The following is a 71,520-nucleotide window of genomic DNA, read 5'->3' as shown; positions in this document are numbered from 1 at the left end:
AGTACCCAATTTAAGAAATATATAGGTTGGACTCTTTTCATTGTACTAATAAAAATAAAAACTAATAATCATAATTGCATTTAAAAAATCATATTCTTTATATTCTGGATATATTATCTCCTTGTGATTAATACACATAACTTTTACATAAAACTCACACACATAACTCTAGAAAGTTTAAAGACTAGCCACATATATGCATAAGTAATCAGAGCCTATGACTAATCTGTTTTTTCCTCAAGTAATTATTCTAGTGAATATCAGATATCAATGGCTAAATGACTATTTAAATCATTCTGCTTTTTAGAAATAAATCTCATATAAACACTAAAATTACTCCTAAATCCTGCATAAAAACTTACCAAAATACTCCTGAACATCCATCACATACAAATGGAAGAAAATCTAAAATAAAGGGAAAATGTTATATGTTCTGGTCAGTAACTGATTTTGATTTAGGTTTCTTAAGTAAAAAGAATCAAGTACTGAACTGTGGCTACAGGAGAAATTTCCTTTTGAACAATATCCTAGTGCAGCAAGTAGTGGTTAAACAAAAGCTATTACAACCTCAAGTACTCTGAGAGTAACCAGATTATCAGGAGATAAATATTACCTGTAGTAACATACCAAATCAAAAAAAGAAGTCCTGTGTTTTTCCCCTTATTTACCAGATGTTGCTTCTGAGGACCATATATCACAAAAATCCTGCATTTGAAGTGACAATCTTAGATGTCAATTTTGACTGCACTGCTTACTAATCTAGCAATGCTAGGCAAGTTACTTAACAGTAGAGCTCTGGGTTATATATATATATATACACACTAGATATATATATAGATATAGATACAGTATGTGGTATTGTATATGTATACAAAATCAAAAATATATTATCAGGTAATATAGATAAAAATAGGATATAAGTACACTGCATCTGGGTGCATATGTATGTGTGTATGTCTATCTACTGTGTGTATATATCTGTGTTATATGCCACACTTACTTCATAGGGTAATTGTAAAAACTAAATGAGATATGTAAAAGATAAGAATAGTAAGATAAGAACTATAATTAAGAAGAATAATTACAACAATTCACTTGTTTTGAATAGACTCAAACTCTGAGAAAAATCCTGGGGTGACTAGGTAGAGACATGTTCAAAGAAATTCCAGAAATTAAATAGATGGATTCATAGTGAAAAATTTAGTTCTGAATTGTTTCCTTCCTTGCTGTTAAGGAACAACTAAGTTAGGACTAAGCAACAATTAAGTCAGGAAATGAATTTTTGGAAAGCACACGAAAGTATCTGTTTTTAGATGTGGCAACTGACCACAAATCACTGAAAATAATCATTCATTCTCTAATCTGTTTTCAATGTACATCATAATAAATTACAGTACACAGACAAGTGAGGCTGGATATATCTAATCACACTGCCTTTACAAAATGAAAACAGAAAGTACTGCACTTAAGAGAAAGCCACTGTTACTCCAAAAGATCTCATCCTACAAGCTATCTTAACCCATAAGAAAAAAGAGGTCCTATCCAGGGCTTCCCTGTTGGTGCTAGCGGTAAAGAGCCTGCCTGCTAATGCAGAGATGTAAGAGACGCAGGTTCAATCCCTGGGTCGGGAAGATCCCCTGGAGGAGGGCATGGCAACCCACTCCACTATTCTTGCGTGGAGAAACCCATGGACCAAGGAGGCTGGAGGCTATAGCCCATAGAGTCACAAAGAATCAGACACAAAAGAAGTGACTTAATACACATGCACAGGAACCCAAAGGGACCTTTGGCTACTTGCTGCCTGTGGGACAAGAGGCCTCTAATATAGTTGTCCCCTCACCTGAGAAGTGAGCTTAACGCATTGTCACTATTGTCCTGAAAGCATGATACTGTAAGCATCTGTTCCATACCAAATACGTAGATATACATTTGTCAAAGAGAAGAAAACTGAAATATACATTACTCTGCAAGACTCACATGTCTCTTTAAAATGGGGGAAACGTACATGATTCCTACTTTTAGAGACTCTGGTGACCAACTAAGTATTAGATGCAAACTAAGAGGACCCAGCACCCCACTCCAACCCTCTCGCCTGGAAAATCCCATGGGCGGAGGAGCCTGGTAGGCTGCAGTCCATGGGGTTGCAGAGTCATACACAACTGAGCGACTTCACTTTCATGCACTGGAGAAGGAAACGGCAACCCATTCCAATGTTCTTGCCTGGAGAATCCCAAGGACTGGGGAGCCTCGTGGGCTGCCATCTCTGGGGTCACAGAGTCGGACATGACTGAAGTGACTTAGCAGCAGCAGCAGCAAGAGGACCCAGAGATAAGAGTTAAGGTAATTTCCTAACACTTGACACCATTCTTCTATTCATCCGGAAGCTAAATGAAATCTAGTACACTCACAATATCCTCTAAATCTTAACTGCTCTCCACTAGAGACTGCGAAAAATCTGAACTCCAAAAGAGCCAGTGCTTACATTTTAAGAGACACCTGAAGTTGGAAGGGAAGATGGACTACGTCACAGATGGTAGATATCAGGGACTTGATAATCAGGTATGCCAGAATTACATCCCTTACTGTCAAAACCCAATCGGCTAAGCTTCCCTATGAGAGTCTGCAAGGAAACATCGGTCCTTGTCTACTGAATGGCGGAGGATGACAGCCAGTGGTGGAAGCTACACTCAGAGTCCTGTAAGTAACAAGAACGTGGTAGGGATTGAGTCCTTTAGCCCATCGTCCACAACAGGTCACCACTGATCAACTGGAACACTCCCACTAATTCTGGGCTAACCCCCAGGGCCCCTCTCAGTAGTGACAGGGTACCTGCTACCAACGACTGAAGCTGCAATGGGAGAGAAAACTTGTTTGGCCCCGAGACGTGTACCAGCACGAGCCAGATGTGATAGCACCCATTTGGAGTGCAAGCCAGGTACCAGAGACAGACGGCGTTCTGTGTGGCTCTGGGCTTCAGGACTTGCCTGCGGCACATTCCTAAGGCCTGTGCCGCACGCCCACTGGCCGTGAGCTTGGACTCCGTGGGTCACAAGGTCTCTCAGTTCAGCAGAGACAGAACACCGCCTGACTGAAGCTCTAAAACGCAGCGAACTTCCCTGAGAGCTCTCCTGTGGAAATGGCCATGTCTCAGACCCTTACATGGGCCAGAAGCAAGGCAGGCGCTCAGTGCACGTCTACTGAGTCAGAGACAGAGCCGAAGAAGACAGGGCTGAGAGCACAGAGACACGCTCCCCAGGCAAGGCTCCGGGCCTTCTCACTGGAAGTCCGTCCCCTGAGCAGCCAGCGAAAGCGAGGCTCAAAGCTGACAGACAACGGAAGGGCGGCGGACGACGACCCAGGTCGCCGCGGCGGGACGGGGCACCCTCCCGGTTTCCACCAAAACGCGCTCCTTCCCGGGTTCATCAGACAGCGGCGGGCTCGCGCGGCTCCTCGGCAAGGCGGCCTCGGAAACCCGAGCGGGCGCTGCCGGCTGTGCTTCCAGGACTCGCGCAGGCCCCTCAGGGGAACAAGCCGCTCCCAGGCCCCAGGGCCGCCAGAAAGGCTCCGATCCGGCCAACTGCGGGGCCCGCAGGCCACGCCCTGCCCCTTCTCAGCCTCCGCCCCGCGCCGCGGCCCTCGCGCCCCGCCGCCCCGGAGGCAGAGCGCGGCCCGGACCCCCGAGGCCGGGGCTGGGGCGCCGCATCACCTAGCCGCCTGCAGCGCTCCACCCGGCACTGCCGCCCGACGTCCAGCTCCGCCATCTCCACGCGCGCGAGGGGCAGGGCGAGGGGGCGAGACGGCGCGCGGCGCCCGCTGGGAACGGGCGGGAGGGGCGGGGGCCTGCCGGTGGGAGCGGGGGCGGGGCCTGAAGGTGGGGGCGGGGCGAGGGGGGCTGGCACAGAGAGGGCGCGGCGAGGCGGCGCGCGGCGCCCGCTGGGGGGGCGGGGCCTGAAGGTGGGGGCGGGGCGAGGCGGCGCGCGGCGCCCGCTGGGAACGGGCGGGGAGGGGGCAGGGCCTACGGGTGGGGGTGGGGCCCGTGCCCATAGGGATCGGACGCTCGGAGCGTCCGGAGCCGGATGAGGGGGTGTTGATATGTTCGGCGTTTTTCCGGGTGGAAGTCCTGTCGCCCAGTCCTTAGAAAAAATACCCAGTTTTCTGGGAGATTGCATGCTTGTGTGCTCTGTGCCTATCTTGCTTCCGCGAAATTGTTGCGGAAGGCTTCCTCAGGAGTGTGTGTGTGTGTGTGTGTGAGTGTGTGTGTGTGAGTGTGTGTGTGTGTGAAATTGGAGTTGCGGAAGGCTTCCTCAGGAATGTGTGTGTGTGTGTGAATTTCTGACTCATTCTACACCAGTAAAAGGTCTCTAGCGCTTCAAGTCCTGAGTGTGCACTGAGCCGCCTAGGGCCCCTCAGTTGAGAGCGCAGACTCATTTAACACACATCCTGAAGAAAGCTTTTGGTCATTCCATGGGGAGGTAGAAAGCTTCATGTGTTTGATGAGTCACTTCAAAGGTATTGAGAAAAAAGAGGCTCTTCTAGGTGGGCTTAAATGGATGCCATGCCACTGACGCGACACCACACGACTCAGTGGGTGAGTGACGAAGCTGTGCTAAGGACGAGAGCTGTGAGAGTAGCCAACGCGCCCTATATAACTTTGAATATTTCCCAACAAATAGTCATTGAGGGAGAGTGTGGATTGGGAAACAGGTATCCTTACTTCAAGATTTGCTCTTCAAAAATCTGTTTAAAATTTTCATCTCAGACTTGTTTGGGTCTGGAGAGAAACTTTAGATTTTAGAGCTGGAAGTAGCAGAAGATACCTAGCTATCCCAGCTTCCTTCTTCTTTTTCTTTCTTTCTTTTTTTTTTTTTTGAAGATAGATAAACACGTTCAGAGAAATTCTTTTTGTATGTGAATTTTTTAAAATTTTAATTGGAGGCTAATTCACAATATTTTGGTGGTTTTTGCTACACGTTCCTGTGAGTCAGCCATGGTACACGTGTACATGTATTCCCCGTCCTGAACCCCGCTCCTGCCTCCCTCCCCATCCCATCCCTCAGGGTTATCCCAGTGCACCGGCCCTGAGCACCCTGTCTCATGCAGTGAAGGTTCAGAGAAATTAAATGATTTGCCCAAGTTAGTAGAAGAGTTCGGACTAAAATCCAAGTGTCAACAGCCTCCGGTATTTTGAAGAACCAGTGGCTTGGAGGAGATTGGTGATTTAGTCACTAAGTTGTGTCTGGTTTTTGCGACCCCATGGACTGTAACCTACCAGGCTCCTCTGTCCACGGTATTTCCCAGGCAAAAGTACTGGAGTGGGTTGCCCTTTCTTTCTCCAGAGGATCTTCCCGACACGCAGGAATCAAAGCCACAGGGAAGCTCAGCTTGGGGGAAGGGGTAAAGTGGGAGGTTGGGGTGACATGCTCACTGCTATGTTTAAAAGAGATAACTAGTCAGAACCTGCTGAATAGCACAGGAAACTTTACTCAAGACTCTTTAATGGCCTATATGAGAAAAGAACCTAAAAAAAGAGTGGATATATGTATAACTGATTCACTTTGCTGTATAGCAGAAGGTAAAACAGTATTGTAAATCAACTACACTCCAATAAAAAAATAAAGAAATTAAAAATTAAAAACCAGTGGCTTACATAGATTTTGTTTGTTTCTTTATCTGATAGCATTAACCAAGGGCAGATTTTCTAGAATTTTACTGTTAAATGTTCTAGATAGGTGGCAAATATTTATTTATCAGTGCAATAATAATGGAAATGTTTTTGTTCTTTCAGTTCACTAGCATGGGAGTATAGGAAGCATTAGGTGGTTCCACAAACAGGAGAACAGTTATACCAAAGAAGTTCTCACACTGTTGTGAAAGTTCTAGGACCCACAACAGATTTCCCAACCTGGGGATCTGGCAAAGGGACTGAGAACCTCCAGGGAATTTGACTTTGAAGGCCAGTGGGGTTTGTTCCCGAACTTCCGCAGGACTGGGGAAGCAGACTCTTGGAGGGCACAGACAAAACCTTGCGTGCACCAGGAGCCAGGAGAAGGGAGCAGTGGCCCCACTGAGACTGAGCCAGACTTGCCGTGAGTGTCCAGGAGTCTCCAGCAGAGGCCTGGGTCAGTGCTGGCCTGCTGTGGGGTCAGAGGCACTGAGTACAACAGTCCTGGCATAAGCCCTTTCGAAGGAGGTTGCCAGTAGATGGTGAGGACAGCCGAGACCACAGTTGCTAACTCCTCTGTCTCCATCGAGTCTCTGCTGATTTCTCCTCTTGCTGCTGTTTAGTTGCTAAGTTGTGTCCTGCTCTTTTGTGCCCCCATGGACTACAGCCTGCCAGGCTCCTCTGTCCATGGGATTTCCCAGGCAAGAATACTGGAGTGGGTAGCTGTTCCTTTCTCCAGGGGCTCTTCCTGACCCAGGGAGGGAACCTACATCTCCTGCGTCTCCTGAACTGGTAGGTGGGTTCTTCATCACAGAGCCACCCGGGAAGGATTTCTGTAAGCGCTACATAAACATGCCCATTTCCCCATAATTTTGTGCTTGGACCATTTATCAATTCACATCCTCATATAAGTGAAACTCCCATGGTTCCGATGACTTCCATAACCATATTCTCTGCCTTGAGAACTTCCTCCCAAATTGGAGGTTTCTCCTTCCGTATTTCTAAGTCTAAAATGGAATGCTTTCTTACCACATCATCTGCTCCCTAACAAAGGCACTCTGCCACGTGAGAAGCCTTGGGTTCATTCCCCACCTCTCCTTTCTCGCTTCTCTCATAAAAGCAGCCGTTAAGCACTCTCAATTATTTCTCAAAAATGCCTCTCAAACCTGTACTTTTCCATTTCTTGAATTATTTCCTCCCAAAACTCACTTTCTTGCCTAAGATCTTCCATTGGGTCTCCATTATTCACAAGATTTTTCAGCTTAGTGAGGACCAACTTTACCAGTAAAGCTTTTCACAATTTCCAGCCTCAGTAACAACCACTTCCTCTCAAGAGCCCTATTCCCCAGTCATTTTCATAAGATACCTTCTGGTATAAGATACCTTTCATAAGATACCATCTTTCAGATGTTCATACTTTTGCACATGTCTTTCCATGGCCCTTCAAGGTCCTCTATACCAGAGTTTTCCAAACCTTCTTGAGAATAAGAATCAGGTAAAGTGCGTGTCAGTAAATACAGCTGTGCACACCTTTTCCGGAGCCTTCTTTACAGGGTCTGGGATGGGTCCTAGGGAGCTACATTTTTAACAAGCGCCCTCTCTGTCATTCTTATCACTGGACCAGTTTAGCAAACAGGTTTCACTCGTACTCCACCTTCAGAGTGTAACGCTTTTACCCTTTGACCTGGGAAAGACTTCTGAATGCATAGGCAAAAATTCAGTCCTCCAGGACTTTAGCCGTCTGCTATAGTAAGTAGGACTTGAAACATATTTTTCTTACTAACACTAACCAGGCAAGATTATAATTTACCTGCCCCCCCCCACCAAAAAAAAAAAAACACCCTTCAGTGGCTTCTATTAGCTACAAAATAAAATCTGCACTTAAGTCAGCTTAGTGAGTCCTTTGAGTATCTGTTATATATCAAAAAAAAAATTCTAGGTTTGAGAAAGAATTGATTAAGACCCAATCTCAAGGAGCTCACATGATCTAGAAAGGAATGTCTCTGCTTGGCATTTAAAGCCTTACAAATCTTGGCCCAACCTATCTTTCTCTTCCATTTATCTCCCGGGGGCCTCTTCATGTTCACGGTCTCAGGCCCTTCGCACCTGGTGTTCTTCGCACCTGGAATTCTCTTCCCCCTCCCATTTGATCTGGTTCACTTCTGCTTTTCCTTTAGCAGTTACCACAGTAAGTTTTTCTTAGAAAGTTCTTTGTTCTTCCTGTCTAGGACAAATCCTGCTACTGCAACATTCACCTCGTATCCCCGCCAAGACATTTGTCCCGGATTTGATTTTCTACTTGTTTACACGATTATTTGATTGATGTTTGTCTTCCCCTCTGTACTGTGAGCTCCATGAGGACAGGGGGCTGTGTTCTGGTCACAGACGTTCACTGTATAACTGTTCGTTATATGTTTATGTGACATCCAGTAGATTTGTTATATTCCTAACACTTATCTTGCACAATATATTCAAAATCAAATCTTGAACATTTATTCAAACCTAACAATACTGGAGAGGACTCTTGAGAGTCCCTTGGACTTCAAGGAGATCCAACCAGTCCATCCTAAAGGAAATCAGTCCTGAATATTCACTGGAAGGACTGATGTTGAAGCTGAAACTCCAATACTTTGGCCAGCTGATGCAAAGAGCTGACTCATTGGAAAAGACCCTGATGCTGGGAAAGATTGAAGGCAGGAGGAGAAGGGGACGACAGAGGATGAGATGGTTGGATGGCATCTCTGACTCGATGGACATGAGTTTGAACAAGCTCCAGGAGTTGGTGATGGACGGGGAGGCCTGGCGTGCTGCAGTCCATGGGGTCGAAGAGTCAGACACAGCTGAGCAACTGAACTGAACTGAACAATAATAATAGCTAAAATTTTGGATTATTTTATTGTGTACCAGGCTCCTAAATGAATCATTTAATCTTTATAATGACACTTTAAGATATATGTTATTATGACTCCCATTTCATAGAATGGCTTAAAAAATTACCCACCTCCTGCTTCCCTGTCCCTAGCAACTAAAACTACTCTCCTTCTCTGTCTTCCCACTGACCTCTTAAATAATTGTACTCACCAGATACTCTGCTCCACCACGTGGACTAGTCTCTCAGTCTGGAATGCTCTCTCCTTTCCTCACTTGCTTAGTTTTCTCCTCCTCATTGTCCAACTCTCAAAAGAGTTTCTAGGACCCGCCCTAGATCAGATCAGCTCCTTGTTATATGTACTAGTTTTCTATTGTTGCCACAACAAATTCCCACAAATTTGATGGCTTAAAAAACCACAAACTTATTATCACACAGTACTGGACATGAAAACTGCAACCAACGTGTTGGCATAACTGTTCCTTCTGCAGGCTCTTGGGGCAGAATCCAATTCCCCAGTGATCTTTGTTAAGAATCAGGGGCTTCCCAGGCGGCACTAGTGGTAAAGAACCCACCTGCCAGTGCAGGTAGACGTAAGAGACGCGGGTTCCATCCCTGTATCGGGAGGATCCCCTGAAGGAGGGCAGAGCAACCCACTCCAGTATTCTTGCCTGGAGAACCCCATGGACAGAGGAGCCTGGCGGGCTATAGTCCATAGAGTCACAAAGAGTCAGACACGACTGAAGTGACTTAGCATGCATCAAGAATCAACTTTGGGAAGGTTATGTGATAAAGATGATGCTGAGGTCGACAGGCTATCTCTCCTTTTATATTCACTAAGTGGCTGGTGTAGAAAACACTTTGCAGCTCAATCTGAGAACCCTTAGATTCTTTAATTTCTTTCTAATCAGGCATGGACAGAAATATGAGAAAATATGGATACAGAGCTATGCAGGCAAAACTCAGTCACAGGCACCTGAGATATTCATTATCAATTAGGGCAATAAACGTATTTTTGCAAAATTATTGTTTTTCAAAATGGCTACTTTTGTATTCATTTCTGTGATTGTGTTATATACAATGAATATCTAGTTCTGAGAAACAAACAAAAAACCGCGGATGGAAAGACTGTGTACATGCTCCTTGAGCTGTTTAATAAGGAACTATTTCATGATGACTCTGCAGTGTGTTTAAAGGGTCATTCTGCTGCTGCTGCTTTGGAGAGTTCATTTAGCATTCTAAAAATGGTTGTAATTTCAAGGGGTGACCAAAATGTATCAATTAGCCTGACATCTAAGTCTTTTTAACAGATCTATAAATTTCCAATTTCCTTTGCCATCTTAACCATGGTAAATCATTCTGAACAAGATCATTCTTTTGAACAACAGCCTCCTTATTAGCTGAGATCAATTGAGATTAAAAAATGAAAAATACACTAGATGCTGAGAACTCTTTATGAAACCACATTTGTAGGATGAGTATTGAACGAAGATTAATGTGTTATTTTCAGCTTCTACATCATTGATTTAAACATTTATTCTCTAAATCCCACTGCTGGATTAAACACTAATATATATTTGGATGGCTTGCTTGCTTGCCAGTATTATATTTTCCCTATAGAGATTACATATTAATAGAAGGGAACAATTTTTAATTCAAATGTAGCTTGCTTTGCACACCACGTGTGTTTCTGAAAGTGTGACACACTAAATTGAGTAAAATAGATTTTTCCATTGAATTTTAAATTAACGATTACATCCTTTGTTTTAATTTCTGACTGATTTTCATTTGCTCTTTGGATACAAAACAAGATCCTTAGAATATCAGGTGGCCCCTATGTGATCAGGACTCAGCTGACATTTAGAGACCATCTCACAGCGCCCTGCTCTTCTGTCACCAGAAACCTGGCCTTATGTCAAAACCTAATTCTTTAGGCTCAATGTTTTTCCACATATTGTCTGAAACGTTAATTCCCTAACACTACCTGCTTTATTTTTTTCCATCGAGTACATTGCTTTCTTAATTAATTGTCCATCATTTCCTGACTAGAAAGTAGGCTTCAAAAATGCATGGACTTTAGTTTCTCTTTCTTCACTGCTGAGTTTCCAGCATCTAGATGTGTACTGGCTATATTGTATGCACTCAGAAAAAAATAACGCCTGAATGGTTCCTCATCTTGGAATACCAGCTTCCCTTCTCTATACCAAGCTATTCTCTACTCATCATTCAAATTCCAGATTAAATGTCACTTTTTCAAGCCACCTTTTTTTTGACACCCAAGACAAAATCAACTTTATCTACAATTTGTTCTCACAGGTCTCTGTCCTTCTGAGTTCTCCATAGCACTTATTAAAACTTTAACTTATAAAATCTATTATTTGTGGGATAAGTTGCTTACCTCCTGTCTTCTCTCCTAACCTGTAAAATGCCTTCATCTTGTTCTTAATCATCTCCTCACTGTCTACCATAATGCCCGAAACAGAGGTGCTCCATGAGTAGCTGTTGAATGAAACCACGGACAGATGGGTGACTAGGCAGCTCATTATAACTTTCCATCCCTCTGTTCTACTTGTTCAATGTTCTCTCAACAAAAATACAGTGTCTAGTGAGCCAGAAAGGACCGTTTTTTCTATACTGGAGAGGTTCTTATTTAAACATACCCCTCTATGGACTCAGTAATGCTTGTATGATCTCTGAAAGTTGATACCTCATACCAGCCTCTTTACTCCCTCTGTTATTTAATTAAATAAATGCTCTGTGAGTTTCTCCTCTGGTCCAAACCACACAGAGGGAAAGGTCATGTAAACAGCAGAAAGACCAGAAGCTTTAAAACAAACGGATCATTCACACTCACTACCTATGTGAACTTGTCCAAGTGGCCAGCTGAGCCGGGTTGTTTATCTGCCAGAGAAGCGGCAGCACCTGTTTTGTGTGGTTGATGTAGGGGTTATTAAGAAGACATGTGGTGTGCTTGCCATACAGTAGGTGCTCAAATATGGCGCCTGTTACTACTATTACTATAAGCTGAGCTCCCAGATGGCAGACTATAGTTGCATTCCCAGGACCTTATGTGTAAAATACTCTCAGTAAACTTTGGTTAAACTGGCCAGCAGAACATGTGCGATTTCTCTGCTCTCAAAAGGCTTAAAATCTAAGCAAGAAAATAAGTTCCAGAACAGATTTATGAACCATTTAGATAATAACAAAAGATAATGCTTATTATAGTGTAATATACACAAGATTAGATGTATTACAGTTCATACGTGCTTTGGATGGCCAGGCAGGAAATGGTTAGAGGCGGCAGGCTGTAGTTACTGGGAAATTATAAGTTCACATGTCTGTGTGTCTAAGGTATAGGACAGTCAGCCTCTTACAAAAATTTCCCATTTCTTTGTCAAGATGCAATGCTGGGTCTACCAATGTTGGGTCAAATGGATTGGACTGATGCTTCTGGGTTGGTGTGGTGGCAGACAAAAGTGGGTTATTGGTCTTGAGTAGCAAGGTGTGTCTGTCATAGTAATGGATGCCCCCCCCCTTTAATAATCAGTGGGTAGCTAATGATCACAAATAGGTCCTGATGGCAGTGGGTAATGTTGCTCAAATAGGTCTGTATTATGTGGAGGACATCACAGCCCTGGAAAACTAGGACACAGACTCAGTCCCATGTTCCACATCTTTGTAGCATGCTCTGCACAGATTTTCAGCTGAATTGCATCATCCATAATCATTACCCATTGCTGTCCTTTCATCTGACCAAATTCTTTGTTTGCAGCTCTAATAGATGGGACTGAGATATTGAAAAGGAACAAAAGAATGTTGCTTTTCTCTAAGACATTCTTTCCCTTTTGTTACTGAGATGTCTCTGCAAAGGCATCTGATATAGATCCAAACACAAGGACGCCCCATTAAAGGCTTTGTATATACTAACAGTTGAGAAGGAAATGGCAACCCTCTCCAGTATTCTTGCCTGGAGAATCCCATGGTCAGAGGAGCCTGGCAGGCCACAGTCCCTGGGATCGCAAGAGTCGGACACGACTTAGCAAGTAAACATAGACAGATACTAACAGTGACACTGAATTGAATGCGGTCACCAAACATACTCCAAAGTCCCCACGTTAGGAAAAGAGATGCTCCTCGTCTCCCACCACTTCAAGCTGTGGGGGGTGATCTAGAATCCACCCGTGCCCACTGGCAGCCAGCACACATCAACCTGCCCAGTCGACACCTGCAGCGACACGCGCAGTCAGACGACGTCCTCTGAGAATAAGCCACTTGCCATCACACCGGCATCACAGGGGCAGACGAATGTCCCTGCAAAGCTGGTGCCCCCACCCTCCCAACCCGCACACGCGCCCTGGAGCCTACCTGAGTATCCTTATTCACAGAGACCTGACCCTGTGCTCATATGCAATCACAGACAAAAACACAGGATGCACGCGTGGAACACTAGCATCTTGTCCTTCCAGGCCAGGTTGGCAAGGCGCACGTACATTACACATTGGCTTTCAGGGAAAAAGTGGAAACGGTGACAGACTTTACTTTTTTGGGCTCCAAAATCACTGCAGATGGTGACCGCAGCCATGAAATTAAAAGACGCTTACTCCTTGGAAGAAAAGTTATCACCAACCTAGATAGCATATTCAAAAGCAGAGACATTACTTTGCCAACAAAGGTCCGTCTAGTCAAGGCTATGGTTTTTCCAGTGGTCATGTATGGATGTGAGAGTTGGACTGTGAAGAAGGCTGAACACCAAAGAATTGATGCTTCTGAACTGTGGTGTTGGAGAAGACTCTCTCTTGGACTGCAAGGAGATCCAACCAGTCCATCCTAAAGCAGATCAGTCCTGGGTGTTCATTGGAAGGACTGATGTTGAAGCTGAAACCTCAATACTTTGGCCACCTGCTGCGAAGAGCTGACTCATTGGAAAAGACCCGAAGCTGGAAAGACTGGAGACAGGAGGAGAAGCGGACGACAGAGGATGAGATGGCTGGATGGCATCACCGACTCGATGGACGTGGGTTTGGGTGGACTCCGGGAGTTGGTGATGGGCAGAGAGGCCTGGCGGGCTGCGGTCCATGGGGTCGCAGACAGTCGGACACGACTGAGCTACTGAACCGAACTGAACTAAACTTCGGCCCCGCACTAGACCCCCGAAAGCGGTCTGCGCTTCTCTGAGCCGGCATCAAACCGATCCCTGGCCCCGGGTGAGTCCCTAGCGTGCGAACAGCAGCCCCGGGCTGCGGCCCCGGCGGCTTTCCAGCTCTTTCCTTGTCTTTCCTCCCGATGCCCGGGGCCCGGGCGGGGCCCGCCGCGTCCGCCGGCGGTGCCCTCCCCTCCCGGCGCGCGGGGCGGGCCCGGCCGCCAGGAAATGCCCGGGAGAGGGAGTCACCTGCGCCCGACGGCGTGTGGACTCGGGGGCGCCGCCTCCCCGGGCCTGGCCGAGACCCGGGCGGACGTCGCTCACCTGCTGGCAGGCGCGCCCGGAGCCCCGAGCCCCGAGCCCCGAGCCCCGCGGACCGCTGCCCGGCCCCCCAGCACCATGAGCAAGTTGGGCAAGTTCTTCAAAGGCGGAGGCTCTTCCAAGAGCCGCGCGGCCCCCAGCGCCCAGGAAGCTCTGGCCCGACTTCGGGAGACGGAGGAGATGCTGGGCAAGAAGCAGGAGTACCTGGAAGGCCGTATCCAGAGAGAGCTCAGCCTGGCCAGGAAGCACGGCACGCAGAACAAACGAGGTAGGCACCCCCCTGGGCCGGGGCAGCCCCGGGCACCTGGCCCGGCCTTTCTGGGAACTGGTGATGATCCCCCCGGCCGGACTGGGAGAGGGCTGAGCGCAGCACCATCCTCGATGGCCAAAGAGGAAGACACACCAAAAATCTCAGTGATCAAGACGAATCGCATTTTTAATGCAATCTTTAGAAAGCTCAAAGTTGACACAGAAGCATCTGTAATGAACAAAACATCAACATTTAAAGTAAAGACCGGATTGGTGTTACTGGTTCTTTTCTTTTGCAATTGGCTCCTATGTGTTCTGGAGAAGGAAATGGAAACCCACTCCAGTATTCTTGCCTGGAGAATCCCATGGACAAAGGAGCCTGGTGGGCTACAGTCCATAGGGTCGTAAAGAGTCGGACAGGACTGAGCGACTAACACACACACCTATGTGTTCTGTACAGACTTAAAAAAAAATCAAATTCATTTTAAAATGTGATGTTTTGTTCCTCATCGAGTTTTTTACCTTAATTTTGAATTTCAAAAATATTCCAATAAAATCTTACTTACCTTGGTTATAAGATAATCTTTTTTGGGGGGGTGCCGCTTTAAAGTTTGCCCCTGGCTTGTCTCACCCTGGTCCAGTCCTGCTGACTCCAGCAGCACATATCAACTTTTCTGCCCTGCGCTTGTATTTTGAATCACACAGTTTAACTTGCCTGTAAATCTCCAGGGAAGCATATTCTGGTGTGTTCCGGTTCCCTTTGCTGTTGAAGACTTTAGTTGGTGGTGCAGTTGAGATATGGGAAAAAAAAAAAAGTCAGAGATTTAAATATTAATTCTACCACTGGCTGCTGCCACTTGGGAAGGACTTTGAGTCAGTAATGATTCTAGGTGCTTCTTTTGCACCTTGAACCCTTTGTTCTTTGCCAGGGAGAATTGCTTTCTTCAGTGAATGGCTCTCTCTACAGAGAACAAACCTAAACAGCCCCGTGGCGCATATAAAAACCCAGCAAGAAGTTGAAATGATTTGCTCTTGTAACACAAGGTCAATGGCAGACCCAGAAATAGGGCTGGCAATTCAGGACTCTGCTCACCACCAAACCCTGAACTTGCATCCTCAAGAAGTTAGGCTTTCTGAGTCATAATGAAACCTTGGGAAGGTTTAGTTCGCCCGAAATGACCCTGCCATTGTTTAATGCTGTAAGGGAATCAGGTCTTGGAATTGACCTTGAAAGTCTTGCTCTCCCCCAACCAATGTGCCTGCTACATTTGTGCCCATTTTATAACCAACAATAAAGAAATCAAGTTTCATTTTCCTCTGCTCTTGGGTACAACTCTTGTCCCCATTATGGCCAGTTTTAGAGTTAAGTGCTGGTTTCTATTTTTATTTCATGTCTGAAAATATTTTGGGATGTTATTCAATGGCAGTTTATGCAGAGAGACTCTGACATTAAGACTTCCTAAAAAGCCATTGGTTGTTCTTTTCCTGGGTCCTTCCTCTTCGGTTTGATAGGCACTCTGACATTTGCTTAGTGTCTGTCAAGGTTTTTTTTTGTTTTGTTTTGTTATCCATTTGGATCTGTTTGTAGCTTTATCCACAGTGGTTGTTAAGTAAATATTGGCTTAAAAAATCTGAAAAAAAAATCTGCTTTTGTGAAGTGGTGGAAATATAGATTTGCTTTCAGAAGAAAATAATGTAAAATAATATAGAAATGTTCTTGAGGTGGCAATACACTAAAGTGTCTCTAAGTAGACTTTATAAAGATTCACACACACAAAGACAACACTAATAAGAACGTCGTCAATCTAACTTCCTTAAATCAGAGTAGCTACAGATGTAAGTCTCAAGTTCAAATATTAATAATCAATTGATGTCAGAAAGGCCATTTATCTTTTGTCATTTATCCACGGGCCCTTCACTGGTGTGGCCCTCACCTGGTTCTGCAGTGGGCCTGCGATAGGAAGAGTGTGGGTGGCGTGAGGCCATCTGTAACCTAAGCTATGAAAGAATCCAGTCATAGACCATGCGTTGGAAACACTGTCGGTATCAGCATCTTCCAAATAAACCAAGTAACTTCACATCCTCATGGCTACTATTTTCCATTAGCCACTAAGAAATATTTTCACACATGTAATAAAGCTAAATGTGCTTACTACTAAAAGGGCCTTGTGCTACACAATGTCAGTGTTAGAAAGGCTGTAAATTACCTGGTAATCAGAGTGACATGCGTCCCTGCAGTTAAAGTTTTACTTCTAGAGCTGGTTAGTCTGATAACATGCTGTCAAGAGCACTTGTTGGGTGGCTAGTTAATATCATTTCAGAAAGGGCCACACTCCCAGAAGGAACAATTAAAAAAAAACTTTTTATTTTGTATTGGAGAATAGCTGATAACAATGTTGTGATAGTTTCAAGTGAACAGCAAAGGGACTCAGCCATACATATCCATGTATCCATTCTCCCCCAAACTCCCCTCCCATCTCGGCTGCCACATAACATTGAGCAGAGTTCCCTGTGCTCTACATAGGCTCCTGTTGGTCTTCCACTTTAAATATAGCCCTGTGTACACGTCAAGTCCAAACCCTCACTATCTCTTCCTCCTATTCTTACCCCTCTGGCAACCATAATTGCATTCTCTAAGTCTGTGAGTTTGTTTCTGTCTCATAAATAAGGTCATTTGTATCATTTCTTTTTAGATTCTTTTTTAGAGTTCTTTTCATATTCTGCATATAGAGAATATCATACTATTTCTCCTCCTTTTTGTTACTTTACTCACTATGACAATCTCTAGGTCCATCCTTGCTGCTGCAAATGGCATTATTTCACTCTTTTTAATGGCTGAGTAATATTCCACTCCAGAAGGAAATGGCAGTTGACACCAGTGTTCTTGCCTGGGAAATCCCAGGGACGGGGGAGCCTGGTGGGCTGCTGTCTATGGGGTCACACAGAGTTGGACACGACTGAAGTGACTTAGCAGCAGCAGCAGTATTCCACTCCAGAAGGAAACGGCAGTCCACACCAGTGTTCTTGCCTGGGAAATCCCATGGGCAGAGGAGCTGGGCAGGCTGGAGTCCACTGGACTGCAAAAGCATTAAATACGGCTGAGTGACTAAACAACAAGAACAGTGTTTCACCGTGTATGTGCACCACATCTTAGTCTCCATTCCTCCGTCAGTGGACGTTTAGCTGCTGCTGTGTCTTGGCTGCGGTGGACATTGAACATTCCTGGCCAGTTCACATTCTTCCATGATCTCCACAACAGAAGCTTTGACCGTTAGCATCCTCAATGTCAAAGATGGGTTTTATTGGTACAATGAGTAACTGTTATATCAGCATAATAAACGTTAGAAATGGGATCTCATTGGTGAAATTGTGGATATCCTAAACATGTGGGTTAGCTAAGAGTTTAGAGGTACTTCCTTGCTCGCAGTGTAAGGACAGGCATTAAGGATGTATGAGGTGCGTATAGCTAACATTAGGATGGTGCCCGGGGCTTGGTCAGATCAGGGCCGTGTCCAGTCCTGGGTTCAGGTGGGGGTCTGACCTTCCATAGAGCATAGCACCCTGCCAGTGAAGGTCACTGTCTATGTTCAGTGAGCCTTTCATATCACGTATATTGGACGAAAAGACATACAGCTGGGGCTTCAGTGAGCTCATAAAACTGGTTGACAAACTCTTTTGGCCTGTGTGGCCAAGATGTGTTTGTTTAATAGGTGTATCTGCAGATCTGAGTCTGAAACTTGCTTTCACTGTAACTCATTCAAGGCCATGCAGTGGTGGTAATGCTCCCTTCAGACTTCTCTGGCAGGTACCATGTTCTACCTAAACGAGCCTGAGTGAAAACAACCATGGTATCAAGGCCCTGTTGATCTGAAAGAGTAACATTTGGAAGCAAGGTCTATAGTTTGGTTAAAAACTTGAGAGGAGTAGAAATTCTTTAGTACAGTTCATTTAGATTACTATGTTAGAACTCCTTTATAACTAGCAATCTGCTTGTGGAAAAGCACATTTTTAAGATACCACTTAATTCCTTTTTCTGCTTCTGCTGAGCACTGTCCTCGAGTTCAGTTCAGTTTAGTCGCTCAGTTGTGTCCGACTCTTTGCAACCCCATGAATCGCAGCACGCCAGGCCTCCCTGTCCATCATCATCTCCTGGAGTTCACTCAGACTCATGTCCATCGAGTCCGTGATGCCATCCAGCCATCTCATCCTCTGTCGTCCCCTTCTCCTCCTGCCCCCAATCCCTCCCAGCATCAGGGTCTTTTCCAGTGAGTCAACTCTTCGCATGAGGTGGCCAAAGTACTGGAGTTTCAGCTTTAGCATCATTCCTTCCAAAGAAATCCCAGGGCTGATCTCCTTCAGAATGGACTGCTTGGATCTCCTTGCAGTCCAAGGGACTCTCAAGAGTCTTCTCCAACACCACAGTTCAAAAGCATCAATTCTTCGGCGCTCAGCCTTCTTCACAGTCCAACTCTCACATCCATACATGACTACTGGAAAAACCATAGCCTTGACTAGACGGACCTTTGTTGGCAAAGTAATGTCTCTGCTTTTGAATATACTATCTAGGTTGGTGATAACTTTTCTTCCAAGGAGTAAGCGTCTTTTAATTTCATGGCTGCAATCACCATCTGCAGTGATTTTGGAGCCCAAAAAATAAAGTCTGACACTGTTTCCACTGTTTCCCCATCTATTTCCCATGAAGTGATGGGACCAGATGCCATGATCTTTGTTTTCTGAATGTTGAGCTTTAAGCCAACTTTTTCACTCTCTACTTTCACTTTCATCAAGAGGCTTTTTAGTTCCTCTTCACTTTCTGCCATAAGGGTGGTGTCATCTGCATATCTGAGGTTATTGAGATTTCTCCTGGCAATCTTGATTCCAGCTTGTGCTTCATCCAGTCCAGCGTTTCTCATGATGTACTCTGCATAGAAGTTAAATAAGCAGGGTGACAATATACAGCCTTGACGTACTCCTTTTCCTATTTGGAACCAGTCTGTTGTTCCATGTCCAGTTCTAACTGTTGCTTCCTGACCCCGAGAGCAGTCTTCAATCCTGGCTGTATGTGAAAGTCGACTTGATGCTCGGAGGATCCCAACCCCACAGATTCTAGTGTAACTGGCTGGAGTGGGGCTGAGACGTCAGCTTTTGAAAGTGCCTCTGGGGGTGACTCTGCCCTGTGGCCGGGGTTAAGGATGAGGGAACTAAATCCGTGGTCATGTTAATGGGGTGGAAATACAAGTGCTTCCTAGCGGTTTTCATGTCATGGCACCTGTGAGCACTGATAACATTTGTCTGTGTCTCTGGGATAACCAAGGACCAGCAGCTTGAGGACTTTTTAAAAAATTGTTTTTATTCATTTATTTTAAAAATTTTATTGGAGTATAGTTGCTTTACAACGTTGTGTTAGTTTCTACTGTAAGGCAAAGTGAATCGGCTATATATATACATATACATATTGGAGAAGGCAGTGGCACCCCACTCCAGTACTCTTGCCTGGAGAATCCCATGGATGGAGGAGCCGGGAAGGCTGCAGTCTATGGGGTCGTGAAGAGTCAGACATGACTGAGCAACTTCACTTTCACCTTTCATTTTCCTGCACTGGAGAAGGAAATGGCAACCCACTCCAGTGTTCCTGCCTGGAGAATCCCAGGGACGGGGGAGCCTGGTGTGCTGCCGTCTAAGGGGTCGCACAGAGTTGGACACGACTGAAGTGACTTAGCAGCATATATATATATGTGTATATATAATATATACATATATTCCCTCTTTTTTGGATTTCCTTCCCATTTAAGTGAAGTTCTCTGTGTTATTCCATAGGTTTTCACTCGTTATCTATTTTAAAAAATGCGTTTTAATTGCCGGGTAGTTGCTTTACAGTTTGAGATGGTTTCCACCATGCATCAGCAGGAACCAGGCACAGACGGTCATGTGTCCCCTCCCTCCGGAGCCCCGTCCCATCCCACCCTCCAGGTATTCGCAGGGCTGGGGTGGGGTCTCTGTGTCACCCAGACCCAGCAAACTCCCACCCGCCGTCTCTGTTACACGTGGCCGTGTGTGTGTGTTTGCACGCTGCTCTCTCAGTCTGCCCCACCCTCTCCCTCCCTGCTGTGTGCACAAGTCTGTGCTCCGCGTCTGCGTCCCCACTGCAAAGGGACAGTGACAGCCGTGTGTCCAAGGACTCTTGACCCCCAAGCGGGGGCCTCAGCGTTCCAGTGCCTGGCAGTCCCCTCCTGCCGCACCAGTCGGTGGAACCCTTGGGCCTTAGGTCCCGGTTCTAACCTCCCTTATGAGGCTTTTCTTTTCTTTTTTTTTTAAAGCTAGCATCATTAAGAGACGGTCACAGGGATTCGCTTGACTGTAATACACCTCTGCAGCTTCCATCAAACGTGTGAACATTTGACAGTAACTTGGCGTTGTAGTCGGGAGCCTGGGCTTCCCAGCCCGTAGCCCTGGCTGTGATCCTCGCCCCGTCCTGCCACTTGGAAGCTGGTGATTTTCAGCCGGTGGCTGGGCTGGCCTGAGTCGCAGGCTCTTCCCCTGCGTGAAGTTGGTAAGGTTGATCCTCAGGGCTGAGGGCGCTTGACTCTGCGGTGTAGAGCCCTTAACCCAGAGCCCCGTAAGCAGCCGCCTCGGCGATGCCGCGGCAGTCTGCTGAAGGCGAGGTCGGCTCCGCGCGGGCTCAGCCTTGCTTTCTGAGACGACGGGTGAATGCGGCGTCCGGAGGCCGCGGCCAGCCCGCCCCGGGCCGCCGGTGCTGCAGCCCCGGCCTGTCCCCGTCTCGCCCCTCGCCGGGGGTCGCTCAGGGCGGGCCATCGGGCGAGTCAGCGCGGCCGAGAGCGGCGCCGGCGTCCGGGCCCCCTCTGCCCGGTCCGCTCAGCCCGGGGCGGAAACCCAGGCTTGTCCCCACGCGGGGCGCTGGCCGCGGGGCCGAGCCGGCCGCCCCTCCTCCGGGCCTGGGTGAGACGACGGCCCCGGGTGGGGAGTCGGCTGCGCGCGCCGCCGGGCCGGGGACGGCTGTGTGCTGAGCCGGGATGCGGGCCGGGCTTCCTCGGAGCCGGCTGCGCGCACAGCCCTGCCGGGTGAGCGCCGGGTGGGACGCCCGTGGCCTGCCAGGACGGCGGTCGCGGAGCTGAATCCCGCAGCCGCGCCCCAGGCCCCGAAGAACTGGGGCACGAGGACGCCCCCGGGGCCAGGGGCGCAGGGAAGGCAGACAGCCCGGCGGCGGGGCCGGTCCCCGGGGAGGCCTCACGCCGGGGCGGCCGCCTTTCTGCACGAAGCTTCCACCGCGGGGGCCTCAGTGCAGCCGCCCCGGGACCCCGAGAGTGCCGCTGAGGGGTGCCCTCACAGGGACGCCCCTAAAGCTCCCAGTTCAGCGGGGAACCTGAGCCCTGGACAGACAGCGCGGCCGCTCGGCTGCCGCCTGAGGGGCTGTGAGGTCAGCGGCGGGCACCGGCGGGCACCGGCTCCGCTCTGCTTCCCCGCCGTCCGTCCCTCCGCTTCTCCCCGCCGCCTGCGCCGCTCAGGTGCCAGGGACACGTCCCCCGCCTCCCGCGTGGGCACTGCCAGGGAACGTTTCCGGAGCTCCTGGCACGGCCCTTCAGGCGCCCGTGTTAGCTCCCGGCAGGAAAGCCGCACGGTCCGGTACCTGCACAGGCACCGTGAAGGGCCCCGGGCCCCCGGTGTTCAGATAGGGCGGCATCTCCCGCGCTGGCAGGCAGGTTCTTTACCGAGACCTAAAATGCCTGAACCAGCCCTGGGAGCTCTGTTCACTTAAGCTGTAATTTTAAAAGCTTCTTGCTTTCCTAATCCCTCCCTCTCCCCTCTGAGCCCTGGCAAGGGTCCTGCATAAATTTACACACACTTACACACATAGGTACTGACCAGCTCAGAGTTGTGTCTCTTTTTTGCGGACGCAGTTTGAGTTTGTATCTGCTTTTTTCAGATGCCATATTAGTTGCTTTTTCTTCAACTGGACTTGGAAAGAGTTTTAAAAACCCCAGCCAGATTTACCCTTTGCCCCTTTACTTAAATCAACATGTTAAGCTTGCATTCCGTGTATTATGTTTATGTCTATTCAATATCATCTTATTTTCACTTGTCTTAAAATTAAGATTTTTAAATTGTAATTTCATTGTCTTATGTATGAGACATAAGACGTATTGACAAACCAGTTAATCTTAAGGGAAAACAATTCTGAATACTCGTTGGAAGGACTGATGCTGAAGCTGAGACTCCAGTATTTTGATCATCTGATGTGATGACTATTGGAAAAGTCCCTGATGCTAGGAAAGATTGAGGGCAGAAGGAGAAGAGGGAATCAGAGGATGAGACTGCTGGATGGCATCACTGATGCAATGGACATGAACTTGGGCAAACTTTGGGAGATGGTGAGGGACAGAGGCCTGTCGTGCTGCAGTCCACAGGGCTGCAAAGCGTGGGACACAACTGGGCAACTGAATGGCCAAAACAGTGTATGAGCAATTTCTTTTAGTTGAATCAGCCTCCTTTTTTTGTTGTTGTCGTCAAAGTATTTGTTAAAATATACTGAATAAAACTTCCCACGTGGTGCTAGTGGTAAAGAATCGCCTGCCAATTCAGGAGCCGCAAGAGATTAGATCCCTGGGTCTGGAAGACCCTCTGGAGGAGGAAATGGCAACCCCCTCCAGTGTTCTTGCCTGAAAAATCCCATGGACAGAGGAGCCTGGCGGGCTGCAGTCCATGGGGTTGCAAAGAGACAGACACGGCTGAAGGGACTCCGCGCACACGCACAAGGACAGAGCCTGGTGGATGCTCCTAGAGACTTCAGTCCAGGGTCCTGTCTGCGTGGAGCAACACTGTTTCATGTGAGATTCAGCGAAGGCGAGATTACCAGTTTGACAGCTCCGCACTCAGTGAGTTCAGGTACTCATCCGCTGTGAATACGCCTGACCTCTATCTCTGGCCCATATGTCTTACTCCTCTTATTTTTTTCTCTTTTCCCTAACAATGCCTCAGCATACCTTGTGAATTATCTTCCTAAAACCAAACTATATTCACACGCCTCTGGTTCACAAATGCCCATTTATGAGCAGTGTGTTAGCTTCATCAGGTTCACCTGGAGAGCTTTTAAGCTACCCCAGCAGGAGATTCTGAGGTCTGAGATGAGTGGTCCTCCTAGCTTTCTGGGCGATTTTGATATATTTAAGGCTAGAAAGCCAGTGGATGGCCCATACTTTTTCTTAGGGTCAGCTTTCAGTAACACAGAGAAAAGAAGCCTAGAGGTTAGTTTTTGAACTCATTTTTCACCTTTGTGAACTTGAATTGACCTCTAGTTACCACTGGCTTCTTTTCTACTTCCTCAGAAACTAGAGTATATAGTGCTTCTGTTCTAGAATCATTCTTTCAAGTACCTGTGGCACAAATTTTGACAGTTTGCTGATGTATTATAGTTCCTTATATGAAGCTAATTGCTACTATTTTTTGTATTATATAACAGTTTATATATACAGTTAACTTTTTCCTTCATTAATTTGAAGCAATATTATAAATATAGGAGCATTCATTTGTTATTATTCTTCATCTAAATTCCACAAAGCTGAAAATAAAGAGCACCTTATTTTAGGAAATATTTCCATTCAGCAAAAATATCATTTTCCATAATTTATGCTATCTTACAGTTTATTGAATCAGCCACAATAAAATAGAATAAGATAGAAAAGTTACTACTAATACCATGATTATGCCAAAATCCCATGACCTGGTGTTGCTTTAAGGAACTATGGCAGGAGGAGACTCTGAGCTTGCCCTCAGGTGTACTTAGTATTATTAGTATGTTTCTCAGTATTTAGGACTACTTATTTCAGATCAGATTTTATTTTCAAGATAACAGAATAAAACACAACTCAAAACATGAGATATAAGACAAGAGCTCCAATTCTGAGTTTTAAAGTTTATGATCCCTTGCTTTGGGGCTCTGGTTTGGAAAGGATATAATTAATCCAATTTGGTATTCAATTTTTGTTATGTTTAAGTACACATGGATTTATTTGTGCTTTTAAGGGACAAAATTATCACCAATGCTTAAAATATATAGATAATATTGAGGATTTATTTTTTAAAGTCACACTCTCAGTCCTCTGCTTTAGCAATCTGTAGTCATAACTTCTAGTATATACTGGTAATTTTAGTTTCTCCTACTTTTTAAAAAAATTTTTATTTTTACTTTATTTTACTTTACAATACTGTATTGGTTTTGCCATACATCGACATGAGTCTGCCTCGGGTGTACATGAGTTCCCAATCCTGAACCCCCCTCCCACCTCTCCTACTTTTTCTATCATTTGATAGAAGTTCTAACATACACAGTTGGCTCAAAAATTTGCAGAAGGTGAAGGAACCAAAAGAAAAAAAAAAAAAACAACAAGAGTATGGAACAAATATAAAGCAAATAGTAAACCATTTCCTGAGTAACTAACTTTCTTGTACCAGAGATTTTAATTACTTACCTTAAAGAAATGGTGCTAATGGGGAATTGTTGTTGTTCCATTGCTGGGTCGTAGCCAACTCTTTGTGACCCCATGGACTACAGCACATGAGGCTTCTCTGTCCTTCACTATCTCCTGGAGTTTGCTCAGACTCATGTCTATTGAGTTGGTAGTACCATCCAACCATTTTATCCTCCATGGCCCCCTTCTCCTCCTGCCCTCAATCTTTCCCAGCATCAGGGTATTTTCCAAACGCACTGGAAATATCTAAGACTTGGTCTGAAGTTTATATGGTTATACTTTAAAGCAGTAAGAACTCTTAAACCTGGACCAGAGGCTTTCTCAGTCCATGCTAAGCCTTTGTCTCAAATAGTTCTCCCTTGTGGGAATTTCCAGTGAGAGGATGGGGAAAAGCTAAAGCCCCACCCGTCATCTGCTCTGTGCAGCCACCGTCAGCTCTTCTGGATCCAGCAGTCTAGTGACTGAAATACCAGTGGTGTAACTGCTACCCTCAGACAAAACAAGCTGTACAAGAGCAGTAAGCAGGAGTGGTGACTTTAGAAGAATAGGAAAGGAAAGCGGGTTATTCTCTGCTAGAAGTTGGGGATCCCTGCATTAGAAGTTCTTTATTTGCAAATTAAAATTTGCAACCATTTAGTTAAAATGAATGAAGTTTACACTTTTATATTTGGTTATGCACAAAAGAGACAATGGTGTGGCCAAACATTTGGCAAGCACTTTGGATATTTCCTTCTCTGTTTGAACGTGAGCTTCTGGCGAATCTGTTTGCTTCTCTCACATAGTGCTGCGTGTTGCTCGTCATAGTGGGTGTGCCTTTTTTTGCTGCAGCAGGAACTTTGTTCAACAGCCTTTCTCAGTGAGCAGAGCTATTTACATTACCAGTTCTTTCCATCTATTTCATTCATGTAAAGTGAAAGTCAATATAACCTTGGAGTTTGAATAAAGATATTATCCTAACTCAGAACTTCTACTGTGTTAACTGCAGAAAGAAAAAAAGTTACGATTATGTTAAGCCAATTTATATTGATATGTAGTTCAAAGATCATATACCCAAGAACCTATGTTTTATCATCTTTTGAGCAATTGGACTGCTTTATTTGTGTGAACTATATTTGCTGAGTGTTTTTCTCCCACATTTGAAAAGCTGAAGAACAGTGCTTATCGTTCACCACCAATGTCAAGCTAAATGTGTCATTTAAGAATTAAAGGTACTGATAGTGATAGCTTCCTTTGGGTTTAGGAGCTATGGAGTGCTCCAGATTTGCTGATCACAGGATCCCTGGGGAAAAGTCATAGAGTCACAGGCAGTGGGAGCTGAAGGGGACTCTAGGGATAAAGTTTGTTGCCTGTCAGGAGCACCTACAAGGCACAGTGAGAGTAGTTGGAAATATTGGTACACCATGTGAACAAGGAACGCTTACCTACAAGTATAAAAGAGAGGCACGTCACACACACACGTATATACACATACAGACATGCACGCACACGCACATACATGTATGCACGTGCACACAGGTGTACACATGCATGAATAAACATACGCACATGTATTCGCATATACAGACATGCCCAAACGTGCACACACCACACAAAATTACATCCTAGGTGCCTGTGTCTGCCCTGTAGAATGAAGCATAATCAGATGTTTCCGAGTTTTTCTGCTCAATATTTGCTGGTTTCAGGTTTATATTTTTCTCCCTGTATTCTCGGCAATAGCAGGCCCACAGAGGTTACCAGTGTGTAAGGTTACCAGTAATACTAGTAGCAAAAAGAAAACATTCATTCAATTGATTATATATTCTGCCTGGTCACTTAATTGGGTTTTTACAAAGAATATCAAGTAGACCTTAATAAATATTTCGGTATCGTGTTCCAACATCAAGTTAATTTACTTGCCTGGAAACTGACCTTGGAAGCAATTAATTATTTAAAAATAGGAATTTCAGTGGATATTTAAAATGAGTCTTTTATGCAAGCCTTTCTTCCCTTTTCATCAACTCAAGCCTGATGGCACTTTGAGGTCATGACCTTCTCCTCTCAGACTTATCTTTTCTCCTGATCTCTTGGGTGACATCCTGACAGTAAGCATCCGCTCATCTCTGAGAGAGAGTCTGAGCTTTCTAGGATGACGAGATGGACATTTCTATTGGAAAACAGCTTCTGCTTCCCTTGTCTCTTTTTGTCTTTCTGCAGATGGGTGAGGACACCTCACTGTAACCTTTCACACCGTACAATATTAATCAATACTCTTTTTTTTTCTTTTTATGCAAAACCCAGCCCAGCCTTACTAGCTGCTTAGTAAGGTCCCTTCTCCAAATGCCCTTTCCTCGGAATGCCTCTTACGTCCTTTGTCCAGTCTCATTCCTTTCCACTGTTTTCTAGGGTGTCTGCTTTGCCACTGTATGATCCGCTACATCATTTCTGTGGTCTAGTCTCCTTTTAACTTGCTATTCATCCTTTTTTCGTGACATTTAATATTGGTGAGACCTCCGAAAATGGGATCTTGCTGATAAGTTTCAGCTAGTGTGGCAAGCTGGCGTGATTTGCTCTGGTGTCTAATGTATCTCAGCCAGAAACTTTGCATTGTTGAATAGGAGACTTGCAATGGGGAAGAGGGTGGGGGGCCTTTGTGTCATACCTTTCCTTGCTCACCGTCCTCACCGGGCCGTGTGTCTGAGAATCCGTGTGGACAGTCACCCTGACCCTGGCTTCATCTGGGTCACCTCCTCCGTGAGGGCATCCCTCGCCCCGCGGAGAGTCGATGCTCCCCCGTGTACCTTCTGGGCCTCGTACTTGGCTCATTCTTTTCCTCTGTGCCTCCTCTGCTGCTTGAAGGGAGTGTGTTAATCGCTCAGTCGTGTCCGACTCTTTGCGACCCCACGGACTGCATCCCCCCAGGCTCCTCTGTCCGTGGGATTCTCCAGGCAGGAATACTCGAGTGGGCTGCCATTCCCTTCTCGGGGGGGATCTTCCCGAGCCAGGGGTTGAACCCTCGTCTCCTGCACTGCAGGCAGACCGCTAACCATCCGAACCACCAGGGACATGAAGGAGGCCCCTTAGACACACTGGTGTCCATGGGGACAGTTCTGTAAGACGGTACTGTTGCTGGATGATGGATAAGTGATTGAACGCCCATTTTCATCTTTTGCTTCCTCTGAGATCGCAGCCTTCTTCGTCCCTGCAGGGGCCTAACACAATGATGGGCGTGTGGTGACACTTCAGTGCATATTTGTGGAGTGACTGAAAACGAACAGATGAGGAATATATATATTAAATAAATATAATATATATATATATATTTTTTTTTTAATGAAGAAGGCCAGGGAGAATTCATTAAGGCCTGGCCCTGGACAAATAAATGAGTGTTAGAATTCTCTAATATTTCACTGGCTGTTTCCCATCTAACCTGTGACTTTGAAGAGAGACACTTTGTATTCCATTTATGGAATGCGCGTGGTGGTGCTTACTCCGATTGTGTTTTTTGAGAACAATAACAAGGAGCCATAAATTGAAGGTACTGGGTAATGAATCAAGTGAGTTTTATATGAGTCACAGGACTTGCGTTAAAGTTTCTCATATAAAACAACACGATTATGAGACTTCTCAGTTAAAAACAAAAGAGAACCATAAGCAATTATGTGCGGCATACATTAATTAAGCACTGTCTAGGATTAAATCTTCCAGGCTTCGTCTTTTTAGGCCTTCTCCAGAAATCATCCATTCCTGGGAGAGAGAGGAGCTGTCATAACGCAGTTGCATATTTCACAAACAGTTTTGTCTATAGTCCCTGTATATGATGGTCCCGAAAAGGTTTTTTCTTTTTTGCCACCTGATGGATGAACAATGGCCACGTTTGCCTTGAATGAGCAAAGAACAAATCGACCTTTCTACCGGGTGGCCCTGTACCTTATCTGAGCAATGAAACTGCAGCTCTTTTCTGCTGTTAGAAGGTATTTTTTTAGTGAGTGACTGAAAGCCTTCCTCCTCTGGCAATGTGATGAAGTCGCATAGGGCTAGATGAGTTTTGGTTCAAGTGAGTGATTCTTACATTTTGGTCTCAAATGCTCAGTGCATTGTACAGTGAGGGCTCTTCCTGGTCCCTCGGCAGAGCACACACAGCACTTGTCCTGCAGCTCCATCGCTGAGGGAATGTCACTGTTACACAAGGAGACAAAACCCCTACAAGCTGTCCCCCCTCAACGGAGTACAGCAGATTCCTTTGTTTTCAAAACAGTGTTCTCCAGGTTTCATCAGCTGCCGAAAACCACATGTAGGAGCTTGGAAGATTGAGTTGCACATTTTACACAGGTTAAATTACAGGATTCTAAAAGTGTTCTTCTTTGCGAAATCTGGAGGCATGCTTCACTTACAACAGTTGTTGCATGTCTTTGGAAAAAAAAAAAAATACAGCTGTTTCTTTCCTAGATTGGTTATTAGGAAACAAAGTTAAAGCTTGTCCAATTTATGGTTGGCCCGTGGCATCATCATTTCATGAGAAACAGTTCACAGAGAGACTCCTGAAATGTACACCTCTTGGCTCTTTGAGACAGAAGCCTCTTGTCTCGGTGTCTTAGCTTACTGTGCCAGAGAGAAGCTGCAAGGAGTGCCCGTTGCCCTGGGGCCAGGTCCAGCCGTGCAGACCTCATCACTTTGGCTCACACAAGGTTTTTTTGAAAATGTAGCTTAGGTTTTAAATTTGAAGGATTTGGGATGCAAACCCAGATGTCTGGCTTGTTTTGAGCATGTGGAGGGCTGGGTGTGCAGCTTCATGGCAGCGGTGGGTGGGAGCCCAGCCGTGTTGCCTCCACAGGTCGGGCTCGATCTCTCCTGGTGGCCCCCGATGCTGGAGACAGCGTCCACTGCCGTTTATTGTCACTCTTGCACTTTTATTGTGACAACAGTGAGACACTGCGCTCTCTCTTTCTCAAAGGTGAGCAAATGAAGAAAGCTTTTCCTGTTGACCTCTTTCTCAGTCACTTACCTTCATTACCTGCCGGCTTTCAGAATTTAGGATTTTGATTCAGGCCACTGTGTAGCTTGTGGTATATGGATTATAGTGTAAGTTGAGACCTCACATACTGGTGAATTTGCAAATTTCTCCCAAGTATTTTGAAGAGCCAAACCCATATGTGAACACAAACATTCAAAACTATGTCCAAACCAAAACTTATTATTATTAATTTAAAAATATTGGCCAGGCTGGGCATGACAGCATGTGGCTTCCACCATGTGGTCTGACATCTTGTGAAGGAGGTGGTGATAATGATGAAGGTTTCTAATATTTATTAATCACTCACCAGGTGCCAGTCTAAGTACTTTACGTACCTTATTTAGTTTAATCTTCAACAACAATGTGAGTCTTATTCCCGTTTTCCCATAAGCAACTATGTAAGGCCACGCAGCAGGGGGTGGCTGGAGGCTAGATTTGAAAGGTGGCGCCCTGACTCCAGAGCACAGCGTCCTGTTTGTGTCCTCCGTGCATTGTTGTTGTGGCTCGTGGGGGCTTCCCAGGTGCTCAGTGGTGAAGAATCTGACTGCCAGTGCAGGAGATGTGGGTTTGATCCCTGAGTCTGAAAGAAGGGATCAAACTTCTGAAAGAAGTCTGAAAGTGGCGACCCACTGCAGTATTTTTGCCTGGAGAATCCCAGGGACAGAGGAGTCAGGCAGGCTACAGTCCATGGGGTTGCAAAAGAGTTAATGTGACTTAGCAACTAAAGGAAAACAACAACAGTTATTGTTCAAGTGAGGAAGCCTCATTTAAGGATAATTAAGGTCACATACTAAGGGTATTACACACAGGCTTTAATTGGTATAGGTACGATTAAAATGTCGATCTAGTGACCCCAAGGAGAAGGCAATGGCACCCACTCCAGTGCTCTTGCCTGGAGAATCCCAGGGACAGAGGAGCCTGGTGGGCTGCCGTCTATGGGGCTGCACAGAGTCGGACACGACTGACGCAACTTAGCAGCAGCAGCAGCAGTGACCCCAAAGCCCCGTCTTTTATACCAAATTATATTTCTCAATTTGTAGAAAGTAATCTAAAATTAATTCTTACTAGGAAACGTGGCATATTTTTAAATGAAAAAGTTTTGTAAAGTTCTCAAAATAAAATATCTTGGAGTTAGTGGTTCCGAAAGAGTCTAAACACTGAGCCTGCTTGGCAAGGAAGGGAGGAGACGGACGCTGACATTCCACTTCTGGCTCTGTTGGGTGGAGATGTGTGTTTAGAGTTTAACTTCTTAGGATACTCTGCTGTGTTGTAGTATTTTGTACTGTACCACTGAAATGTGGAGCTGTTTTGTAATAGTATATTCCTGTTATGGTGAGCTATGGTGAAAAAACAGGTAACTTGTTGCCCAGAGGGTCTCAGAAACAAGATATCCATGGCCTGAGAGTTTCAGATTAGCGGATGCAAATTGTAATATAGGACGGATAAACAACATGGTCCTGCTATACAATACAGGGACTATATTCAACACCTCGAGGGGAATCATAATGGAAAAGAGTATAAAAAAGAATGTGTAAGGGTGTAACTGAGTCACTTTGCTGTCCAGCAGAAGTTAATGCAACATTGTAAATCAACTATTTTGTTTAGTCCCTAAGTCATGCCAGACTCTTTGCTACCCTAATGACTGTATCCCACCAGGCTCCTCTGTCCATACTTCAATAAAAAAAGAAACAAAAAAGAGATAAGATATACAGTCTCATTAACTAAGGAATCTTATATAAATCACTGTTATTAGTAATAATATTTAGTTGCTCAGTCTAAGGCGGTTTCCACAAATGATCACTAATTCTTAGAATCATCGCCCAGCCTCTGGGGGATTCTGTCTTCCTTTTCCAGCACAGCAGACTGAAACTCAGAGAAGGGAACTGACTTATTCAAGAATATACGTCTATTAAGTCACAGAAGAAAAATTCAGCCTCCGGCTTTGAAGGTCATACTCTTTCCACTATATTGTGCTGTCACGGTGCACAAAATTGTCAGATTTATTCTCTTAACATCCATTCATCTTGTCTTCTGTGAAACGGATCAATGACCGTGTTTACTCTTGCAGTTTTTGTGAGTTAACCGTACCACATGATGCATACGAAGCACTCCACACCAGTTTGGTGTGTGACAAAGTGGGGCTCAGCTGGTGTAGAACCCGCCTGCAACTCGGGAGACCTGGGTTTGAACCCTGGGTTGCGAAGATCCCCTGGCGAAGGATAGGCTACCCACACCAGTATTCTGGTCTGGAGAATTGCATGGAGTGTATAGTCCACGGGGTTGCAAAGAGTCGGACACGACTGAGCGACTCTCACTTCAGTTCAGTTCAGTTGCTCAGTCGTGTCCGACTCTTTGTGACCCCATGAATCGCAGCACTCCAGGCCTCCCTGTCCATCACCATCTCCCGGACTTCACTCAAACTCATGTCCATCGAGTCCGTGATGCCATCCAGCCATCTCATCCTCGGTCGTCCCCTTCTCCTCCTGCCCCCAATTCCTCCCAGCATCAGAGTCTTTTCCAGTGAGTCAACTCTTCGCATGAGGTGGCCAAAGTACTGGAGTTTCAGCTTCAGCATCATTCCTTCCAAAGAAATCCCAGGGCTGATCTCCTTCAGAATGGACTGGTTGGATCTCCTTGCAGTCCAAGGGACTCTCAAGAGTCTTCTCCAACCCCACAGTTCAAAAGCATCAGTTCTTTGGGGCTCAGCTTTCTTTACAGTCCAACTCTCACATCCATACATGACCACTGGAAAAACCATAGCCTTGACTACATGGATCTTAGTCGGCAAAGTAATGTCTCTGCTTTTGAATATGCTGTCTTCACTTCAAATGCTCCATAAAAGTTGGTTTTTGTTTTGTGTTTTGTTTGGCCGTGTGCCCTGAGCTGGGTCAGGTGCTGGGGAAACAGGTGAATAAGATACTGTATCTTTCCACAGTGGCTTTTCGCTCAGTGTCGGGAGACGGGGTCGGATAGATTTTGAAAAACAGAATTGTAGTCGCGTGCGAGGGGCGCAGCGCAGTCGTGGCCCGCGGGTGGATAGCAGGGCTCTGCTCGTCCAGCGCTGAGCCTCCCCGCAGAGCGGCGCTGTGATTTTGTAGGAAGGCCCTTGTGCCAGAGGCCTCTTTTTTTTTTTTTTTTTTAGTTTCTTTCCTAAAGGACAGATTAAATAAATACATAAAAACTGTTCTTAAAGTTAGGAGTAAGTGCTGTTCATGCGATCCCGGAAACTGCAGTGTTGCCCCCGGGGAGGAGGCGAGATACCCTGGACCTTCCCTCGGGCCGGGCGGAAGGGACGGGGAGGAAGAGTTACCACCACGGGGAAGCAGAAGAATGTCCACACCTACAGCGTCCTTGGCAACTGCAGGAACGCCCGGCCTGTCTGCTTCCTCCCCACCCCCGAAAGCAGGCCTGCCCAGTTCCATGGGGAGGCCTGGTGGAGAAGCACACCTCTGTGACTACGATTGCAGCAGCTATTTCATCAAACCACGGTGTCTGCTGGCTTATTTCCTTAATGTTGCTTCCGGTATCTAGATTGTCCTAAGACTTTTCTTCTTCTTTTTTTTTTTTTTAGTTTTACTGGAGTAAAACTTAAAAGAATTCCTTTTCAGAAAGGGTACATAAATAGAAATTCTCTAAATACCTATGTGTCTCAAGTTGACTTCATTTGTTTCAAACTTAAATAATTGCTTGGATTTTTACAGAATTCTAGCTTCAACACATTGCCAAAGTTGCAAGACAGTATGCTATTGCTGTTGGAGAGCCAACATGTCTTAAGTTTACTGATGGTATCAGTCTCATCCGTTTGTCAGTAATTGTTTCGCTTGTTTCCTCTCTGGAAACATTTAAGATTTTCTTTCTTTCTTTCTTTCTTTTTTTAACCTCGGAGAAATGAAATTTCACAGTGGAGGTCTAGGTATGTGCCTTTTATTTTTTGTTTTTCCCATCTACGTGTTCAGTGAGTATTTTTATTCTGAAGAATCATCTTCCTTCGTCTTGGGGAAACTGTACTCTTTAATTTCTTTTTCATCACATCATTATTGGCCACAGGACATGGCTCCCAGGGTCTTAGTTCCCCAACCTGGGATCAAACCAGGGGCCTCTGCAGTGGCAGGCTGAGTCCTAAGCACTGGGTGTGCAGAAATTTCCAGCACATTCTTTGATTTCTTTATTGCTTCTTCCCCTCCATTATTTCTGCCTATTTTCTACTGAAACTGCTGCTTATTTTTATATTAGTATCCACTGCTGCTGCTGCTGCTGCTAAGTCGCTTCAGTCGTGTCCGACTCTGTGTGACCCCATAAACGGCAGCCCACCAGGCTCCCCCGTCCCTGGGATTCTCCAGGCAAAAGCACTGGAGTGGGTTGCCATTTCCTTCTCCAATGCATGAAAGTGAAAAGTGAAAGTGAGGTCGCTCAGTCGTGTCCGACTCTTAGCAACCCCATGGACTGCAGCCCACCAGGCTCCTCCATCCATGGGGTTTTTCAGGTAAGAGTACTGGAGTGGGGTGCCATTGCCTTCTCCAAGTATCCACACTTCCCCTGAAACATTCTCTCTCTTTTGAACTTCCTGTAAGATGGATGTTGGATTCCTTGGTCCTGTCCTCTAATTTATTAAATTATCTGTCTTTTTGTTCTCTGTTCTGGGAGAATTCTCTAACTTTATATTCCAGGTCACTAATTTAGTCATCAGCTGTATTTATTATTCTACTTTTTAAACATTTTAATTTTTTTTAGTTATGTTTTTAACTTCTAAGAACTGTTTCTTGTTTTCTCAGTTCAGTTCAGTTCAGTTCAGTTGCTCAGTCGTGTCTGACTCTTTGCGACCCCATGAAACACAGCACGCCAGGCCTCCCTGTCCATCACCAACTCCCAGAGTTCACTCAGACTCATGTGCATCGAGTCAGTGATGCCATCCAGCCATCTCATCCTTGGTCGTCCCCTTCTCCTCCTGCCCCCAATCCCTCCCAGCATCAGAGTCTTTTCCAGTGAGTCAGCTCTTCTAGTTGCTCATTTTTAAGACAGCCCATTCTTGTCTTATAACACAATAGCCTCTTGATCTCCCTGTAGACACTAATGTAAGTTTTGTTTTTAACAGATTTTATTTAACATATTTTATTCTCTACACTATCTCTCTTCTCTTGGGTTCATGATATTATAGGATACAAGAAGCAGTAGTAAGAAAACAAGCCAGCAGACACTCTCAGTTTAGTGTAAATAACTGTTGAAATTGTGTCTATGAAGCTTAATGCAGTTGTTAAGAAGTATTTCCTTAAAAAATTGAAAGAATAATTTTAAAAACTGGTAGTCATCTGGAACTAATAAAAGTAAGATTATTTCAATCAAACACTTGGGGTGTTGGGGTGTTAAGACAATCTTGTTTAGGGACAATTAGTTTTATAGATACTGATTAATTTTCAACATGTATAGAAAACTTAAGTTTAATTTTAAGCATATTATTTAAATACAAGAGTATCCAGTAGGAGAATAAATTTAGTATGTATAACTATCCTACAATTAAAGGGGGATAAAATGAACAAAGGAAAATTAATCTGTATATAGACAAGAAAGCAAAAAGAAAATAAAAAGCATAACAATAGAAAACACAAAAAAGTGATGGTAAAAAGACCATTTTGGACAAATATCAGTTATTACAATGAATAAAAATAACTTAAAAACTTACCTTAAAAGTTGGAGACTATCCAAATGGTTAAAAATAACCATACACATTAAACATTGAAATATATTCTACTTATTATAGGCATACCAAAAAAATTAGAAAAAAATTTGAAATTGAGCTCCACACAGAAGTATTACAGGTAAATTTCAACAAAAAGAAAGTTGAAATATTAATTTTCTTTAATGCTAATATAAGTATATAAGTATTAATTTTATATTAAGTGTTAATATAAAACAAAATGGAATTTAAGGTAAAAAGGATTAAATGGACAGCAAGTAAAATGGCAGCCCACTCTAGGATTCTTGCCTGGGAAATCTTGTGGACAGAGGAGCCTGGCTAGCCACAGTCCATGGGGTCACAAAAGAGTTGGACACGAATTAGTGATTAAGCAACAAAGAAATATTTATTTATTGATCACTAATAAAAATCCAACAAGAAAGTGTAATGGCTAGGAGTCTTTGTGCACCAAACAAAAAGCATTGGAATAAATATACTAAATCTGTTGGAAGTGCAAGAAGAAATTGTTCAAAACAGAGAAGAGCCTTCTCTCAGGAATCTCTGTTGCAATCACACGTTTCACTCTGAAAGCACAGAACTGTTTGAGCTCTGTGGTCAGCTCCACTTGATCATCTTCTTTGATCATCTTCTTCTGCTGCTCTTTCCTGTACTTTCACTAAATGCCTTTTCAAAACTCACATTTTAAGGCCTGTTTTTCAGGGTGCCTTCAAAGGTGCCGTAATCAAATGGACTCATTAGCTTTGTGATTTCTGAAAGATGCGTGTTAAGATTTTGCTGAGTGCTGATGGGAGGGAATTTGGATATCATTTTTCTGAAGGCAACAGTCTTTTCTGTCAGCAGTATGCCGTCTAATCCTTGAGTATGACTGTTGATTTCATGACATTTAGGATTAGATGCAACCTTACTGACTGTCTCATAGTCACTTCAGATCAAGACATGGTTGGCTTGCTAGGTTTTGGACTGTTATTAAATTCAGGCAACTCATATAACTTTTCTGGATCTCACTAACTTGTCTTTGAAATAAGAATAACTTTGCACAGTGGCAGTATCATAGCCAGTGGTGTTTATTCGAGGCGTGATTATTGCTAACTGAAATAAGAATATAGGGCTAAGATAGATAGTCCTTCAGGCTCTTTCTTTCTCTAAGGATTTATTTTCATATTATGCAATAGGTACTTCTATTTTTACCTAGTCTTTTTCTAAAATCCAACATTAACAAAAACGTTTCTGTGGTATATATTATAGAATATGGTATTCTGATTTTTCATCCTCTGACACCTGGCATTTTTTGGGAGAATAACAAACTGTTTTAGGGAGTGATAGTTTTTGCAAGCAATTGCAAGGACAGAGGCTGCCTGTACATTCCTCAGCTTTATTTGGAGTCCTCTTTGTGGGCATGCTGCGATTGATTCATGGGGTCGCAAAGAGTCGGATACGACTGAGCGGCTGAACTGAACTGAGCTGAACTTGTGGGTTTCTACAGTGCCGAGTCCATGGTTCACTCACTCACTCATCTGGAGCTCGGTTGTGTCTGACTCTCTGCATCACCATGAACTCTAGCTCCCCAGGCTCCTCTGTCCATTGGATTCTTTAGGCAAGAACACTGGAGCCGGTTGCCATTCTCTTCTCCAGGGGATCTTCCCCACCCAGGGATTGAACCCAGGTCTCCATGGTTAATGATGAGTAAATGTCTCCTGAGTAAAGAGCTTACGTAAAGCTCCTTATAAATGTGGCTTCTCCCTCATTTAGCTGCATTACAGGCTCTGAAGAGGAAGAAGAGGCTTGAGAAGCAGCTGACTCAGATTGATGGCACACTTTCCACCATTGAGTTCCAGAGAGAAGCCTTGGAAAACTCATATACCAACACGGAGGTGTTAAAGAACATGGGCCTTGCAGCTAAAGCTATGAAAGCCGTTCACGAGAACGTGTGAGTGACCGCCGTCTCCCTCTGAGTCTCACGTTCCCTCAGAGCGTTGGAACTCTGATGGCTTGGGCAGGGATGGGCTTACTCATCTGAGACTCTTTGACATGTTGGAATGGAATGCTCCCACAGAGAAAGAGCGGAAGTTTTAATATATTAGCAAAAGAAGAAAAGATCATGCGAAAATAAAGGTCATTCATTTTGCCTTTAATGTTTTCCAGGCTTCACTGTTCTCTGATACTCCACCTGCAAATATTTTCATCCTATAGTTTCAAAAAGGCTTAAGTGGTAACATCCGTGAGAGTATTAGAACTGTACAATTGTGGCTGTCAAACTTTGCAGAAATGAAGCTGCTCAGTCATGCCTGACTCTTTGCAACCCCAAAGACTGTAGCCTACCAGGCTCCTCCATCCCTGAAATTTTCCAGGCAAGAGTACTGGAGTGGGTTGCCATTTCCTTCTCCAGGGGAACTTCCCCTCCCAAGGTCAAACTTTGGGGGACTCAGAAATCACTACTAAAGAGAACCGAGATGCCCACACCCCTTTGAGAAAGCTTGGGACTGGGCCTTTTTGTTTTCAACCAAGGTCTCTGGGTGATTCTGATATTAACCAGTGTTCGAGAACCATTGGCATACAATATAATAGATACAAATGTGGATTTGGGGCAGGTTTTCTGGATTGTAATCCCAGATCCTGGCTGACTGTCCTTGGACAATAGTTTGTCTCTTCCTGATTCAGTTTCCTTGTCTGTAAGTTGAAGATAATAATCATACTTACCTCACGTGGTTCTTGTGACAGTTGATGAGAAACCAGATACACTGCCGTCAGGAGCTCCTGCGTAAAGTAAGCACTCAGCCATCAGTATTCAGAGCGGTAGTGGGGCTCGTGACTGTTTGCTTTTTATTTGCACAGAGAATCTAATCCTTTCCTGAGCTTAAATATGATGGTGAAGTTTGGGCCAAAGGTGTACAAGGGCAACAAGTGTCTGAGGGACTCGTGGAGAAGGTTCTGTGGATGGGAGAAGGGGGGGAGAGAGGCCGCGGTCAGTGAAGGCGGCTTTGCTGACATTTTCCTGTCCTGATAACCAGCTGACCATCAGCCGTCATTTTGACAGCTTCTGAGGGATCGTTAGATTCACTCTCAGAGTCACCACCCACTGTCGTTGCTGTGAGTTAGGTGCTAACTGTGTTCCAGAATCATAGCCCTTATCCCAGGCAGTTCAGCCTCATTTTCCCTGCGTGTCCCTTTTGGGAAGAATTTACTGCTGGGCCCACATTTTAGCTGTACATTTCACATATGATTTTTAAATACGTGATCCTACTATCTTTGTTATGAATATAAGAAGTGGAAATAAGGGGCGGTCAGAGGGCGGCTGGAGGAGGAACTGGCGGCCCCCGCCCGTGTCCTGCCTAGAGAATCCGGGGACAGAGGAGCCTGGCGGGCTGTGGTCCATGGGGTCGCAAAGAGGTGGACACACCTGAGCACCTTAGCACCCCACAGCGCGGCGCAGCAAGATGCCAAAGTTCTCTTTTTGATTACTGCATGAAATGCTGTCAAATATTCAGCTTTTCCTCTATGTGGAGTCTGGAAAACATGCAAAGCATTTAATTCCACTAGGAATGACAATGTCAGTGTTAGTGGCTCAGTAATGAGTAAGCTTGTCACCTCCCCGGTACCCATCAGCGTGGCCTGGGCTCAGAGCTGGAGGGATGATTTGGAGATGGGATGCAGACATGGCCGCCGGTCGTTCGGACCCAAGCCTGTGGGGCTGCAGGGCCCAGAGGGGCTCAGGCACCAGGAACTGGCTTGAGACCTGCCATCGGCCCTGGGTCTGTGATCCCTTTGCTGAAGCTGCTGATTCTTCTGAGGCCTTCACAGGCCTAACCCTGCTCTCATCCGTTGTCTCCCGGCCCATCAGCAGCCATGGGGAAGTTCTCAGGGAGTCAGAATCTCAGGACTACAAGGCATTCTGGAAAATAGATCTCTGGTCTCCAGAGTCCATCTTCTACAAAAAGCTGCTCTGATAGCGGCTTCTGGGTGCCACCCGAGCTTATCTCACTCAACGTGGTCCTTGATGACCCGTGGCGTTGCTTCCTGCAGAGTTAATACATAGCATGTATTTACCCGTTTCCTATGCCCTTCCACCCTGGAGAAGGAAATGGCAACCTGCCTGGGAAATCCCATGGACGAAGTCTGAGCCTGGTGGGCTACAGTCCATGGGGTCGCAAAGGGCTGGACACGACTTAGCACCTGAGCATGCCCTACCAGACAAACGTTCAAAATGGGTCCACAGATGTGCCCCCTAGTGACTCCCAAACGTAATGGCTCTCAGTTGAACTTACATAATTTAAAATATATGTGCATATACAGAATTATTAGTTTCTTGAAATGTAAATTCTTCAAGTTGATCAGTCCTACCATCAGGGACGTTTAGAATCCTACTGAAATAACCAAGAGTTTATGTTGAGTTGGCTCACTTTTCATGGGGGATTGTGTCTAAATTCATAATTTTAAAGTAAAATTCTACAATATTTCAACAAAACATTGTTTCCCAGGGATCTGAACAAAATAGACGATTTGATGCAAGAGATCACAGAGCAACAGGATATTGCCCAAGAAATCTCTGAAGCATTTTCTCAACGGGTTGGATTTGGCGATGACTTTGATGAGGTGGGTGTCACAGTGTGGAACGGAGCGCGTGCCCGCTGAGAAGGATAGCTCTTCCTGGGACTTCCCTGGAGGCCACTGGTCACGACTTCACATTCCAGAGCAGAGGGTGTGCGTTCCATCCCTGGTTGGATCCCACGTACTTCAGGGCCAAAAACCCAAGACGTAAAACAAGCAATATTGTAACAAACTCAATAAATACTTTAAAAGTAGTCCACCTCAAAAAAAAAAAAAAAATTCTTGAAAGAAAAGATAGCTTCCCACCATGTGAAGCGAGCAGGTTTTCTTACACATGTCCTTTAATATCACTAAAGAATAAATGATATCTGCTAGAAAAACACCTGTCTTAAGAGGGAAATGAAGTGTTGGCAGCTCTGATTTAAAGGAAAGATTAATATAGTTTGGCAAACAGCCCCCTAATTAAGTTCTCAGCTATTAGAAAAGCAGCATGTGATGACGTGAAGTCAGGGAGTGTTAATTGTCGACGGGTGCGGAAACAGCCCCATTACCCGAAATTAAGTGCTCACACATCTGGGCGAAGCAGAGCAGACTGTCACTCTGCACGGGACAGGCAGATCACGCTCCTGCTAAATCAGGGCTTAGGCTGCCTCTGGGTCTTACCCGGGCTATGAAGCAAACGTGGAGTGGCATTATTAACACACACATTCCATTGAGATTAATCAGTCCAGTAATAACAGACTATAATTATACTGGTGAAGTCTGCGCTGTGAATTTCAATTGTCCCCCTCAAAGCGCACACAAGGAGGACTGGCGCATGTTTTGAAACGTTTCAGATTAGCGGCCGAGACTCTGACTTCCTGCGTTCACGTACCGATGAACACAGCCCAGCTAGGAAGTCAGATGTAGTTCCATGGAGTCCGTGAAAGTGAGGATTGGGTGTCAGCCGCTCTTCTGTGTCTATACTTACTTTATTTCATCTCATTTTCCTCCATTCTCCTTTTTAAAAAAGATTGAGGGGCAGTTGATTTACCAGTCCTGTCTAGTTTCGGGCGTGCAGCAACGTGAGTCTGTTGTACATACACCTAACTATTTTCTCAGGTTCTTTTCTCTCATAGGTCATCATAAAACACTGGTAGAGTTCCCTGTACCGCGGTCCTTGTGGTCATCTGTCTCATTTATAACCCGAGTACATGGTAATCCAGACCCTCCTGTAACCCCCATCCCCACCCCCTCCGGTAACCACGCGCTTGTTTTCTGTGGCCGCGGCTCCGTTTCTTCAGCAGCTTTTTAAATGATGCAGGCCGCGGCTTGGAAAAGGGCGGCTTTCAGGCCACATCTTTCCCGAGTTCTGTTTTGGTTTGGCCCGTGGAGCAAGATGGTCTTTATGTGTTTAAACCACTGCGGGCAACCGCAGCAGCAGTGACAGTAGCCAACAGAAGGCCGCTCGACAGGGCCCGTCTGTGGTCTGCAGCGCCGGAGGCATCGCGGCGCGGCCCGGCCCGGCCCGGCCCGGCCCAGAAGCGCGCCTGCCGCGGGCTGGTGAGCATCCGGCGTCTTTCCGGCCGGCGGGCTGGAGGGCCCCGGGCTGGTGAGGACGCCCCGCGCTGCCACGCCCCGCTGAGCCCTGTGAGGCCCCTTCACTTTCGGACCCTCAGTTTTCTCATTTATGAAATGAACATGACGATCAGTAGGCTGTTCTGAAGTCCCTTAAATTCTAAAATTCTTTTATCAATGAATGAATAAGTGTTTGCTACCTGAAATCTGAAAGTGATGGAAATGATTATTTTGTGCTCGCGTATTTGTTACAGGAAACAGCGATCTTTTCAGTGTGTTAATGACCGTCAAGCCCTGTTGGCGACTCTGGGCATACATTCAGTGTAGGGCAGCGTGTTCTGCTATTACTACACTTGCTGTATTCATTCCTAACTGCTCTTTTAGCAGAAACAGGATGTCAGAATATTCATTCTGAAGGTATTTTATGCCTTCAGCCCCTGGAGAACTGTAAAGCCAGCAACTAGCCGGAGGCACTATTGCGCAGGGCCTCGAGCTGTACACTTTCATGCTTATTTCTCTTTTTGAGGTGGGTATAAGAGTCCTCAGACAGCTCGGCTCGCCCTGTGTCTGATACCTGCTGACTTGACCCAACGTCGTGCTTGGCTTCAAGATCGCCACTCTTGGCCTTAGTATTGTTACTCTCATTTTAAGATAGAATAATTATTTGTGAGCCTTTCTCCTGCATTCCAAAAAGCTCCTTAAATGTAGGGACTGTTGATTGGACTTTGTCTCCCGAGCCGAGTTCATGCCTGGCCTGGAGTGAGCTCTCGATAAATGTGTTCAGTGACAAATGAATAAATGAAGAGAACTCCTTGGTGGAATATGAGTGTCTTAGGTCATTGCTCGTGACAACGGCCTCAGAATTATAATGATGACAAGTTTAGTTTTGACTCCCAACCTCTCTCAGGGGGTTGGGCTCAACCTGAGGACTGTTGGAGCCAGTTAGACCTGAACTAGTCATCTCAAGCCATATCATTTCTGTCATAAGGTGGCTTTTACCCTCAAAGTCTCAAACTGGACTTGCTTTTCTAATGTTCTTGGGACAGAGTAATTTAAGATTAAGCCAGACTGCCTGGGACTATTGCTAACAGAAAGAAATACAATGTACCCACTTGGAGTTATTCTTAACTCAGACACACAGCATGGTTTTCATTGGCTCTGGTAATTTAACAAAGGAGCCATAGTATCTTTGATTCTTTTTATGTTTGGTATGTTAAGGTTTTGCTATATCTGTTTTATTTTCAGTAGCATTAGCCAAAATGAAAATATATATTTCCTCTAATTAAAGTTTCACAGATTCTGAATTCTTAACAGTAGAACATAAAAGTTACATTGCAAAAATAACAGGCAAAGTATAAATTTTCTAGAAGCTCTGGAGGTTATATATTCAGCTAGCACAAATTACTTTAAAAAAATGTTGACTGAAGTATTATAAGATTAGCTACAACAAATTTGCACAGCCCCAAATATTCATATTTTAATTATTGCTCAGTGTTGCAAAAAAGACTTAGTCTTAAAATAAATATTCCATTTCACTGGATTCTCACATATCAATTGGGTAGCAGATGTTTTTGTTATTGTGTTTGAGGAAACCCACGTCTTGAAACGTTAACTCCATAATTCTTTCCTTCTCCTATGTTCAGGATGAGCTGATGGCAGAACTTGAAGAACTGGAGCAGGAAGAATTAAATAAGAAGATGACAAATATCCGACTTCCGAATGCACCTTCCTCCTCACTCCCAGCTCAGCCGGACAGAGGGTCGGGCAGGATGCCCGGCGCATCCTCGGCACACCGCTCTCGAGCAGGTCTGTGCCTCACCCCAGCCCCCGTGGTCAAATACTGACCTGAAATCATGGCCAGGCCCATCTCAGGAGGACCTCTCCTGTAGACTTCCCAGGCGGTCTAGTGGTTCATACTCGATGCTTCCACTGCAGGGTGTGGGTTTGATTCCTGGTCAGGGAAGTAAGATTCCTCAGGCCCTGCACAGCCAAGAAAAAAGAAACTCTCAAGAGCAGTGAGCATGCCTGGGCTTCCAGGTGGCGCTAGTGGTAAAGAGCCGGCCTGCTGTGCAGGAGATGGAAGAGACGCAGGTTTGTCCCCGGGCCGGGAAGATCCCCTGGAGGAGGGCATGGCAGCCCACTCCAGTGTTCCTGCCTGCAGAGTCCCATGGACACAGGAGCTGGGTCTGTGGGGTCGCAAAGAGTCGGACACGACTGAAGCGACTTAGCATACGTCTCTTCAGCACTTATTTTCCATTTCAGAAACATACACCTTTTAATGAATAATTCTAATTTGTTTTCTGTGCTGAAGGTGTGAATGTCACCAGTGACTGATTTTTATCCTTTTTTTGTTGTTGTTGTTGTTCCAGCATCTTCTAGGAGGACAGAAGGAGAGGATGATGACATCCAACATTTGGCAGCTTGGGCTACTTAGAACGGAAGTTTTGGACACAGCTGTACATAAGACACGAAGATGTTTTGCCAAATACAGAAGCTAACACAGATTGTCTTCTATTTATACTGGATGAATGATTGTCTTTTAAGCCTCATAGGTAAAGTTAAAGGAGTCATGTGTAGATTTGGGACCCCTAAGATGAAAAGGGACTTCCCAGTAGCATCTTGGAGGGTCTCTTCCTCCCGACAGGAGGGACCATTCTACCTTCTTCCCTGCTGCATTTCCAGTCCTGGCATGTAGTTGGCACTCTCTATGTATTTGTTGAAAGGAAACTGAATCCTATTAACATGTGAAACATATAATCAACTATAAGCCACTTCAGAGTGACGTCTTCTGAACTTTCCTCCCTGTGTGAAGGCAGGTTTGCAGTGAGTGTCCATGTTAGGAGATTTGTAGCCCAGGGTAAAATGTACAAGAAATACAACTTTTCATAGGAGAGGCTTCTTGTAAAGAAGTCTTGTGTGAGTTTACACATAAATAGTTTCATTGAGTTTTGCAATTTAAAATCTTAAAGAAGTTTTAATTGACATTTATTATGCCAATTAAGCTTGGAATGGGGCAATGGTTGCATTTCCCCAAATGTCTGAAAGCGCTAACAGCTTCCACTGCTAAGCGAGACTCTCCTGGGTGTCGTTTAGCCACTTAGGGAGCTGCATTACCGTTCCTAGGCTATTGTGATGTTATTATGGCTTCAGTGTGCTAATGTGTGTATTCATTCTTTTCTGTTTTGGGCTCTCTCGTACATTTATTTACAATTTGTGTCATATTCTTTGTAAATACATAAAAATATAGGCAATTAAAAATATATCTTAGATAAAATTTGGTCATAATGATTTTTAAATGGGAAGTAAAATTCAGAATTATGTGTTGCCCATAATGTATCATGGGCCATAAAATGACAAATGTCATTATAGAAAATGGTCTAGCAATTCCCAACATTAGCTCAGGGAATACAAGCTCCAGTGGAATGGAAACAACACTAGACTTGGAGGAAGGCGTTCTGGATCCTGTTTCCCGCTCTGCCACGAACACAGTACAGCTAGGCAAGCCGTAAGCTCAGTCTGTGTTTTTGCACTGAGAAATCTAAGGGCTGGACTTGATGCGGCTGACGGTTCCGTCCTGCCACAGGCCTTTTGCGTATGAAGTCCTTCTTAGCAGTCTTTCTACCCCCCACAACACAGATACCACACCTTACTTAGTTCTTCAATCTCAGTTAAAACGTCCTTTGTTTTGGGAAATATTTCGCTGATTGCAGACTAACTCAGGTCTTCCTTCTAAATGCTTCCATAGCCGTCTGCTTTCTCCCCTGTCGCCCATCACGGTTTATGTTGCATGTTTCCTTCAATGATCACTCTTACTGCTTTTCCTCTCCTTTGCTGCTGTGCGTCAGTCCCTCAGTCGTGCCGACTCTCTGCAATCCCACGGTCCGTCTCGTGGGGTTCTCGTGGCAGGAACACCAGCGTGGCCCGTTCCCTCCTCCGGTGGGCCGCGTTTCGTCAGAACTCGAGTACCACCCGTCCGACTCGGGTGGCGTGATCTGCACGGCTCTTAGCGTCACTGAGCTCCTCAGGGCCCTCTGCCACGACGAGGCGGCGATCCACAAAGGGGCTCCTCCTTGCTGCATGTGCTGCTTGGAGGGCAGGCACCGGGTCTCCGCCCATTCAGTCCAACCGTGATCTCTGCACAGCCTCTCTCATGCAGCTGTCATTTAATAAAGGGTTATCAATATTACATGGAAGACTATTTTTACCTCTTTGGGTCATGATAGAATAACAGGAACTGGATTTACCTTCTTCTGTCACATAACTGGAAAGCTGGCCGGAATATATGAAGCAGCGGTTTTCAGACATTGGACAGAAGGCAGCAGAGAGGAGGCAGACAGATTAAAGGCAGACTTGTGGTTCCTGCTCGCGGCCTCACGGAGCCTGGGGGGCTTACCAAGGGAGGAAATCCAAGGGGGAGGCTTCTGGAAAGGAGGTTGCTTCACAGAGAGGGGGCGAGCGTGCTGGAGATCCGCAGAGCGGCCCCTTCAAAGTTTCGGCTCAGAACTGGTCTGTATACACGTCTGAGGAAGTGACTGTCACAGGAGGGACCACTGGAAAGAAGCAAGCAGGTCAGTCCCCGAGAGCTCACCCAGGGCAGGGGAACGGGTCTCCATCAGCCACGGGGAAGACCTACCAAAGGGTATCAGATTGAGTCCTTGGAAGGATATTGCCTCATTAGTGAGGTCAAATTATGCCCAGGCTAAAGGCTGTTCTAGGTCCACCCTAAAAAGCTTAAAAGTGAAAGGGTTAGTCACTCAGCGGTGTCTGACTCTGTGACCCCATGAACTGTAGCCCCAGGCTCCTCCATCCGTGGGATTCTCCAGGCAAGAATACCGGAGTGGTTAGCCATTCACTTCCTCAGGGGATCTTACCGACCTGGGGATCAAACCCAAGTCTTCCGCATTGCGGGCAGATTCTTTACTGTCTAAGCTACCAGGGAAGCGCCACAGAAAGGTTAAAAGCCAGTTTCAAAAGGATGAAACAATTCTAAGTAACTTCACTGCATCCCAGAGCAAAACCCTCAGTGCTTAAAGGACTATAAAAGCTAATAAGTAATAACAACAGAACAATTAAAACTGGCACTCAGCAGATAACATCCCCAAAGTCTGGCACCCATTGAGAAAATTTCAGGCATGCAAAGAAGCAGGAAAATACAACCCATACCCAGGAGAAAAGTCACACAATAGGAACGGACTCAGAAGTGACACAGATGATGGAATTTAAAGGCAAGGGATAGTAAAACAGCTACTAAAAATATATTCTTCATAAAACTGCTACAGTAAATATACTCCATATGTTTGAAAAAGAAGAGACAAACATGATCACAACGAAGAGAGAAATGGCAGATATAATAAAAAAGACGCAAACTGAAATTCTAGAGATGAAAAATATCAGAAATGAAAATATAGAAGATGGTAGGTGGGAGTAACGTCAGATTAGACACTGCAGAGGGAAAGGTTAGTAAACTTAGAGACATAGCAACAGAAATCACCCTAAATAAAATGCTAAAGAAAAAAATGGAAAAAATAAAGCGAGAATAAGCTTTGAGACCACACTAAGCTGTCTAACATGCGGGTTATTGAAGTCCGGAATTTTGGTGGTGGACTGGATGAATTTTGGGGGGAGGGGGCCTGTTTGGGGTAGGGAATGGAATAGGATAGAAAAAAACTGTGGTAGAAATAATGGCTGAGAAATTTCCAAGCTTGCTGAAAACAGTAAGTCTACAGTTCAGTGAGGCTTGTGTGCATGCGCACTGAGTCACTGCAGTCGTGTCCGACTCTTGTGACCCCGTGGACTGTGCCCGCTGGGCTCCTCCGTCCGTGGGATTCTGGAGGCAAGAATACTGCAGTGGGTTGTCATTTCCTCCGCCAGGGGATCCTCCCAACCCAGAGACCGAAAGAGGGTCTCCAGCACCTCCCGGATTGGCAGGAAGATTCTTTACCACTGAGCCATTTGGGAAGCCCTACACAGAACAAGTATTTCTAATTAAAATTTGCATCTGAATTGAGATGTGCTCCGAGTGTAAAACATATATTGGATTTCAAAGACTGAGTATAAAAAGAATGTAGAATATCTTATTAATACCTTTATATAGAGTTTATGTTGAAATAGTTTTAAATGTATTAAGTAAAATATATTATTAAAATTAATTTCAGCTGTTTCTTTTCACCAATTTAAAATGTGGCTACTTGGAAATTAAAAATTACATATGTGGTTCACATTATATTTCTATTGGTTAGCCTTGGGCAAGAAGACCAGTTTCTCATTGTCAATGAATTCACAGGTAGATTAGTACTAAAATGCCTGTGTTCAAAATGAAACAAGTTTTGTACAAGGTGACCGCTTATTCTGAAAAGAAACAAAATACATTGAAAAAAAAAGCATAATGTTGCCCCTCTGTTGACAATTAGGAAGGAGTGAAAGAAATGAGAGAAAAGGTATAAAAGTAAATCATCCTTAGACTGAAGAGGTATTGAATAAAGGTACTAATCAGTCAGCTAAATATGTTTCCAGCAAGGCATCTTAGAATGGAAAAACTTCTGTTTGGAAGTTACAAAGTCTGGGATGTTTGCTAAGAACTGGTCTCACGGCAACTCAGTGGTACCTCAGGGGTGGATCTCCATTTGGTCAGGGCTGTTTTGTATTTTTAAATAAAGTGTTTTCCAATATATCACTCAGGTTTTTCTCCTTCTTTTTGGTTATAAGAAACACTCGATGGCTCAGTGGTAAAGGGTCCACCCGCCAGTGCAGGAGACAGGTTGGATCCATGGGTCGGGAAGACCCCCTGCAGGTGGGCATGGCAGCCCACTCCAGTGTTCTTGCCCGGACAATCCCATGGACAGAGGAGCCTGGAGGGCCACAGTCCACGGGGTCGCAGAGTCAGACCCAACTGGAGCAACTGAGCCTGCATGCATGCAACACGTTCAGCATAACTTAAGACTTTTTAGAAGTGATCTGGACAGTTCCCATAATCAAAGAAAATGCTGGAAGTGCAGATCAGAGGAAGTTAGGAGCCAGAGACTCTGGAGCTCAGACTAAGGGACTCCATCTTCTCAGTCCCCTACATCAAGGAAAGGTGAGCTGTGGCCGTTCCGAAGAAGCTGTTATTCCGTTCAGGATCAAATTTCAAAGCCAGAATATTTAACTGGCCAAGCTCCCTGGATGCTCTTGAGCTGAGAAGCAGGAAGGGAGGTTTGTAAAGCGTAATCAAGGTTCTCTTCCCTGAAGACGACGGAATGGCTGTTGGCCTTCTCAGTCTAAAATACCACCTCGAACAGCAAATGCCCACGCGCCCACTGAGAATGGTTAAGTTTGAACTGCAGCATTGCCTCCTTCTTGGCAAACACTGAGTCTGAGCACTGATTTATTTCGTAGAAACTGGAGTAGTAGATACTTTACACACCGCAATCGTATATGTCTTACTAAAACAAACAGAATCGTCTGTTAAAGTTAGGAGTCCAAGCAAGAAGGAAGAAAAAGAGAAAGGAAAACTTCCAGAGAAGCTAGGACCAATAAGGACACCTTGGTAGCATTACATTATAGCCCAGTGGAACCAACCTATGAACTGCTGGTCAAAGTCTAGTTCATGTCTCTACTTCTTTTCGTTTCTTCAGTTTAAGAGGCATACTGATGTTTCTGCTGGAGAAAGTATTTCTTATTCAGCTGCTAAGTAATGGCTGACTCTTTTTGACTTGGACTTGGCACGCCAGGCTCCTCTGTCCTCCACTACCTTCCAGAGTTTGCTCAAATTCATGACCATTGAGTAGGTGATGCCATACAACCATCTCCTCCTGCCTTCAATCTTGCCCAGCATTAGGATCTTTTCTAATAAGTCACTCTTTCCAACAGGCCAATGTATTGAAGCTTCAGCTTTAGCTTCCAATGAATATTCAGGGTTGATTTCTTTTAGGATTGAATGGTTTGATCTCCTTGCTGTCCAAGGGACTCTCAAGAGCCTTCTCCTGTACATCAGTTTGAAAGCATCAGTTCTTCAGCATTCAGCCTTCTAATTTATGGTCCAACTCTCACATCCATACAAGACTAATGGAAAAACCATTGTTTTGACTATAGGGATCTTTTTCAGTAAAGTAATGTGTCTGCTTTTTAATATGCTGTCCAGGTTTGTCATAGCTCTCCAAGGAACAAGTGTCTTTTAATTTCATTGCTACAGTTACCATCTGCAATGATTTTGGAGCTCAAGAAAATAGTCTGTCACTGCTTCCACTTTTTCCCGTTCTGTTTGCTATTAAGTGATGGGACTGGATGCCATGATCTTAGTTTTTTGAATGTTGAGTTGCAAGCCAGCTTTTTCACTCTCCTCTTTCACCTTCATCAAGAGGCTCTGTAGTTCATTACAGTGGTATCACTTGCACTCATGGTTGTTGACGTTTCTCTGGGAAATCTTAATTCCAGCCTGTGATTCATGCAACTTGGCATTCTGCAGGATGCATTCTGCATATAACGGGCTTCTCAGATGGCTCAGCGGCTAAGAATCGGCCTGCAGTGCACGAGTGGTAGGAGTCTCAGGTTCGATCCCTGGGCCGGGAAGATCCCCTGGAGGACAGCATGACAAGCCGCTCCAGCGCTCCTGCCTGAGGAACCCCACGGGCAGAGGAGCCTGGTGGCTACAGTCCCCGGGGTCGCACAGAGTAGGACGCGACTGAGTGGCTTAGCACGCACTCCGCATATAAAATAAATAAGCAGGTGACAATATACATCCTTGTCATTCTCCTTTCCCAATTTGGAACCAGTCAGCCGCTCCATTTCTGGTTCTAACCATTGCTTCTTGATCCACATATAGTTTTCTCAGGAGACAAGTAAGGTGGTTGGGTATTCCCCTCTCTTCAAGAATTTTCCAGTTTGCTGTGATCCACAGTATTTCTTAAATTAGCTAAAATACTCCAACTTCAAATTTACTTCATTTGTTTCCTGGCTGGCCAGAAGTTTTATTGCATTTTATACGAGACCTTGGAGCTATTGTTTTGGAAAAAGAAGACAGTGTATATTGACGGAGTACAGACAGGGCAAAACAGTAAAACTGCTATTCAGAAGAGAGGTGTTCAAACACTGAGCAAGTAGGCAATGCCTCTGATTGTGAATCCTTCTCCTGAACAGTTCTGATATTCACAGGCTACTGAAGGCTGTCTATACACTATTACTTATGCTATCAGGAGGGTTAAATGTTCCTTTTCAGCATCCAGAAAGTCTCCAATTCAGACTTCTCTGTGAAGCACCGAAAGGGTGACATGTGGGTGGCGTGTGGCATGCTTTTATGTGATATGTTTATATATCTGAAATGTGTCTAAGTGGATCATATATGCTCATGTACAAATTATACACGTGTGTTAAGACACATATAGCTGCAGTCGTGTCTGACTCTTTGAAACCCCGTGGACTGCAGCCCACCAGGCTCCCCTGTCCATGGGATTCCCCAGGCAAGAACACTGGAGCGGGTCACCTTCTCCATCAGTCACACTCACTCTCTATATTAATACAGTGTGTGTGTCCTGGACTCTTTGGAAAGTCTGCAGCTCCTCACCCTCCACAATCCTCCTGTGCTCCCTCAGTCCAAGCTCTTGCATCTTTTTCTCTTTGGAGGGCTCAGTCTTCTTCCTGACTCATAAATGTGAATCTTTCCCAGATTTTTAATAATTCAGTTCTTTGCTCTCTTTTGTCTATACTATTCGTAGGTATCATTTTAAGTGGTAGCTTCAACTATCGTTTCTATGAGAGAATGACTTAAATTGCTCATATAAATTTATTCATTCAATCACCTGGTATTTACTAGACACTGTCCTCTGAGCTCTGAGTCAGCATGGGGATTAAAGCTGAAGCAGTCCTGCAGTCACAGTCCAGCTGTGACCTCTATCCCAAGCGCTAGTCACCTAGAGGCTAGAGGTTCACTTGAGTTTTCCTGGCGTCACTTCCATATCGACATCTTTGTCTCAGAGTCTACTTTGTCTGGTGTCTGTATTAGCTACTCTTCTCGGCTCTTTTTTGATTACATTTTGCATCGAGTATCTTTTCCCATCTTTTTATTCTCAATCTATATTTGTGCTTGAATCTACCGTGAGTCTTTTGTAGATAGCATAAAATTAGATATATATATTTTTTAATCCATTCCCCAATCTCTGCCTTTTAGTTGGAGAGGTTAATCATTCATATGTAATGTGTCTACTGTATTTGCCATTTGGTGCTTGTTTTCTATAATTTATGTCTTATGTCTTTTTCCCCTTAATTTTCCATTACTTCCTTCTTTCAAAAAGTCAATAAACAGCTAGCAAATAAATACATTCTAGTGCACTATTTTAATTCTCTTGCAGCTTCTTTCACTATGTAATTTATTTTCTCAGTGCTTTTCCTTGGGGATTACAAATAACACTTTAATTATAACAAACTAGTTTAAATTAATACAAACAACTTCAATATTATATAAAACTCTGCTTCTATCTATCTCCTACCCCGCTTTATAGTGCATAAACTACATCTTCAGGCATGTGTGCCTGTAAACACAGACTTAGAGTGATTACACTTGTCTTTTAAATAAAATGGGAAAAAGAGGAGTCACAGCTGGAAATACTCACACTGGCTGCTATTTGCCTGTGCAGGCGCCTTTCCTGCTGCTCTTTATTCTTTGTGTTGGTGCAGATTACTCTCTGGTGTCCTTTCAGTACTGCTTGAAGGCCTCCTTTTCGTATTTCTTGTGAGGCAGCTCTGCTAACAATGAATTCTTTCAGTTTTTCTTTATTAGGGAGTTCTTAATTTCTCCTCCATTTTTTTTAAAGAATAGTTTTGCTAGTTAAAAATTTTGGGTAACAATTTTTTTCTCCTAAACATTTGAATATGCTACTTTCTTCTGGGCACCACGGTTTTTTATGAGAAAACAGCTGTTAATCTTATGGAGGATTCTTTATATGTGATGAGTCTCTTATGTCTTGATACTTTAAAGATTCTTTGTCTTTTGACAATTTGATTAAAATGTATGTAGACGTTTTGAGTTTTTCCAACTTGAGTTTCCTTGAGCTTCTTGGATTTGTTGATTCATATCTTTCATCAAAGTTGGGAAGTATTTGTCATTAGTTTTCCAAATATTCTTTCTGCCCCTTCCTCTTCCTCTCTTTCTCTTTACCTGGGCACCCAATTACACATGTTACTTTGCTTGCTGGCCTCACACAGGTCTCTTATGCTCTGTTCATTTCTTTCCCCATTTTTTTTTTTCTTTTCAGACCAGATAATCTTAATTGGTCTGTCTTCAAGTCCACTGATTCCTTCTCTCTGCCTGCTTGTTTGTTGCTGATTTCCTCTAGTGAATTTTCATTTCAGTTATTATATTGTGTTTTTCAACTTCAGAATTTCCATTTAGGTCTTTTTTCATGAAATCTCTCTCTTTGTTGCTATTTCCTATTGGTGAGAAATTATTCTCATGACTTCCTCTAGTGTTTTAGAAATGGTTTGTTTTAGCTGTTTGAAGATATTTTCCATAGCCAGTTTAAACTATCTGTCTAAAAGCCCAGCAGCTGGTTTGTTTGGGGACAGTGTCTACTGACTGCTCTCCCCTTGTGGTTGGAGCGCACTGTCTTATTTGAGTGTGTCATACTGCTTTGCTGTTGTTGGAAACAGGGCATTCTGATCTCATACATGTGACTATTATAATCCTTCCCGCAGTGCTTGTTGTTTCTTGAACGTGTTTGCTTGCTTACTTTTCCGAACTCAGCTTTTTTGGTCTGTAGTCTCTGCTGTGTGTGTCCAGTGAAGTCTCATCAGTTAATAATTGAACACAGATTTCCTTAAGTACTTGGAACCAAAATATGTTGTATAAAACAAAATATCCTGCACAAAGTGGTGTGCAGTGCTCTCTGTGCCTTTAATGAAAGCAGAACCACAGTCCACGTGGTTTGCTAACATTTCAGCAAGACTCCTGTTTCCTTGAGTGAGACATTTGCACAGTCTGCACCGCATGGGAAATAAGGTTCATATTTACCTTCTGCGTTCCCCAGATTATTCATTTTTTCATATATTCTTGCACCAAAGACTACTTAATGATAGATATTGTGAGTTTAAGCAAGACACAGATCCTGCTCTTAGGTAGGTCACAGTCCAGCTCTGTGACCTTGGGAAAGTTTCTAGCTTCTCTGAGGCTGAAATACCTTTATGATATAATAGGAAGACTGTCTCCTTGACATCACTGGATTATCATGTGAATTAAATGGGAATATATATGTAAAACTGGTACAGTACCTGGTACAAAATTAACGCTTAATAATTACTTTCTTCCTCCTCTTGCCAATTTTCAAAGCAACAGAGGCAATTTAGGTAACACTTGTCACCATCTGTCATGTGTTAATTCCATGCCAACTGAGTGCAAAAGGTCTTATTCAGTATTTCACTAGTTTGTAAAACATGGCTTTGAATTAGATATTAATTAATTAATATATGTAGTCATTAATAAATCTGAAAGTGGCTCAAAAAGATGAAACAACTTTCTGAGGTCATACAATTGCTAATTAGGATGAAGAATTTGAAATCAAGTTTCCTTGGTGGCTCAGATGGTAAAGAATCTTCCTGTAATGTAGGAGATGTGGGTTCCATCCCTGGGTCGGGAAGATCCCCTGGAGAAGGGATGGCAACCCACTCCAGCGTTCTTGCCTGGGAAACCTCCTGGACAGAGGAGCCTGTCAGACTACAGTCCACAGGGCTGCAAAGACTTGGCTACAACTGAGAGACTAACGCTTTCACTTAGTTCAATACCTGTATCCTTAATGTCTTCCCTGTATTTCTGCTGATACAAGTGCTTCCTCACAAGATGACAAGGGCATAAAATCCTTAAAAAAAAAAGTTCCAGACAAGTAGAACCTAAGAAAAGACCGTTGTTTGTCGTTCCTTGGCTGTAGAGGGCAGCAGAGGTCCAGACTGAGAAAAAAGGGCCAGGCGTCCTACTAGTATATCTCCCCGAAGGTTATTTTGTCCACAAAGTGTCAGACATGACTTAGCAACTGAACAAGAAGAAGAAGAAGATTATTTTACTTTGGACAGCGCAAAATAACAAAATTACATAAGCCTAAACCTGTATCAGAAGCTCCTGGGAAACTGGGTCAGGTTGGTTGCATTTCTAATATTAATTATTTTTCTGACAGTTTTTATTTTAATGAACATGTATGCTTTTTGCAGAGAAAGAAAGCAAACTTTAGCTGAGAAGAGTGACTCTCCCGAGTCCCTGTTGGAAAAGGTAGCCCTTCTGTAGTTCTTGGTCAAGATCGACAAGTTCAAGATCAGGTTTTCCAACAAAGGCTCAAAGGCATGTGAGTTGCTTTCGCCCTTCTTTCCTGAAGATGCCTGTGGGCAGGATCTGGGGCACGGAGCCGTCTCCATGGCTTCTGGCGACTGCAGCGCCTGAAGTCACTCAGCACCGGTTACAACGTGCACGACAGGACGCGTGTGACGCGCACGCCCTCCAGGCCCAGGGTCAGTGCTCGGGACTTCTCTCTCCTTCTCTTAAAACATTCTGTTCTCAACGCCTTTAAATATATTTAGTTAATACCATCAAGAAGACTTGGATCAGCCTTGTTATTTAAGCAGGAGGAATGTAATTGCTAAATGTTTGAGTTTCTGAAAACATTGATAAAGAAAACAAAGTCTAACATTAGAGGGTTTGGGTATTGCTTGAAGCAACTAAATGACCACTTCTGACCTGATCCTACGTCATGAGTTTAGAAGATCATTTGCCTGCCCCCTCGAGGCAGCAGACTTCATTGTGAGGTTTCCGGGCGAGAACTGTCAACAAATGAGCCTAAGCAACCAAGCCAGAACACAGAGCGAAGGGTGACTGACAGATACTGGTTGAGAACCTGCGCTGAGTACCGGGGATACAAAGAAAAGAAAGGCCTGCTTATCACAGGAGGGGCTGCAGTCCAGGGAGCCACAAGCAGAGCGCTGCGGTGGGCCCCGGGGTCCATCAGCTACTGGCTGCCGGACTCCTGGCAAGGCTCCCTGGGAAGCTGACTCTGAGACAGAAAAGAAAACAGGAAGCTGAATAAGGCTGACTTTCTGGCATCAGTGCCCCAGGGAGGGATTAGACAGAGAGCTGAGGGGCAGTGCGGTCTCACGGGAGGCCTTGCTGACTCCACGAGGGCACCAGGAAGCGGCGCCTGAGTGCGGGCGACCCCGCGGTGCTCACTCGGAGTGCGGCTGCCTGCCAGAGGGCACGGTCCTGGGGTGAGGAGGGCCACAGGCAGCGCTGCCAGGAGGCGAGCCCGTCAGTCCTCTGCTGGAGGGGATTCAGAAGTTACCTTACCGCTTCCACCGCAGTGACCTTCCATCACTGAACTTTGTTGATCTTTATTTTCTTCATGTGTCAGATAAGTATTGAAGATATCTTTACAGGGTCAAAATTAGGATTAAATATAACAATACAGGCAACAACCTCCATGTTGTGCCTGGCACATGAGACATTGGAAAAATTCTCCATTGTCATCTTGCTCACAGCTTCTCTAACGGATACAACAACCACTCTGGAGGGCACTAGGTTTTCAGAAACGGGTAAGCACAGTTCCGTGCCCTCAAGAAGTCTGATCAGGGGAGGCTGGCATACCCAAGTCAGTCCAGTATGATATGCAAGGGACCCAGTGTTGCTTGGCTGCCTTGGGCTGGCCTTCCGGACCAGCTGTTGCCTGGTTGAGAGCTGAAGGGTCTGGTCTGTGCTGCTGATGGGTAAAGTGAAAGAGAACGCTGGGCTCCAGGGGGTCCGGCGCACCAGGAAGGGAAGGTGAGAGACGGCGGGGTGGGGGGTGGGATGAGGCTCCTGGGAGCGGGTGCTAAAGGCCTCAGATGTCCTACGGGAGGGTTTGGGTTATGCGGAAGGTACTGGGAAGGCAAGGGAAGATTTTTAAGTGCTGATCAACTTGTGGTTTACAAAGTCCAGTCCAGTTCAGTTCAGTTCAGTCGCTCAGCCGTGTCCGACTCTTTGCGACCCCATGAATCACAGCACGCCAGACCTAGTTCACTCAGATTCACATCCATCGAGTCAGTGATGCCGTCCATCCTCTGTTGACCCCTTCTCCTCCTGCCCCCAATCCCTCCCAGCATCAGAGTCTTTTCCAATGAGTCAACTCTTCGCATGAGGTGGCCAAAGTACTGGAGTTTCAGCTTTAGCATCATTCCTTCCAAAGAAATCCCAGGGCTGATCTCCTTCAGAATGGACTGGTTGGATCTCCTTGCAGTCCAAGTGACTCTCAAGAGTCTTCTCCAACACCACAGTTCAAAAGCTTCAATTCTTTGGCACTCACAAAGTCCAGCCTGTCACAAAAACAGAGACACAACTGGAGAGGGCCAGAGTGAACAGAGACCCACCGGGGGCTTCGTGAACTGAGCGCAGGGCAGTGGGGTTTGGAAGCGGAGGGAGGTCAGGAGGGACTGAAGAGTCAGATACGCTCACCTTCCTATTCGAGGGGCTCGGCGGACGCGGGGACCCTTTCCTGGGGGAGAGGGTACCCGGAGGCAGGCGGACCCGGGGGTGGGGCGGAGACTGGTGTGGGCAAAAGTCAGTTTTCTGTTCCTACCTTGTGAAGGTAACAATTCACCAAAAATTCTACAGTAAATGAAATACCTCCTCTCTTGCTCTTGGAGGTCTGGATGGGATGGTAGTCCAGTTTTCTCAGATGAGACAGTCACTCAAGAGACGCCTTCTGGACTTCACCTCCTTTTGGTCAGGCAGACCCTGGAACAGCAGCCCGGCCCAGACCGCGGACCTAAGCTCGAGGCCTCCATCGGGTAGCCATGATGCTACCCGGGGCCGCGGGAGCCCCGCCCACTGGCGCCCCGCCCACCAGGCGCCCCGCCCACCGGCGCCCCTCCCGCCAGCGGCCCTCCCACCTCAGCCCCTCCCACCCCCGCCTCCACCCGCTGTCCCTCCCACTGCCCCCTTACCCGCGCCCCTCCTACCAGGCGGCCCTCCTAGCTCATCGCCAAGGCCAAGAGGAGCCGCTGGCTAAACTTGGCCAGAAGCTGCTCCTTTCCTGAAAAAATGCTGTTTGAATTTTACTCATCGAAACTTTAGAACGGATACCTGCTTCTTTATAACCTAGGCAACAAGGCTGGCCGTATGGTTTAACTGAGCCTGAAAGTCGGCCGTCTTTGAGACCCTCTTTTGTTTCGTCTCACGCTCCGACTTGTGCACCAGTGAGGCGAGGCGGCCGGTGACCACCCCAAGTTTGCTGTGAGAGCCCTGGGGGCTCCTCCCCAGCACAGGGGCCTGTGACTGCGCTCCCTGGGGGTCGCCCGGGCTGACTGCTTCTGAAGGAACTGATCGGAGCCAACGTGCTTGCTCCGCCATGCGAGAGGCTCCAGTGACTTCTCCAGCAGGCGGCTCCCAGGGGCGCGGCTTTCACGGCTCAGGGGCAGAGAGGAATCAGGACGGCATGACTGCAGCAGCAGTTGAGGGCTCAATATTTCCGTAAATTCAGAGCCACAGCGCTCCTTAGCTGCGAGCTTCCAGCCTCGGAATGGGCAGCGATTCTCAAAGCCATCAGGAAGGAGGATAGAATGCATGCATCCAGGCTGAGGCTGGAAGTTATTGACCTTGCTTACCGACACTGAGCTCCCCAGGGGGCGCTAGTGGTGAAGAACCCGCCTCCCAAGGCAGGAGAGTAAGAGACGCAGCTTCCATTCCTGAGTCCGCAAGATCCCCTGGAGGACGGGATGGCGCCCCACTCCAGTGTTCTTGCCTGGAGAATCCCATGGACAGAGGAGCCTGGTGGGCTACAGTCCCTGGGGTCGCAAAGGGCCGGACAGGACTGGAACAACTTAGCGCGCACGCACTCACACTTACTGGTATTAAAATGTGACGCGTGAAACCCAAGGAAGAGGGAATATATGTATACATGTGGCTGATTGACTTTTCTGCACAGCAGAAACTAACACAACATTGTAAAGCAACTACACTCCAATTAAAAAGAATAAAATGTGCTGCATGAAATACAGATCAGTTCAGTTCAGTCGCTCAGTCGTGTCCGACTCTTTGCCACACCATGAATCGCAGCACACCAGGCCTCCCTGTCCATCACCGTCTCCCGGAGTTCACTCAGACTCACGTCCATCAAGTCAGTGATGCCATCCAGCCATCTCATACTGGGTCGTCCCCTTCTCCTCCTGCCCCCAATCCCTCCCAGCATCAGAGTCTTTTCCAATGAGTCAGCTCTTCGCATGAGGTGGCCAAAGACTGGAGCTTCAGCTTTAGCATCATTCTCTCCAAAGAAATCCCAGGGTTGATCTCCTTCAGAATGGACTGGTTGGATCTCCTTGCAGTCCAAGGGACTCTCCAGAGTCTTCTCCAACACCACACTTCAAAAGCATCAATTCTTCGGTGCTCAGCCTTCTTCACAGTCCAACTCTCACATCCATACATGACCACAGGAAAAACCATAGCCTTGACTAGATGGACCTTTGTTGGCAAAGTAATGTCTCTGCTTTTGAATATACTATCTAGGTTGGTCATAACTTCTCTTCCAAGGAGTAAGCGTCTTTTAATTTCATGGCTGCAGTCACCATCTGCAGTGATTTTGGAGCCCCCCAAAATAAAGTCTGACACTGTTTCCACTGTTTCCCCATCTATTTCCCGTGAAGTGATGGGACCAGATGCCATGATCTTCGTTTTCTGAATGTTGAGCTTTAAGCCAACTTTTTCGCTCTCCTCTTTTACTCTCATCAAGAGGCTTTTTAGCTCCTCTTCAATTTTTGCCATAAGGGTGGTGTCATCTGCATATCTGAGGTTATTGATATTTCTCCCAGCAGTCTTGATTCCAGCTTGTGTTTCTTCCAGTCCAGCATTTCTCATGATGTACTCTGCATAGAAGTTAAATAATCAGGGTGACAATATACAGCCTTGATGTACTCCTTTTCCTATTTGGAACCAGTCTGTTGTTCCATGTCCAGTTCTAACTGTTGCTTCCTGACCTGCATACAGATTTCTCAAGAGGCAGGTCAGGTGGTCTGGTATTCCCATCTCTTGAAGAATTTTCCACAGTTGATTGTGATCCACACAGTCAGAGGCTTTGGCATAGTCAATAAAGCAGAAATAGATGTTTTTTCTGGAACTCTCTTGCTTTTTCCATGATACAGCAGATGTTGGCAATTTGATCTCTGGTTCCTCTGCCTTTTCTAAAACCAGCTTGAACACCAGGGAGTTCATGGTTCACATATTGCTGAAGCCTGGCTTGGAGAATTTTGAGCATTACTTTACTAGCATGTGAGATGAGTGCAATTGTGTGGTAGTTTGAGCATTCTTTGGCATTGCCGTTCTTTGGAATTGGAATGAAAACTGACCTTTTCCAGTCCTGTGGCCACTGCTGAGTTTTCCAAATTTGCTGGCATATTGAGTGCAGCACTTTCACAGAAACATCTTTCAGGATTTGAAACAGCTCAACTGGAATTCCATCACCTCCACTAACTTTGTTCGTAGTGATGCTTTCTAAGGCCCACTTGACTTCACATTCCAAGATGTCTGGCTCTGGATTAGTGATCACATCATCACGATTATCTGGGTCGTGAAGATCCTTTTTATACAGTTCTTCTGTGTATTCTTACCACCTCTTCTTAATATCTTCCAAGAATCCCTCAGAAGAAATGGAGTAGCCATCATGGTCAACAAAAGAGTCCGAAATGCAGTACTTGGATGCAATCTCAAAAATGACAGAATGATCTCTGTTCATCTCCAAGGCAAACCATTCAATATCATAGTTATCCAAGTCTATGCCCCAACCAGTACTGCTGAAGAAACTGAAGTTGAACGGTTTTATGAAGACCTACAAGACATTTTAGAACTAACACCCAAAAAAGATGTCCTTTTCATTATAGGGGACTGGAATGCAAAAGTAGGAAGTCAAGAAACACCTGGAGTAACAGGCAGATTTGGCCTTGGAATGTGGAATGAAGCAGGGCAAAGGCTAATAGAGTTTTGCCAAGAAAATGCACTGGTCACAGCAAACACCCTCTTCCAACAACACAAGAGAAGACACTACACATGGACATCACCAGATGGTCAACACCAAAATCAGATTGATTATATTCTTTGCAGCCAAAGATGGAGAAGCTCTATACAGTCAACAAAAATGAGACCAGAAGCTGACTGGCTCAGATCATGAACTCATTACCAAATTCAGACTCAAATTGAAGAAAAAAGGGAAAACCGCTAGACCATTCAGGTACAACCTAAATCAAATCCCTTATGATTATACAGTGGAAGTGAGAAATAGATTTAAGGGCCTAGATCTGATAGATAGAGTGCCTGATGAACTATGGAATGAAGTTCGTGACATTGTACAGGAGACAGGGATCAAGACCATCCCCGTGGAAAAGAAATGCAAAAAAGCAAAATGGCTGTCTGGGGAAGCCTTACAAATAGCTGTGAAAAGAAGAGAAGTGAAAAGCAAAGGAGAAAAGGAAAGATATAAGCATCTGAATGAGAGTTCCAAAGAATAGCAAGAAGAGATAAGAAAGCCTTCTTCAGCAATCAATGCAAAGAAATAGAGGAAAAGAACAGAATGGGAAAGACTAGAGATCTCTTCAAGAAAATTAGAGATACCAAGGGAACATTTCATGCAAAGATGGGCTCGATAAAGGACAGAAATGGCATGAAATACAAGGAAGAGGGTATATATATATACGTACATATATAGTCTATCCCATACACACACACACACACACACACACACACACATATATATGGCTGATTCACTTTGCTGTGCAGCAGAAACTAAGACAACATTGTAAAGCAACTACACTCCAACTAAATAAGTACTTAAAATATGTTTCATGACATTTCTTCACCAACCTCTTCCATCGATGTAAGCCTAAAAGGTAGAACTGGAGTCTGGAATCAAGGACAAAATTGAGAACCTCTCTCCAGTGGCTGTGAAAAAGTTAACACACAGGTAGTGGCTATGATCCAATATCCATGCCATCTTTATGGATATAACCAAACACAACAGCACCGGGCTGGGAACCAAAGAGACCTGTTTTCCACAGCGTTCTACTGCTCGATCAGCATTCAGGTAATCTTCCTGGTGTGAGCTTTTACCTGTAAGATGAGGGTTTGGAGCAGAAGATTTACTTGATGGGCTCCATCAGGCATGAACGTTCTAGGATTCGGAGCTAATGAAGTAGAGTCTGTCTGCAAACTTACACCCCTCAACCACTGTGGAAGAGCTTTTTGAATCACAGTAGCTTCTGGGGGAAAGGCAGATTTGTTACCTACGGGATTCGTGCTAAGGGTCAGTTTAAACCAGCCAATTCTCAAAGTACTTCTAGTTATACTAGACCCTCTGAGTCCATATTAATCATAAGGTGTGTCTGAGGGCTAAGAGGTTCAAATACCTTATTTTTAACTTATTTTTAATTTTCAAGATTAATCCATCCATTCATATGAAACACATATCCGTAGAGCCTCTGGTGTGTGTAAGCTTAGCGTCTGCATGGGGAATGGCCTTAAACAAGTACAACCCAAAGCAGTAAGTGCCCTACTAGAGGTGTGCACTCGGTGCTGGGGGCACCTTCCAGGTGTCCTGGTGGAGACTCGCCATGCAGAGCTGGAAGACAGCATGTCTGGAGTCGAGGGCTCTCAGAGGCGCCTGCGGAAGTGGCTGGGTCAGGAAGGGCCTTGTTCATTGCACACATGTCAGGCACAGGCCCTACATTGAGGTGGGCAAACAGACCACAAAACGCTGGGTAATTGAGAGCAAAGTCTAAAATGTTCCTATAATATTTCTGTAGACAGAATCCAAGGCCAGCATAGATTGTGTTTTTGTTGCCATCATTTTTCCAGAAATGCTATAGACATGGGCAAGACTTTCATGATTAAATTGGTTAAATTTAAGGAAATTATTAGAGCTTCCCAGGTGGGATGTGGTAAAGAACCCGCCTGCCAATGCAGGAGACATAAGAGATGTGGGTTTGATCCCTGGGTCGGGAAGATCTCCTGGAGGAGGAAATGGCAATCCATTCCAGGATCTTTGCCTAGAGAATCCCATGGACAGAGGAGCCTGGCGGGCTACGGTCCATGGGGTCGCAAAGAGTCAGACACGACTGAAGCGACTTAGCATGTACACTGTACACAAGGAAATTCTTATTTACATATCTCAAAATACAAATTTCTTAGATGATGTCACTTCTTAGCAGAAGCTTGTGAACAAAGAATGGAATAACATTCAGTTCAGTTCAGTTCAGTTCAGTTGCTCAGTCATGTCCGACTCTTTGCAACCCCATGAATCGCAGCACTCAAATAATATTTGCTTTCAAACATTTTAGAATTAAAAACTCTATGCAGTTGAGTGAGGCACCGACCAAAGCACAAGGCATACTGTCTGTCTGGTCACGGTGGCCATTCTGTGCCTTGAAAATAAATTTAGGAAGTGACTTCTGTATCAGCTTCTTATGCCTTGACAGCACACTGAATCAATAGTATTCCTCTGACATATTTGAAAGGTGAGATTAAACCAAAAGAAAAATGCTTCCAAGAATGTTTGAAGGAATTTGACATCTGACAACAAATCAGCTTCTCTCATTTCCCTATTTCTTTGTGTCCTTAAACAATATGCCTATTTGCTTTATGTATTTACATTTACATTTTATATTTCAGTGTTTATAGAACAGTTTGTAAGCATCACTCATAAAACAAGACTTATTGGGCAGACTGCAGAAGCAGAAGTTGAGGTTTCCGTAGGTTTTGGCTTTATTCTTCTATTGAAAGAAAATGTAGCGATAATGTTGTCCTGGAAGGTTTGGGGTAGGCAAGTAGAACATTCCAGGTGTTGAAAAGGCTAGTATGACTACGAAGTGAGAAGCAGAGTGAGAAGTGACCTTGAGGAGGTGACCTGAGATTAATTGTCAACTAGGGTGCCTTAAACGTGCATGTCCGTGAACAGAGTCACACAGAGATCCCACCATCACCAAAGAAAACTGACAAAAACAGAAACAGAAAACTGTGAGAGGAATATGGACAGTTCAGCCTTTCAGGGAGCTTCCTCTCCTCCTCTTAACTCTCCCTCTGTGGCTGAACCGCGACCTCTCAGGGTCACGGCTTGGCGGGCACTGCCTGAGGCACCCGGGCAAGCCCCCGCTGCCCTGGGCTCGGCTGGTTCCAGGCCACGGGTGGTGCCAGGCCCACAGCTGCGTGCTCGACACACCTTCCCGCATGTCCTCCTTTCAACAAAACGAGCTGGGGAGCACTCCCATTATCTCTATAGGAGCGCTGAGGCTCAGAGAGCCGAAGGAGTTTGCTTTGCTTGGTAAGAAGCAAGAACCCAAGCTTAGGTCTGTTTAATTTTAAAGTATATTCTTGACTAGCTTCGGATTAAGAGAGAAGTGAACTTGGAAGTTTCTGGGGTTCCAAGAACTGGAGAAAATAAGGAAACATTTTGTAGATATGACATATTCAGAAAAGTAAACCCCACAGATTTTTACAAAATATTTTGAGGATGGCATTATGAATATATCCATGTAAACTATATCAGGGGCTTCCCTGGTGGCTCAGCTGGTAAAGAATCTGCCTACAGTGCAGGAGACCTGGGTTCAATCCCTGGGTTGGGAAGATGCCCTGGAGAAAGACATGGCAACCCGCTCCAGTGTCCTTGCCTGGAGAACTCCATGGACAGAGGAGCCTGGTGGGCTACAGCCCATTGCGTTGCAAAGGGTCAGACACGACTGAGTGACTCACACACACACACACACACGCACACACACGCACACACACACAAGCTGCATCAACCACAAAGGTTCCTCCATAAAGAAGAAATTAATGTATTGCCTAGCTAAAAACTGAAAGACATTTCTAAACATATTTATATCTTTCAACACACACAGTAAAATCTTACTTTGAACATAAAGCCACTCACGCACTATAAAACCAGGGTCTCCAAGATCCTGTAAATAAATCACTGATGCAGTAGCTCAAGGCCTGAGGTCTGAAACTGCATTCTCAGCCTCCCACACCGGGCGCCCTCCTGCTTTCGGATGCTCCGCGCTTCTCCACCATGCTTTTCTGCTCATCTTCCTTCTTTGCCGCGGCCTCAGCCCGGGTGCTGTTGCCTCTTGCTCTTCCTCATTATGCCCACTTTCATTACTCCACCTCGGGCCATCTTTCACTTTCTCCTCTGTCTTCCAATTCCTGTCCATTTATCATAAGGAAAGCATTATTAATCCGTTTTAGGCAGAAGCACAGCCCTTACTTTGATTAATGAGTATAAAATTAGAGCTGGTGATTGATAGTCTTTTGTGACACATGAATGCATGAAGACATTAAAAAATAGAACGAACCGTCAGGTAATGGTGTCACGGCAAGGGGTTCCCTTGTATGGCGGTAGGTGGGCTGACTTGGCGCCGCCTCAGCTGGTGGACCGAACACAGGGAGGGGCCTGGCCGTTTCCCCGCTTCCGTGACTTTGTGCAGTTCTTGCCTCTGTGCTGCCTGAGTCGCCAGGCTGGAGGCTGGCTTGGAAGCGATCTGTATCCTTCTGGCAAACCGTTTGCACTGCTTGTGGGCCCATGTAGTTGAGGTGGCCTGATGTGTCATTTTTGAGGAGACTCCAAATCTGTATCATCTCTTTGTGCTGGGCCTGGCTCCTTTGGAAATCTCCCATTCGATTCTTTACAAAAGTCTCCACTTAACTTTCATCTCTAACTAATCTGCTTTCCTGAAGCCCTGTGCATGTGTGCTAAATTGCTTCTGTCCTGTCCTACTCTTTGCGACCCCGTGGACTGTAGCCCACCAGGCTCCTCCGTCCATGGGATTCTCCAGGCAAGAGTACTGGAGCGGATTGCCATCCCCTCCTCCAGGGGATCTTCCCAACCCAGGAATCAAACCTGAGTCTCTTATGTCTCCCGTGTTGACAAATGGGTTCTTTACCACTAGCACCACCTGGGAAGCCCCCTGGAGACCTGTTTGTCCACACAAATATTTGCTTTAAATTTTTCTTGCTTAATCACCAGTTCAAACTTTATAAATTGTCCCGTTGCAATCATTATGCAGATTTCTATTATCTTATATATTGAAAGGCATTTTAAGATTAATCTGAAAGACCATCGTATACCCTAGGTGGCGCTAGGGAGTGTCCACCTGCCAGCGCGGAAGACAGAGGACAGGTGGGTTTGATCCCTGGGTGGGGAAGATCCCCTGGAGGAGGGCATGGCAACCCACCCACTCCCAAGGACAGAGGAGCCTGGAGGGCTACAGTCCATGTGGTCTCACAGAGTCGGACACGACTGAGGGCCTTAACATGCACTCTCAACGGATTAAGTCATGGGGAAGCGTGGTTAGAACAAAAACCATTTGTAAACCAGAGCCTACTCAAGCCTTCAAAATGTAAAATATAGGGTAAATGATGGAATGACTAGGTTAGTTAACGAATGACTCTCAGTCCATCCACCAGTGTCAGTTTAATGAAGGCTTTCCAGTGTTTCTTCTGCTCACAGGTAGACTCCTGAAGGGCCAAGGTGAGGCTATCGGCGCAGGGGGTCATTTGCCAGAGTCTGTCCCTTTACGAGTGCCTGCTATGGGAGAGACTGAGCTGAGGATTCCCACACTCCATCTGGACCACCACAGGGCCACAGTGTGGATGGCCCTGTCTTCCTTTGATAGGAGTGAAGTAGATGAAGGGACTGGCCTTGAGGCAAACACACTGTAGATGATGGGGTAATGCACATACTAATTAATATGTTTGAAAATAATTTAAAAATTACAAAGACTTTTTTTCAGTACATGCTTATTATAGAAAAGAGAGACAGATTCATGACAGGAAGGAAATAAGATTCGTTCATAATTCCATCAAGTAGATAACCATGACTATGATTTTATTTTTTCTGTATACAAATGCATAAATGTTGAACACCTTTTTACTTCTAAAAGTGAGATAATACTATCTTGAAGTCTGCTTCTTTTAATTATATCATGAATATCTTTAAATCTTCCATAACATTGGTTTATTGGGTACAAAACAGTCCACTTTTTATCTATCATAAAATATTTGACAAAATCCCCTCAGTACTAGAAACTGGCTGACGTGTTTAAGATAAATGTGATGTATATCCTTTAAGCAAAATTTTTAAACATCATAAATACATTTCTTTTGTATAAGTTCCTCAAAGTGTAATTGCTAGATTGAAGGCTATGAACATTTTTAGTAGTTTGGCTGTATGTAGTCAAATCAACTCTAGAAATACTATTCTTGAACCAGTCCACACTCCTACCAGCAATACACAGACTTCATTGTTCCAATGCTAGTGAAAATACATTTAAAAAAGTAACTATATCTGATTACTAGTGAGGCTGAAGTATTTAAATTTTACTGTATATTAGACTTTTTCTTAACTTTTACTTTATTTTATTTATTTATTTATTTTTTATTTTATTTTACAATTCTGTATTGGTTTTGCCATACATTGACATGAATCCACCATGGGTGTACATGCGTTCCCAAACATGAACCCCCCTCCCACCCCCCTCCCCAAAACATCTCTCTGGTTCATCCTCGTGTACCAGCCCCAAGCGTGCCGTATCCTGCATCGGACATAGACTGGCAATTCGATTCTTACATGATATTATACATGTTTCAATGCCATTCTCCCAAATCGTCTCACCTTCTCCCTCTCCCTCTGAGTCCAAAAGTCCGCTATACACATCTGTGTCTTTTTTGCTGTCCTGCATACAGGGTCATCATTGCCATCTTTCTAAATTCCATATATATGTGTTAGTATACTGTATTGGTGTTTTTCTTTCTGGCTTACTTCACTCTGTATAATCGGCTCCAGTTTCATCCATCTCATCAGAACTGATTCAAATGTATTCTTTTTAATGGCTGAGTAATACTCCATTGTGTATATGTACCACAGCTTTCTTATCCATTCATCTGCTGATGGACGTCTAGGTTGTTTCCATGTCCTGGCTATTATAAACAGTGCTGCGATGAACATTGGGGTACATGTGTCTCTTTCAATTCTGGTTTCCTCAGTGTGTATGCCCAGCAGTGGGATTGCTGGGTCATAAGACAGTTCTATTTGCAATTTTTAAAGGAATCTCCACACTGTTCTCCATAGTGGCTGTACTAGTTTGCATTCCCACCAACAGTGTAGGAGGGTTCCCTTCTCTCCACACCGTCTCCAGCATTTATTGCTTGCAGATTTTTGGATCACAGACATTCTGACTGGTGTGAAGTGGTACCTCATTGTGGTCTTGATTTGCATTTCTCTAATAATGAGTGATGTTGAGCATCTTTTCATGTGTTTGTTAGCCATCCGTAGGTCTTCTTTGGAGAAATGTCTATTTAGTTCTTTGGCCCATTTTTTGATTGGGTCGTTTATTTTTCTGGAATTGAGCTGCAGGAGTTGCTTGTATATTTTTGAGATTAGTTGTTTGTCAGTTGCTTCATTTGCTATTATTTTCTCCCATTCCGAAGGCTGTCTTTTCACTTTGCTTATATTTTCCTTTGTTGTGCAGAAGCTTTTAATTTTAATTAGGTCCCATTTGTTTATTTTTGCTTTTATTTCCAGAATTCTGGGAGGTGGATCATAGAGGATCCTGCTGTGGTTTATGTCGGAGAGTGTTTTGCCTATGTTCTCCTCTAAGAGTTTTATAGTTTCTGGTCTTACATTTAGATCTTTAATCCATTTTGAGTTTATCTTTGTGTGCGGTGTTAGAAAGTGATCTAGTTTCATTCTTTTACAAGTGGTTGACCAGTTTTCCCAGCACCACTTGTTAAAGAGATTGTCTTTACTCCATTGTATATTCTTGCCTCCTTTGTCAAAGATAAGGTGTCCATATGTGTGTGGATTTATCTCTGGGCTTTCTATTTTGTTCCATTGATCTATATTTCTGTCTTTGTGCCAATACCATACTGTCTTGTTAACTGTGGCTTTGTAGTAGAGCCTGAAGTCAGGCAAGTTGATTCCTCCAGTTCCATTCTTCTTTCTCAAGATTGCTTTGGCTATTCGAGGTTTTTTGTATTTCCATACAAATCTTGAAATTATTTGTTCTAGTTCTGTGAAAAATATTGCTGGTAGCTTGATAGGGATTGCATTGAATTTGTAAATTGCTTTGGGTAGTATACTCACTTTCACTATATTGATTCTTCCGATCCATGAGCATGGTATATTTCTCCATCTATTAGTGTCCTCTTTGATTTCTTTCATCAGTGTTTTATAGTTTTCTATATATAGGTCTTTAGTGTCTTTAGGTAGATATATTCCTAAGTATTTTATTCTTTTTGTTGCAATGGTGAATGGAATTGTTTCCTTAATTTCTTTTTCTACTTTCTCATTATTAGTGTATAGGAATGCAAGGGATTTCTGCATGTTGATTTTATATCCTGCAAGTTTACTATATTCATTAATTAGCTCTAGTAATTTTCTGGTAGAGTCTTTAGGGTTTTCTATGTAGAGGATCATGTCATCTGCAAACAGTGAGAGTTTTACTTCTTTTTTTCCAATTTGGATTCCTTTTATTTCTTTTTCTCCTCTGATTGCTGTGGCTAAAACTTCCAGAACTATGTTGAATAGTAGTGGAGAAAGTGGGCACCCTTGTCTTGTTCCTGACTTTAGGAGAAATGCTTTCAATTTTTCACCATTGAGGATAATGTTTGCTGTGGGTTTGTCATATATAGCTTTTATTATGTTGAGGTATGTTCCTTCTATTCCTGCTTTCTGGAGAGTTTTTATCATAAATGGATGTTGAATTTTGTCAAAAGCCTTCTCTGCATCTATTGAGATAATCATATGGCTTTTATTTTTCAATTTGTTAATGTGGTGAATTACATTGATTGATTTGCGGATGTTGAAGAATCCTTGCATCCCTGGGATAAAGCCCACTTGGTCATGGTGTATGATCTTTTTAATGTGTTGTTGGATTCTGATTGCTAGAATTTTGTTGAGGATTTTTGCATCTATGTTCATCAGTGCTATTGGCCTGTAGTTTTCTTTTTTTGTAGTATCTTTGTCAGGTTTTGGTATTAGGGTGATGGTGGCCTCATAGAATGAGTTTGGAAGTTTACCTTCCTCTGCAATTTTCTGGAAGAGTTTGAGTAGGATAGGTGTTAACTCTTCTCTAAATTTTTGGTAGAATTCAGCTGTGAAGCCGTCTGGACCTGGGCTTTTGTTTGCTGGAAGATTTCTGATTACAGTTTCAATTTCCGTGCTTGTGATGGGTCTGTTAAGATTATCTATTTCTTCCTGGTTCAGTTTTGGAAAATTGTACTTTTCTAAGAATTTGTCCATTTCTTCCACGTTGTCCATTTTATTGGCGTATAATTGCTGGTAGTAGTCTCTTATGATCCTTTGTATTTCTGTGTTGTCTGTTGTGATCTCTCCATTTTCATTTCTAATTTTATTGATTTGATTTTTCTCTCTTTGTTTCTTGATGAGTCTGGCTAATCGTCTGTCAATTTTATTTATCCTTTCAAAGAACCAGCTTTTGGCTTTGTTGATTTTTGCTATGGTCTCTTTTGTTTCTTTTGCATTTATTTCTGCCCTAATTTTTAAGATTTCTTTCCTTCTGCTAACTCTGGGGTTCTCCAATTCTTCCTTTTCTAGTTGCTTTAGGTGTAGAGTTAGGTTATTTATTTGACTTTTTTCTTGTTTCTTGAGGTATGCCTGTATTGCTATAAACTTTCCTCTTAGCACTGCTTTTATAGTGTCCCACAGGCTTTGGGTTGTTGTGTTTTCATTTTCATTAGTTTCTATGCATATTTTGATTTCTTTTTTGATTTCTTCTGTGATTTGTTGGTTATTCAGAAGCGTGTTGTTCAGCCTCCATATGTTGGAATTTTTAATAGTTTTCCTCCTGTAATTGAGATCTAATCTTAATGCATTATGGTCAGAAAAGAGGCTTGGAATGATTTCGATTTTTTTGAATTTATCAAGATTATATTTATGGCCCAGGATGTGATCTATCCTGGAGAAGGTTCCATGAGCACCTGAGAAAAAGGTGAAATTCATTGTTTTGGGGTGAAATGTTCTATAGATATCAATTAGGTCTAACTGGTCTAATGTATCATTTAAAGTTTGCGTTTCTTTGTTAATTTTCTGTTTAGTTGATCTGTCCATAGGTGTGAGTGGGGTATTAAAGTCTCCCACTATTATTGTGTTGTTATTAATTTCCCCTTTCATACTTGTTAGCATTTGTCCTACATATTGCGGTGCTCCTATATTGGGTGCATATATATTTATAATTGTTATATCTTCTTCTTGGATTGATCCTTTGATCATTATGTAGTGGCCTTCTTTGTCTCTTTTCACAGCCTTTGTTTTAAAGTCTATTTTATTGGATATGAGTATTGCCACTCCTGCTTTCTTTTGGTCTCTATTTGCGTGGAATATCTTTTTCCAACCCTTCACTTTCAGTCTGTGTGTGTCCCTTGTTTTGAGATGGGCCTCTTGTAAGCAGCATATAGAGGGTTCTTGTTTTTGTATCCATTCGGCCAGTCTTTGCCTTTTGGTTGGGGCTTTCAATCCATTTACGTTTAAGGTAATTATTGATAAGTATGATCCCGTTGCCATTTGTTTTATTATTTTGGGTTCGGGTTTATACTCCCTTTTTGTGTTTCCTGTCTAGAGAATATCCTTTAGAATTTGTTGGAGAGCTGGTTTGGTGGTGCTGAATTCTCTCAGCTTTTGTTTGTCTGTAAAGCTTTTGATTTCTCCTTCATATTTGAATGAGATCCTTGCTGGGTATAGTAATCTGGGCTGTAGGTTATTTTCTTTCATCACTTTAAGTATGTCTTGCCATTCCCTCCTGGCCTGAAGAGTTTCTATTGAGAGATCAGCTGTTATCCTTATGGGGATCCCCTTGTGTGTTATTTGTTGTTTTTCCCTTGCTGCTTTTAATAGTTGTTCTTTGTGTTTGATCTTTGTTAATTTGATTAACATGTGTCTTGGGGTGTTTCGCCTTGGGTTTATCCTATTTGGAACTCTCTGGGTTTCTTGGACTTGGGTGATTATTTCCTTCCCCATTTTAGGGAAGTTTTCAACTATTATCTCCTC

General features: G+C 44.5%; 2 protein-coding genes, 1 long non-coding RNA gene and 1 pseudogene across 3 annotated transcripts in view; 2 read left to right on the top strand and 2 right to left on the bottom strand.

Moving 5' to 3' along the window:
• ZFAND1 (zinc finger AN1-type containing 1) overlaps positions 1-3,803 on the bottom strand; it is a 24,130-nt gene extending 20,327 nt beyond the window's left edge. Inside the window, exons 1-2 of the mRNA XM_040261157.1 lie at positions 3,707-3,803; positions 363-405 (exon numbers count right to left, since the gene is read on the bottom strand). Of these exons, the coding sequence (XP_040117091.1) occupies positions 363-405; positions 3,707-3,761 (98 nt within the window). The 5' untranslated portion in view covers positions 3,762-3,803. The remainder of the gene's footprint in view (positions 1-362; positions 406-3,706) is intronic.
• A 10,083-nt stretch (positions 3,804-13,886) lies between these two features.
• On the top strand, positions 13,887-44,783 carry CHMP4C (charged multivesicular body protein 4C). Its single transcript, XM_040261155.1, has 5 exons — positions 13,887-14,260; positions 37,157-37,334; positions 39,883-39,997; positions 43,153-43,315; positions 43,879-44,783. The coding sequence occupies exons 1-5, from the start codon at positions 13,900-13,902 to the stop codon at positions 43,941-43,943; spliced, it is 882 nt and encodes a 293-aa protein (XP_040117089.1). The 5' UTR covers positions 13,887-13,899; the 3' UTR covers positions 43,944-44,783.
• On the top strand, positions 36,436-36,588 carry LOC120879140 (annotated as a pseudogene).
• On the bottom strand, positions 42,770-44,339 carry LOC120878542. The gene is made up of 2 exons (XR_005724570.1): positions 43,355-44,339; positions 42,770-43,179 (listed from the first exon to the last, which is right to left on the bottom strand). It is a non-coding gene; the product is annotated as an uncharacterized LOC120878542 (long non-coding RNA).
• Positions 44,784-71,520: the final 26,737 nt, after the last annotated feature.

This window comes from Oryx dammah, unplaced genomic scaffold, assembly GCF_014754425.2.
Source record: "Oryx dammah isolate SB20612 unplaced genomic scaffold, SCBI_Odam_1.1 HiC_scaffold_19, whole genome shotgun sequence".
Lineage (NCBI taxonomy): Eukaryota > Metazoa > Chordata > Mammalia > Artiodactyla > Bovidae > Oryx > Oryx dammah.
The sequence above is the reverse complement of the archived record's forward strand: the minus strand, read 5'-3'. Positions and strand labels throughout refer to the sequence as shown.

Bases quoted from the DNA above. Each gene is read 5' to 3' on its own strand.
- CHMP4C (XM_040261155.1), top strand. From the start codon at position 13,900: ATGCCCGGGAGAGGGAGTCACCTGCGCCCGACGGCGTGTGGACTCGGG. The intron at 14,261-37,156 runs GTAGGCACCCCC...TCCCTCATTTAG, and splicing joins CGGCACGCAGAACAAACGAG to CTGCATTACAGGCTCTGAAG. The intron at 43,316-43,878 runs GTCTGTGCCTCA...TTGTTGTTCCAG, and splicing joins GGCACACCGCTCTCGAGCAG to CATCTTCTAGGAGGACAGAA.